The sequence below is a fragment of the Capra hircus genome, chromosome 12, assembly GCF_001704415.2.
Source record: "Capra hircus breed San Clemente chromosome 12, ASM170441v1, whole genome shotgun sequence".
Classification (NCBI taxonomy): domain Eukaryota; kingdom Metazoa; phylum Chordata; class Mammalia; order Artiodactyla; family Bovidae; genus Capra; species Capra hircus.
In genome coordinates, this window is record NC_030819.1 from 3988492 (window position 1) to 4060161 (window position 71670).

General features: G+C 46.8%; 1 protein-coding gene across 1 annotated transcript; it reads left to right on the forward strand.

The window, feature by feature from the left end:
• EFNB2 (ephrin B2) lies at positions 886-50120 on the forward strand. The gene is made up of 5 exons (XM_018056372.1): positions 886-1365; positions 26173-26456; positions 43237-43329; positions 44064-44177; positions 46388-50120. Exons 1-5 carry the CDS (start codon positions 1244-1246, stop codon positions 46774-46776), a joined length of 1002 nt encoding a protein of 333 aa, XP_017911861.1. The 5' UTR covers positions 886-1243; the 3' UTR covers positions 46777-50120.

Below are 71670 nucleotides of genomic sequence, written 5' to 3' on the forward strand. Positions count from 1 at the left end.
GAGCCCCTCTACGCAGATCTGGGGGGTGGGGAGAGGTCCTCCGCCTCATAAGAAGGAGGAAACCCACCACTCGGGAAACCCACCACTTTCCTCTCCGCAGGGAAAAGGGGCGCCCTTGCCGTGGTGTCTCTGCCGAACTTTAGGGCGCTTGCTGGGCCCTGAGATCGCGGCTGCTGGGCGCCGCCGGGCGCTGCTGTGCGCTGCTGGGCGCGGGGACAGGTGGCCCGCGCTGCCCCCGCTCCCTCTCGCCCTCGGGGCCGAGCGTCTCTAGGCCGCCGCTCCGGGGGCGCCAGGGGCTCGCGCGCGGGTCGGTCCCCCTTGGCCCCGGCTCCCCGGCGCTGCTGCGCTCGCGCCGCCCGCCCGGGGGCGGGGGCGGGGCTCACCTGTCAAGTGGCACCGCCCACTCTTGGGTGGGGGGCGGGGTGGTGGCTGACGGACAGTCCGGTCGTCCAACCGGCAGACGAGGGCCGCGCGGCGGGCCAATGGGCGGCGCGGCGCGGGGCGGGGCTCCGCGTTTATAGCGCTCTGACAGCGCGCCGGCCAAGCGGACTCTGCTCGGCGGGGACGGCGGCGCCGGCCGGAGCGAGGAGCCGTGCGCGGAGCTGGTCCCGGCGCCCTCCCCGCGCACAAAGGGGCCCTCTCACCCCCCCAGCCACGCGCGCGCATTTTGGCGCTCGCGGCGAGGACCGAGCCCCGCGCTCCTGCCTGCCCCGCGGGCTGGGATCAGCGAGGACTGTGGAGGCTCCCCGTGCGCCCGGAGGCGCCCCTCGCCGCTCGCGCCCCGCGCGCGCTCCGGGACATGGAACGGCGCCGAAGCGGCGTCCGCGCGCTCGGGCCGCTGCCGGGCCCCCTGGATCTATAGTGCGAGGCGGCCCCGCTCGGGGCGCCGCGTCCGCCGCCGCGTCGTCTCTCCGCCTTTGTGTCCCGGCCGCGCGCCCTCCCCGCTTCCCGGCGCCCGGCACCCTGGAGCCGCACGGGAGCCGGCTGTCCAAGCTGCGTCCGGCGCGGCGCCCCGGAGCCCCGAGCCCGCCGCGCCGCCGCGCCCCGCGCGTGCTCTCCCGCCCTGCGCTCTGAGGGCCCCCGCGGAGAGCGCCCCCGGGCCTCGGCGACCGCTGGAGCTGCTGATCGGCGCCCCCAGGAGCTGCCTGCGGTCTCCCCCGTGTCTGCCCGGAGGATTGGGGTTCCCGGCCCGCACTTCGCTCCTCCGGCGCCAGGAGCGCGCGGAGCTGGGAGCGGCTTGGCCATGGCCGCGAGGAGGGACTCCTTGTGGAAGTACTGCTGGGGAGTTTTGATGGTTTTATGCAGAACTGCGATTTCCAGATCGATAGTTTTAGAACCCATCTATTGGAATTCCTCGAACTCCAAGTAAGTAACGTCCACGATGCCCCTCGTTCGCCGTCCCGGGGTCCGCCGCTCCGCGCAGCCCCGAAGGGAGGATGGGTCGGGCCGCCGAGCCTTGGAGTCTGTTTCTGGATCCTCGATCCCTCGCGCCCCCTCGACCCCCACCCCCGCCGCCTTTCGCTTTGTGGTGACTCGGCTCGGCCTTGCAGCCAGAGCGCCGGCCCTGAGGGGCGCCCTACTCGTCCTCCGCCCTGTGAACAGGCTCCCGGGCGCTAAAAAAGCCCCTTGTTGACTTTGGTGTCACGTCTGGAGAGGTGTCCGATGGCGATCCCTGACCCTGACTTCTCCAGGGCGGAGAACGGGGCCGCAAACAGGGCCGGCTGGCGCGCCGAGGCTGGTGGGCTCCGGAGACGCGAGGATGCCGCGCTCCCGAGGAGCGGCGGGGCGCGGGGCGCGGGGCGCGGGCCGGGCGGGCTGGGCGGGCGGGGCAAGCAGGCCGGGGGTGCAGCGGAGCGCTCCCGGGAGAAGGGAGCCGGGGGTCCCTGGGTCGCCCGGAGCTCGCGCGCCTGGGCGCCGCGCGGCCTGCTCGAGGGTGCGCAGGGAGCTCGCCTGCCCGGGAAAACTCGGGCGGCGAGCCCTTCCCTCCCTGCCTGGGAGACCGGCCTTCGGCTGTTCCCGGGGAACTGTCTGCAGGTCGGCCTCTCCCTTCGTTTCTAAACCCATGGGCCGGACTCTGTGTCCCGAAAGCTAACTTGATTTTAACGATGCTTTGCGCAAAAGCTTCATTAAGGCCCTGCCCAGTCTCCACACAGCTCCTGAAGCCTTCGCGCCTGGGGAGCCTGGGCGGGAATGGGAGCCTTGGGTCCGATTTGCTTTATCGAAAGGTGCAGCCCGAAGAAGCCAGGCCTGGCGGAGATTAAGTTTCAGTGTGAACAGCCCGAGTACGTTTAGCATTTAGACAGGGAGATCCATCTCGAAATATACCTATATGATATATATACATATATGGTCGTGACTGGTAATTAGTCAGCTGTGCACTCAGTATTGCATTATTACCTCACTCTCGGGACACGTCTCAAATCCTAGACAAAATTATTTAACAGAACCATGGGATTTTTTAACCTTGGGAAACTTGGGCGGGGGGTGGGGGAGGAGGGGGAGTCTGAAGACACTGGTTGTTCCCGGAGTCAGCATTTGAGATCAGAAGCGAAATCAATGACCTAATACGAAGTTGAGTTGGCCGTGGATTTAGGAATAAAGGGATGGGGGTGGGGTGGGGTTGATTTGAAGATCACATCTCAGAGAATTATATCCACGCTTTTAAAAGTGGTGAATTTCAGATTCACCAACATGCTAACCAAGAATTCCCTGGTGAAGAGTGAAAAAACCGTCATGGCTGTAAAGCGTATGAAACCGAGATTCTTGCACGAGGCTGGATGGCTTTATCCCGACACTGCTCCCGTGTATAATAAAAGTTACTCAGTGTAGTCGCTTTCCCTGTAGCCTGATCTCTATGGACTTGTGTTTCCTTTTCCCCGCTTTGGTGTAAGATACTATATTTGCTGAGAAAGCGCTGGCAGTGAGAGCTGGCCTCCGCTCCCGCAGCGTGAGGCGCCGGGCGGTGCGGGAGAACTCGGGGCTGAGAGCCTGGGCCCGGGCACCCGGGACCCGGGGAGCCGGGAGCCGGGCCAGGGCAGCGAGCCCCGTGGAGCCAGCCCAGGGCGGCCGACGCTCGCTTCCTGCCTACAGGGGTCACTCTTCCCTGCGCTGTCGCCAAGCTGGCCCTCGCCTCCTCCCCGGGGCTGCCTTGCACTTTCACTCACCGACTGGCTTTGGGGGGCTGGTTTTTGGGTTTGGGTTTGGGTTTCCACTCCTCTCCTCCTCCCAATAAGATTTAATTTTTACATTCCTGTCTTTAAAGAAATTTCCATTAACCCCTTCAGGTTTCAGCTCAGTAGAAGTCACCTTTATGCATCATTAACTACTGGTTTGTGGGATTTGCAAATAGCTACTTGGAAACAATAAAGGTAGCGCAGTAATTATTTCGGCCTACGGTTGTATCTTCTTCCTCTAAGATGCTGGGGGAACTGGTGACTGATACTCACTAGCCTGATACGAGGATCAGGCTGCTCTTCTGAGCTGGGCTTGGGTTTAGAGCCCTCCTGGAGGCCTGGTTGTGGAGAAGCCTGCCTCCCTGCACCGACAGCGTTTCTGTTGGTGTGATGTCTCCGGCCCCCAAGAGGAGAATTTCTTTTCCAATCCTCAGGATAATGGCTGGCCTAGAGGAGGGGATCGTTTGTCCCCTGGCAAAAGTCTACTTAACTAAGTTATGCAGCTGAATGCTAGCTTGAGAGATCAGAAAGATTTCTTCCTGGGGGAATGCTATAAAAGAGCCTTTTCTAAGTTTGAGAATGAATTTAAAAAAAAAAAAGGGGGTGCCAAGGAGTTGCTCTGTTTGTTGGGGGAAGTTGCATATTTATTTCCGGGGGGAAGTCAGTAAATGTGACGACGTGGCAGGAGAGTAATCAACTGCATTGAAGTTGCCCATCAGTTTGTCCAAGTGTAGAACAATTCACTTGTAATGAAGCGGCCATCAGTAATTAGGTTTGTTTCACTCGGAGGTCAGCTTTTTTAGCAGGTGGTGGACAGAGAGAGCACACAGCAGCTGTTTGGAGACACAGTCCAGAAAATCCTTTGTAAATTCACCGTCTCCATAACTACTTCAATCACACTGTCCGCTTCTCCCACCCCACCCCACCCCCACTCCCTGCCCCGGAAGAGTTTTGAAGAAGTTTTACTGACTGAAAAGTTAGCCCCTGGATCCACAGGTTCAAGGAATGGTTGCGTCAACTGTGGCCATTTCGGTTGTGTAGCTTTTTTTTTTTTTTTTAACTCTGGAGAGAAAAACAGAGCCTGGCTTTCATTGCTAATTAACATTTCAGTAGAATAATTTTTTCCAAGCATGATGTTTTAGCCAAAAAAAAAAAAAAGGTTTGCTCTTTAAAATACATATATATATATTTATTATTAACTTCATTTTAGAGTGAGCAGGTCGGTATTGGTATGGAATTCTGGAGTGAATTACTCTAGCTTTGTTGAATTTGGAGCATTTGTTTCTCTGTCTAGGAGTGCGGTTCCCTAGTATATGCCCCATATACTAGTTAACCAAGCGTTTTGCTTTTCTCAGGTCATTTTTTCCCTACATAATGGTGAATTCCTGATATTGATTGACTTGATACAAAAGAATGGCTGGATAATGTCCAGATAACCTATAATACTTAGGCTCCACCACAGTCAGGCTCTGAATAAATACAGACCTGTCAGAGATTGATAAAATAAACTACAATGGATAGTGCTGTTTAAACAGTCCATTCAATACCATATATAAGCCGGACGGCCTTCCATTGTGTCTGAAATTCTTATTTTTGTAGGTAAACAAATGCACATTCAGCAAGGATTCAATAGCCCCTTGAACTATGCTCCCCAGTTTGCGTTTGGGTTAATCTTGTCGGTTTTAATATAGAGAGGGAGGAAAGAAAAGCACAAAGCACCAGGGGTGGAATTGTTCATGCTTTCACATCCACAGCCCTCACATTTTGTCAGGATGATAAACTGTAGGTAATGGACTGTCGCTGTTGCACAGGACGACCGAGCCAGGGCGAGCACAAAGCCGGGGCAGCCTCGAGATCTCACTGCAGGCTTGGGAGCCTTCTTTTCAGACCAGGAGAGAATTGATTTGGGAATCGTGTGTCCAGGGACTGCACTTTTTAACCTCAGCAATTAACAGCCTAGAGCTTCAGAAACGGGAGCTGGAGGTTAAGATGATTCCTTAAGCACTTGGTTCAAAATCTTTCAAAAAGGGTAGCTCTTGACACTTGTCCTAGGAGGCAAAGACATGCAAATGACTCCCGAGTCCCGAGATGTGCCGGGCTGAAGCCGGGGGACAGGTAAATGAGCCATCAAGCCCTTACCAGCTGAGAACTGCTGATGGGCTTGGTTCCTCCGTACGGAGTCAGCTGAAGAGTCAGCGGTATATTCAGAATCATTATCGTAAAACCTCTTATCTGGAAATACACCAAGAGGAATCCTCTGGTTGGTGGGTCAGCATGATGATTACCTGCAGAGGGACTTTGCTACCTGGCCCCACACTGAAATAATTCAGGTAGTACCGGGGGTGGCTGAGAGTGACCCCCCCCCCCCACCCCGACACAACCAGCTACGTCTCCAGCGCCGGCACCTAATGGGAAGCGATTCGAGATCCCAGCGTAACTGCAGTGACGCGTCACAGGGATGGGAGTGGCAGGGGGAAGGAAATACAGACTTGAGACCCTTATCAGAAAAGAAAGAAAAAAGAACAAGCAGGCTATTTTTTGAGCATTCCATGAAAACTTTATTCTTGAACTCTCCCACTGCAAATGAGACGAGAAGGAGGGCTCTTCTAAGGAAAATAATCATCGAAACGGTACTGGGGGCCCGCCTAGTCTCCGGCTGCTGCCATAAAAACCTGTTTTTCAGGTCACTTTTCATATGTCTACATAGATTTACTTAGGAGCTCGCTCTTGGTGCAGAAGAGTAGAGCCTTAAATGGGGAGTGTTCAGTGGCTTAAAATATTTTCATTAACATATGCAGACTAGAAGCTACTAGTTAGGAATTAGGTCTTTCGGGAATGAGCTCCCCCCCACTTCTATCTTTTTTTTTTTTTTTTAAGGGAAGGAATTAGAATGGGGCTGGGAGAGAGGAGGAGAAGAAAAGGCAAGAGGGAAGGGTAGGGTAGGGAAGGGACAGAGTTCCGAACAGCTTGGAAAAACTCCTGGGGCTTCATTGTCTCTCTAAAGCCGGAGCACACAAAGAGACAGGCAATTCAGCCCTTCTCCCATGATGGAAAATGTAGGCTGTGGACACCGCTCTCCTGTTTGACTTGTTTAATTCTCGTTTTAAATTCAGTACTATACGAGCCGTGTGAACTCTGAAGATTTCTTTAGTAATCCATTTTGTAGTTCCGAATCAAAAACAAAGTGAAAGGGTCTGACACAATTTGCTTTTATTTTTAGGCAAATCAACCCTGGTCATAGTTAATAAGGGGATTACAACCCAGACTGGGTCTTTACAGATGTAATGTAAATCAAGGGCAGAGTAAAAAGACACGGATCCCTTTTGATTGAAGTATGGTAAAAAGGCATAGAGAAGCTAGCAGCGGTAATCTGATTGTATGGCAATAAAACCACCATTTTCTGTCTTTCAGATAAAAATAATGTGGTAAATCCATGCAGTTCATAAGATGTAAAGGCAGATAAAGGGTGAAGCCATGGCAACATATAGATTAGCTGGATGTGGGGAATGACACGTCTCTGAAAAGAGTGTAGAAAGGAAGGCCCTTGCTTCAGGCTGTTGGCTATTATGTGGGAGCCATACAGACTTGGAAACTCGGATTAGAAGGTATGAAAGCCCCCCTTGTGGCCCGAGATGGTTGAAGCCGGGAAGAAAAGATGGCTCAGTTCTTGCTCATTGGTGGCGGATAATATGGCCAAGGTAGGTTCCCATTGACCGCCTTTTCCAGAGGTTGAGGTTGCGGCTGATTAAAACCTCAGCTCACTGCAGTGAGTTCAGGCCTGCAAGCTTTTCCTTTTTAACTCCTGGCCTAACAGCGGCTGCCGTAATGTAGGATTAGCCGCCCTTGGCGGTACCTGCCTTCATCTCTTTGGTCTCCAGGCAGGGACCTGCTGGGGATGAACAGAGCCCAGAGGGGCTAGGAAGGGCCGCAGGGACCTGAAAAGAAAACACAGACCTTTTGATTTCAGCCATCTTTCAGCCCCAGCCCGGGGAAAAGCTAGGCTAACATTTATATATCACCCCCCACCCCTCTGCCTCTGCCAGGGAGCTAGCTCCTCTCTGCGTTTTGTGTTTCCCACTCCCAGGAAAAAAAAAATGTATAATTAAGCAAAATCACAGGGGGAATTGCGTCTTCACTCAGATAGGTAGTAATCCGATATGCCCCCACCGGTGGAGATGACATTTCACTCCTAACCATGAGTTGAGTTGAATGGGACAGGCCCCCATTGGGGAAAGGGTAGGACTGTAAAAGTTGTGATTGCTGCCAGCTTGAAACTTAAAAACAGAAGAGGCTCTTGCTGCTCCGTGCCCTGAACAGCCCTGTCCATAGGCAGGGCTTTTGTCTTGGAGGTCTACACTTTGCATTTTAGTCATTAACCAAAGTCGGCCTTTGAAGCCATGATTGGGTTCCAGGCAGAGTGGCATCGGCAAGTTAGGTCAGGCCGGAAAGGAGATTTTTGCTTTTTTCTGTCTCCTGTTGGGCGTCTTAGAAAAGTCTCAGCATTTCTTTAGGAAAGTCTGAACTCTTAAGAGGCTGAGAAAACTGAAAGCTGCAACCCCCCAGGGTGATGACTTGCTGGAGCGGGGCATCTGAGGGCCGTCCTCAGAAAAACAGCGTGGTGACTTTCTAGATGAACGCATCCCGTGTCTGAAGATCTTCACTAAATCGGAATTATTCTGTTTTAGACCCACCTCGTGGATTTTGCTCCTAATTCTCAGAGAGCCACCTCGACGGTGTGCGGCGACGGCTTTCTGACGCGTGTTGCCTGTTTCTCTGGCCACTGCAGTGTAGCTTTCGCCACTTCAACACACATGAGAGAGGCCCAGAGACCTGCCCTCCACAGGGCCTGCTACTCTACCTTCCTCTCCAGTGCAATTCAGAAATCATGTCAAAAGACCCAGTGCGTTTGCCCAGGTTCATCTAAGAGAAGGGGCACCCCCTCATTTACAAGCTGGTCACATCCCAGCACCTTGCATTCTGCATCTGACAATGAGCCCTAATGGTCCATTCAGCGAAAGTATTTGCTTGTTAGCGGGGAACAGAGCATGATAAATGTCCAGCAAGCTTGCGGCCTCCTTCAGCCTTTCAGACGCAGGCTGGTGCATATTTATGGCAGGCAAGTGACAAAAGGAGCCGCTGAATTGCCCTGGCCTCCAGCTTTCTATGAGGAACAGGGTTAAAGTGATTAAAGAAATGATGCAGGCAAGTCCTGCCACTTGTTTACGAACCAGCATCCAACCCACAGCTTCGAGTCCTACCTTTGAGAACCCCTTGCAGGAGCGTTAGGGATCAGGACGTTTGGATCCGGTGGCCCCATGGAAAGAGAAGGTGATCCCTTATGAACTGTTCTGCACATGCGCTACATGCCAGGTGCGCCAATTTCTGTGGCTTCCGTGGAGAAGCGGCAGAGGGTCTTTATTCCCCTTTTCGTGTATAAATATCAAATGTGTAACTCTAGTCCAGGGCGTTTTGTGGCTGGTGAGTGCAGCCTTGCTGGTTTCAAAGAAAACACCATAGTAGGAGAAAGTGCCATGAAAGGCAAACAGGTTGTTTCTGCCCTTAGTAATTACCCCAACAAAATATGAAGACCAAATTGGCAGTAGTGAAGTGTTAATAGTTCGCTCTTTCCATTCTGGAGAGCACGGGTAGGTGAATGTTCTAACTGCTTGGTGCTGGGCAGGCATTCAGAAGACCGTGAATGAACCATGCTCTGAAAACTTCATCTTCTTGGTGTTTTCTGTATGAAACTCGAAAAGCATCCAGATTTTTCTTCTCAGTTTACGTTTGGTGGCACCCAGTTTTAATTACAGTCCTTGGGTCCTTCTACAAGTATTAATGTGCATGCATGCTAAATCGCTTCAGCCGTGTCTGACTCTTTGCAACCCCTTGGACTGTAGCCTGCCAGGCTCCTCTGTCCATGGGATTCTCCAGGCAGGAATCCTGGAGTGGGTTGCCATGACCTCCTCTGGGGGATCTTCCTGACCCAGGAGTCGAACCCGTGTCTCCTGCATTGGTAGGTAGGTTCCTTACTACTGGCACCACCTGGGGAGCCCACAGGTATTCATAGGTGCTAGTTAAGTCTCTCTTGCTTCTGAGACAGAACTCTTTGCTTTTCACGTACTGAGTACTCCTGCATTCCACCAGAGTGGTGATGGGTGCTACCCATCCTACCCAACCCTGCACACCTCAGTAGCTCTGAGCTGCAGAGCTAATGTCTGAGATGGCCCTTCTAGCATCTCTGCAGCCTCTCCTGTACCAGCTGATGAACCTGAGGGCCAGCGTGGTGCTCTCGCCTGAGGAAGCACTTCTGGATCTCAGTCCTTGCTTTTTCTACCTGTTAAACTGGCTCACTGTGGCCTGAAACTTTTGTCCCGAATAGGAACTGTCTGATGAGTGAGTGGGGCCGGGCTGCTTACGTTCGAGGCCAGCTCAGAGTGCCTCTACCTGCAGAAGTCAGAAGAGGTCAGTTTTCACTTAGATCTGTTGCTGTTGTTTTGTCACTCAGTCGTGTCCAACTCTTTTTTGACCCCACGGACTGTAGCCCCCCAGGCTCCTCTGTCCATGGGATTTCCCAGGCAAGAACACTGAAGTGGGTTGCCATTATCTTGCTCCAGGGGATCTTCCCAACCCAGGGATTGAACCTGTGTCTCCTGCATTGGCAGGCGAATTCTTTACCGATGAGCCACTATTCGCTTACCAGAACTATATTTGGGGTATGTTTTTTTTTGCAATAAAGTGTATTCTCATCTCTGTTCTTTTATATTCAGTACAAATATATGCATAGTCAGTGTTAGGAATATCATCTAATGTGTAATGCCCTTCTCTTATGTTAAATACATGACCTTTAAACAATAAGTATTTTAATCTTGCAAACTCCAATCAGCAGAAAATAAATGTCTAATTATATGGGGGAAATAATTAAAAATAAGGTTGACCTTCTCTATGATTGCATATTGTGGTTTTTTTTTTTAATTAATTTTTATTGGAGTATTGTTCCCTGGGTTGGGAAGATCCCCTGGAGAAAGAAATGGCAATCCACTCCAGTATTCTTGCCTAGAGAATCCCATGGACAGAGGAGCCTGGCGCACTGCAGTCCACGGGATCACAAAGGGTCGGACACGACCAACTGACGCTTTCACTCCGCATTCGTAGTTGGCTTTAGTGTTGGGTACAGCAAAGTGAACCAGCTGTCTGTGTGCATATACGCCCTTGTTACTGGATTTCCTTCCCGCTTAGGTCTCTGCGGGGCACAGTACTGCACAGTAGGCTCTTGGGGTACGTCTTTGATAAAAACAGGCTCTCCTAAGCCCTGCACCCCACTTTGTCTATGGGAAAATGGATCTTCATGAGAAATGGACTGTCCTTAAGGGTCACCATTTCCCCTGAAATGACTGCTCTCTCTTGATGGCGTAGATCAAACACAGTTTCTTTAAATCTTGGCCCTGTAATCCCACAGCACTCGAGTTAAATACCCAGGGCATAGAAAGAACATGATACACGGCACTGTCATGATTCATATGCAAGTCTTAATCCCCCACCACCCAGCCTATCCCTAAAAGGCAGGGAGCAGAATTCTTTCATGTCATCCATCTCTACCAGCAAGCATTGACATCCTATAAGTATTAGTTGGAAGAGCAGTCACAACCCAGAGGTCTGTTTCTGGCTGCCCCTGTTAACAAATCACCTGATCCTGGGGCGCTCCCTCCAGCCCAGTGGCTCTAGAACCATCACAATCACCTGGAGGGCTTGTTAAAACAGGCTGGCCGCCCGCCCCCAGAGTTCCGGATTCCTGAGGGCTGCGTGGGACTTGAAATTCACATTTCTAACAAGCTCTCAGCTGATGCCACACCTTAAGAATGGCTGCCCTCTTTCCAACTCTTTTTTTTGGAAAATGGCTCAAGATTAGATCACCATCCTCTGAAAGGCTGATAAGGATCGCTGAAGAAAGCCCTGGATCGCTGAAGAAATCGGAGGCCCTTGTCTCCCAGCTCTTGGCCTCTGTTTTTGCCTGGTTGATCACTGATGGTAGATAATTCATTGACTTGTTGGATGAGCATTTGTGAACAGTGAGGTCTGTTAATGCTGGGCTCTGAGAATACAGAAAAGAGCAGTCTCTACCCTCAAGAGACTTAAACCCTAAGGGAGTAAGGCTATCCCACGGGGAAGGCAAACAAGGCCAGTGCTGCGTGGCTGGGGTGGCCTCGGGCGCAGAGCAAGAAAGGGATTGGCGTTCCTCCCATGGGAGGGGAAACTGAGTCAAGAGAGACAACAGTATCACTAGGCAAAATCCTGGGAGATCTCCAAAACAGAACCACAGTCAGCAAATCAAAGGAACACATTTCAGCTAAGGGTGGCCACTGTCTACACTGTATGTCTTTAATAATCTGCCTCATTTCCTATGTCTCAGTGGAGCTTGGAGACAGATTCCCACAAGTGAACAAACAGACCCTGCGGGACAGCTAACCCAGCGATTCTAGCCCCTTTACTCTCAGGAGAACTAGCAGTACGTATTGGTTTTCAGAAGGTCTGTGCTGATAATGGAAAGTTCAGGTGATTCAATTTAGCAAAGTGAGCCAGGCCAGGGCTATTTTAGTTTGCTTAAGAGGACGGGCCTTGGACTCTGGCTGTAGGAGCCCACTGCCAGGTTAGTCATTTTTTTGCTGTGTAGCTTTGGGAGCAAGACCCCCTGCGTTTCTCACTTGTCCCATTTCTAAAGTGGGGGACAGTAATCTAACAGGACTGAAGAAGAAGTATGCTGGAACTGTGGTCAGGATTGAAGACTCTAGCTCTGGACTTGGCACAACGAACCAATACCCGTCGGCTCCTGCTGTTGAAAGTTAATTGAGCATCTACTGTATGCCCGGCTGTCTGGTTCAGTTTGCCTTCTACATACAGATGTCAAGTAAATAAAAAGAAAATGTTGATTAGGACGTGGCGCCTGCACCTTTAAAGTCCCTGTTTAGCTGCCTGTCTTCCGCTCATCTCGCACGCTTTGCTGCTACGTGAAGCACCTGTTTAGTTCCCTTCTGCTACCAAATTGGATGCTCTCTCCCCTGCTTCCTGCCCTGGTGCTGTGTTGTAACACTTATAACCCTGAATCGACTCGGCTTCTCCACCAGGGCTGAGGACGAGCTGGATCCTGGGTGAACCCCCTTTATGGGCAGGGCACGGGAAGCCACTGGGTTGTTGAATGAATCCTTGAGGACAGCCGGGTGGCCTTTCGGCATTAACGTGCCATGCTGTTGCTTATTTAGCAACCTCCTCACCTGGCGGGCACTGTCTGTTTCACTGAATGACAGTTGCCTGCAGCACATGCTAGGGGCCAGTGACTGCTCTAACTGCCCCGCAAATACTGACTCGTTCAGACTTAACAATGACCACCTGAGAGAGGAACTGTTATGACCCCCATGACAGCGATGGGGAAACCAAGGTGGAGACTGGTTCCTCATCTTGACTCAAGTCATGCAGCTCATAGGTGCTACAGTCTGTGTCTGAACCTGAGTGTTCTGACTCCAGGATCCTTCTCTAAATTCTCCAGCTCTTTCTCAGGCTGTTGCATGGATTGGTTAGAAATCACATAACCCAATGAAGCTTACGGGTGCTCAAAGCAGTACCCACAAGGTGGGTTGAAAGAAGGTTTGGGGTATCACTCTTTGCCTGTCCATCTTGATTTATAGACTTTCCTGTGATGGACATGCGATTCTAAATGGATCCTTTAAATCTTTGATAACAAGGTTTTACCCAATGGAAGCTAGACAGTTACAAAAGTCCATCATATTAATAATGCATTTATTGAGTATTACTCCTCTGACTATTAACATTTTCCTTTTAAAAATGGGAGCATTTGATCGTCTCTTTGCTGGGAGAAGACAAGGTCAGGTTTGCATGGAGAGTTCCGTGGGGTTCGGTGCTGCACGCGTGTCAAGCTAAGGAGATAGGATGACATCTTTTTTAGAGTCTAGTCACAATTAAATGCCATTTTATTTTGGATTTTGGGATCTGAGCCAGCTTCCATCTTGTCAGAGCTGAGAAGACTCAAATCAAGTCCAGGCCTATTTCTACAGCAAACTGGGCTTCTGGCTTCCTGCCTGTGGATTCATTCAGTGTAGCCCATCTGGCTTTTGATGTTCGGCGAGTTTGGAGCAGTTTGTTTCAGGAAGCGAGGCGGGGAGGATCAGTGGGCCTGGGATGCTCTTGACTCCCGAGCAGATCCTCCCCAACCCCATTGCATCCCCTCAGGGCTCAGGGTCTGCTCACCTGCAGCCCTGGCGTGGGCTGGGGGGCTTGGTGAGGGGCTCTCACACCTCCAGCCCTCACTCCTGCCCGAGTTCAGGGCCTCCTCTCATCTCATCATGGTCCAGTTCCTTCCCCTCCTGGAGTTCAGCAGCAGCCTGGGTGACTCAGGGTGGTGAACTCCCCTTGTGTTTGTTTTTCAGTCCGGCTCATCCCAGGCTGCTGGCAGCGACTGAGCAGGAAATATATGGTCCACAAAGTTATGGTGGTGCGCCATCCACATTTTTCTCCCTAATGTACACACCGTGGGGTGATCTGCAAGGGAATCCATCACCCAGTCTGGTTTTCCTCCTTTCTGATGATCATGGTGCAGGCGTGACTTCAGAAACTGCTTGCTTTCTCTTCCTGTCTTCTGCCCCTGCTCCCTGGGTTGTGGCCCATCCCGGGAGGTGCAGGGGAATGGTCAGCATCACCCGCCCACAGCAGACCCGTCCCTGACCCTCTCTGGAGTGAGGAAGGAGGAAGTGTCCAGAAGGCAACCGTGTAGGTGGCTGCGAAGGGCTGGCATGCAGCCTTCTAAATTGTGTTGGTAGCTGATGCTTGCCTGGCAAGAGGATTCTCTGCTTATGGCAAGAGAGACCGGGAATCTCGCCTCTTTCTTAAACCTTACTTCTGAAAATGCTCTTTCTACAATTACACAGACACTCAGTGAGCCCTTATTCAACGCAGGGCAAACTGGGGTTGGGGGCCCCGGGGTCCAGTGGTGAATAGTCCTGGGGTCACACTTCAGCCTGGAGAATGGGCGTCCCACCCCCATGGCGTGTGCTTTCTTTCAAGGCTGTGTTCCTCACCAAAGGGGAGAGGTTTCGTTCACCCATAAAACGTGGCTGGATGGTCTCTCTCAATAGGCACAATTGTTTGAAGTTAAAAAAAAACGTGTGTTGATGGAAATGAAAGGGATGCTCAAGGGCCCTCGATAGTGGTGCTGCGCTGAGATCTCAGGTCCATCTCCTTAAGATGCCAGCCCGTTTCTGGACAGTGTCCTTCTGCTTTTGCCCCCTGTGGTGTTCCCACTCAGGTAGCTGAGCACAGGGGGTCTGTACTTCTATCTGAAACAGCAGAGACCCGGCTGGAAATGCCCTTCAAATGGCTTTCTGCAGGAAAGCTGGTTTTCTGGAGTTTCTTCCTGGGCCCTCAGCTGTGAATAGAGAGAGTCCCACCTTCCTTTATAGACTCTTGCTAAAAGCATACTTTGGAGCAAGACCGCACAGGTGCAGACAGATTATGCTTGGGAAAGGAGCTTGCTTGCACCGGCTCCCGCCTGCCCTGCTTACGAAATTCCTGTTTCGATAATGGGGCCGCGTGGTTGGGCCAGCCTGACAGAGGTTGGCCTGGGTGATTCACCCCCCCCCCATCCGCTTTCCCAGGCACATCCCAGCATTTCCAGCCCTCCCGGTCTCACCCCCCAATCCCCAACCCTTTTGCCCCAGCTAGCTACAAAATTCAAGGCATGATTTTTTTGGGAAAGTTTTGAGGGAGGAGATGTTTGGGGCACTTCCATAAATAAAGACCTTGATTTTTGTATGTGTGTTTTGAGCCCAGTGGTTGATTTTTGTTTTAATTCCATGCTGGAGATTAGCCTCTGTGAGCCTAGAAAAAGGAGACCATGACCTCTGCCCCTCCCACTCTTAAATTCTAACTTAACCAACAAAGATATATCTAGTCCAACCTCGGCTCGTTAAAGGCGAGCCTTCTGTGAATTGGAGGGTTTTGTTATGGAGAAAATTATGGTAGGGATCAAAAAACTAAATACCTACTTGTGTTATTTTCCTGAAAGAAAATGTAAAGCTTGAGCATCATCTCTTTGAGCACTGGAGACTGAAATTCACTTTCAGCCACCAGTGTTTTGAGCGTTATATCACAAATAACAAACAAGATTAACATCAAAGGGAGTCAGTTTTCGCCCCATTGTGCAGCCTTGGAGGCTGTGAAATTTGATATTATTTTGGCTTATACGGTAATTGTAGAATGACAGAGGGAAATGGATTAAGTTGAAATGAAAGGATACACCGCCCTGCACACACACACTGCCGAATGCAGGTTGAGGTCGTTGGGCCAAGAATGGGGGCCCGGAGTTGTGTCCTTGCAGATCAGGATTTTATAAATAAAACTTTGCTTCAGTCACCGCTGTCTACAGTTCTTTCAAGTCCCTGGGTAGATGAGGAGTCCGCCTCCCCTTGGAGCGTTGCAGAATGGGATCGGGCACCTGTGCTCACCGCCATGTGAGTTTCAGTGCTTCTCATCTTTCCTTTCCTTGAAAAGATGCTGCCTGTCCTCGGTGTGAAGTTTGAGATGTACTCTCCACCCCCACCCCCTGCCCACCCCCCACCAGTTCTTGGATTAAGGCCGCTGTAATGGTCCAGATTGTAGAGCCAGTTTTTATACACCTTTTCTTTTCCTTGAATAAATCAGTTTCATGTTGCAGATAATATTTGTTTCTAGAAAAGTGTGAAAGAAGGGACACCTGTGAAAACAGACAGTTGTCCCAGCACCCATACACACTGGAATCAAAAGCTGCAAATGCCAATTAAAGCCTCCAGTGACTACCTTATTTCTTAGAGCTTTCAAGCCACTGAGAAGACAGTGAGTGGTGCGTTTACATGAAGTTTTAAGGTAATTACTTGTTCCTCCAAGGTGGGGTCTGGTAACCTAATTCTGTATCAGCCTGACACTCTATAGTGACACCCCATATCTCTCTGGTTTCAGAGTAAGTGTGAGACACTTGTTCTGATATTAGAGTGCAAAAGGGGGCAGTAAAGTGCTGTCCACAAAAACAGCACAATGGTTTCCCCGAGTATTTCTTATGGTCGATATTGCCTAAGTCTTTCTTGGGCCCTGCTTTTATTCATTTATGACAAGCTCTTCTGTTTGGGGCGTTTGGAGTTGATCGTATTAAGCCATAGCAGCAATCTAGCATTAAACGGAAGTAAGGCAAGCCTGAAAATCCTGCCTGTTTATGAAATGTGCCATCAAATTCACAAACTCATGAGTTTAAGTCATTCTGGGGGGAGGAGGGATCTGTGTTCCCAAGTGCACTGAGCGTCTCTGGAAGGAGTCTCGGGCTGCTGCGTTAATGCTGTTTTAGCTCCTCCTCTGCAAAGCCCCAGGTGCATGGGGAGGCCACAGGGTTAAGGGTTTGGGCTCATCGCTGGCACCGAGCACGTCTTTGCAGGAGGGAGTTAGGAAGGTGTGCCATGGCGAACAAGGCGGTAGCGGGCTTGTCCTGATTCAGAATTTCAGAGGCAGCGATTTACACACCAGCTGCTCTTCTTCCTGCAGCCTCTGACATTTAATTACAAATAAAAGCATTTTCTGGGAAAAATGCATGTTTTCCAAAACATGGTAAACTCAGAGTGTACTTAATACAGAACTCTGGCTTGTGAATGAGCCTATTCTGTGGTATGATTTGGGGTGTGCCAACTGCTAGGGTAATAAAAACTTGTTCCTAAAGCTGGGACTCAAGCGTGCCTGAAATGTTAGCCAACTCCCAGATCTGTGCAGTTGAATGATTAAGCAGAAACTGTATCCCATAGTTTTCATCTGTTTGAATAAACTACTTGTATGTGACTACATACGGCTTTTGTAGACTCAAGAACTGCTTCGTTAAATAGACCGCAGTTCAGAGAAGATAAGTTTTAGTTGCGTTCTCAGGAAATGCATCCCCCAAAAGTGTAAAAGTCTACAGGCCTTGAAAATCTTGTTTTAAACTGGAGTCATGAAAGACTGCTCCAGAATACAGTAGTTTGTTCTTGAAACTGGACCTTGGCACATAATGTTCTAATCAGATTACAAAAGCATTTGATGTTTATCGCAGAGAATTCTGAAAAAACGCAGAAAGCTGACAGTCACCCCAAGTCCACCATCCACTACCTCAGAGCGGCCTCAGATAAAGGCCCTGTGCTTGACCATTGGTGTCTGTGTTTCCTGTCTGGTCAGCAAAATGAGCAGAGCAACATGCTCTGTGTATGCGCGTGTGTGTGTATTTTCAACTGAACTTAGCCATTTACTTAAATAATCATAAACTCTAATGATGTAATGTTTTCCAAATCTTTTTATTTTGTGTTGAGGCATACCCCAATTAACAATTAACACCGTTGTGATAGTGTTAGGTGAACAGTGAAGGGACTGACCCATACATATGTTAAATACATGTATCCATTCTCCCCCAAACTCCCCTCCCACCCAGGCTGCCACATGACACGGAGCAGAGTTCCCGGTGCTCCACAGTAGGGCCTTGTTGGCTGTCCGTTTTGAATATGGCCGTGTGCACATGAGCATCTAATGATGTAATTCTGAAGCGAAAGGAAAAATAAAATCAGTCATACACGTGGGCTTCCCAGGTGGCTCAGGCGGTGAAGGATCTACCCACACTGCAGGAGACCTGGGTTGGAGCCCTGGGCTGGGAAAATCCCCTGGAGGAGGGCATGGCAACCTATCCAGTATTCTTGGCCTGGAGAGTTCCATGCACAGAGGAGCCTGATGGGCTACAGTCCACGGGGTCGTGAAGAGTCGGACACGACCGAGTGACTGACTAATAGACACGCGTGGCAAAATCAGGTCTCTTCACTCAGACGTGGAAACTGCCTTGGCTCGGCATTTTGTTCCAGAGGTAGAAGAGTATCACCTGGCGGTCACTGTCCCCCAGTTTGCACATTGGCGGGGTTTGCATGGGCCCTGCTATATGAGTGACGTGCTCCTGTTCTCAGTCGGATGATACCTGCCACAAGTATGCGGAAATATCAGATACTCAGAGAGATGCTGAAATTGTGTGTGTACAACGGTACCCAGAGAGGACCCTGGGTCGGAGCTGACACACTTTAGAACAAGAAGCTCGGTGGTCATGCCTGTCTGGAGGGCGTTTGCCTGACCCGGGTATTTGTTTGGACCCAGAAGCTGGTCATTCTTGCCTACATCCTTTCATTCCCCTCTCTTCTGCTCTGGGTCAGCGGGATCTTTTTGTGTTTGGCAGCAGCGTATCAATTTGCCCTTATTACTGTGGTAGTTTGTTGTGTTCTCCAGTCCTCTGCCTCGACGTGCTGTTGCCTTCAGGAGAGCAAGGGCTCCTTATTTCAAGTATTTTCAGACTCTTTGAGCACCAAGGGGGCCACAGTGTTTTGGCTGTCCTTCTAAGTTCAACCTACGTATTTTTGGCAACCTCAAAGAAAAGTGTGAGAAGTCCTTGCACGTTTGTCCTGAGGGGCATATGTTATGATGGGGGCATGAATGGAGGAGTGGGAAGGGGAGAAAAGAGAAGCAAGGAAAACGGGGTGTCTGTGAGGGGGTGGGGAGAATAACTGGGGGCCCGTAGCCAGCCAGCCCCGGGCATCTCAGCTTCTGGCTCCTGTGGACCTCGCTGTTTCATCGGGCCTGGTTCGGATGTCAGGCAGGCAACCATTGCCCCATCTGATGTACCCTGTGAAACCTGGGAGTGTGATGCCAGTTGACAGAAGGGTCCAGACTGGAGACGGTAACGTGTGATACTCCGATCTGTCATGACCCCTAAACTCCTAAGTGGCAAGTTTAGGCTTTAAATGCATTATGCCAGGTTTTTAAACAAGGATGGGATTGTAGTGTGGATTAAAACATTAAGGAAATTTGTGTCACCAGGGAACTATATTCAATATCCTATGACAAACCTTATGGAAAAAATATGAAAAAGAATGTATTGTGTTTGTATCACTGAATTCCTGTGCTGCACAGCAGGAATTGTAGTTGTTTAGATGTCTGTCTGACTCTTCGCAACCCCATGGATTGTAGCCTGTCATGGGATTCTCCAGGCAAGAACACTGCAGTCAGTTGCCATTCCCTTCTCCAGGGGAATCTTCCCAACATAGGGATCAAACTTGTGTTTCCTGCACTGCGGGTGGAGTCTTTACCCCTGAGTCACCTGGGAAGGAGGGTGCAGCAGAAATCAACACACGCTAATCAGCTCTACTCCCATAAAATAAATTTTTAAAAAATGTTGTGTCACATAGTGGTTGCATTATTTTAAAAGTTTCCACAGTGATGAATATGGAGTTGAAATATCTAATTGAGATTACTAGAGATCTAATTTAGATTATTAAACATTAAAGTCTAATTTAGGTTATTAGATTGATTCAGAGTATTCCCCATGGAAGTGTTAAGAGTCTAGTTTGGTGAATAACTTTTAAAAACTTGGATTCAGGTTGATAGGTAATCAGAAGATAAAAACAGATCCTACTAGTAAAGCATTTCATATCAGGGACTTTCCGGGCAGTCCAGTGGTTAAGATTGTGCTTCCGCAGCAGCGGGGCTCGGTCCCTGGTTGGGGAGCTAGGGCCCCACAAGTTGTGTGCCGCGACCAAAATAATCATCATCATAAATTTCAGGCAGGGGAACTTCAGAAACCCTACTCAGAGTTTCCATTTTATTCCACATTATACTGTCCCTGGGTTTGGCTCAGAGTCATCATATCTTATTGTCTTACTTGGGAATGATTCACTGGGAAAAACTGAAAAACCATAGGAGTTCCCTGTTTCTGCTCGGCTCACCCCACTCCTGTGCCTTCCCACGGAAGCCCTCCAGGGAGAGACCCAGAACCACAGCTCCAACACTCTGGGCAGCTGTCCTGACCGCGAGCTCCCCTGATGGGTAGGAAGACGGGCCTCCCCCTCCCAGGAGGGCAGCAGGGTGACTTGCTCTGACTCTGAGCCCCTGGCCCCGAAGGGGATCTGACCCACTGTGTTTGCTCTCCTATGTAGGTTATGAGACAGTGTGAGCCTTCTTTGTTCTTTGTTTTCAATCAAAAGCCGGTAGATATTCTTGACGAAGACCTCTAACCACTTTTTTTTTTTCCCTTTTTGGATGTGGTTGAACAACAACAACCTCAGCCCTGTGGCATGGGTTACAAACATGGGGATTTTCCCCTGGGCTTCTTTGGCTACGGAAATGGACATGATCTCATCACACAGAAGGAAATCCGTGCTTGATATTCACTAGGTAGGGTCACTAGGCTTCCCTGGCAGCTTGGTGGTAATGAATCCGCCGACCAGTGCAGGAGATGAGGGTTCGATCCCTGAGTAGGGAAGATTCCCAGGTCACGAAGATCCCCAGAGAAGGAAAAGGCAGCTCAGTCCAGTATTCCTGTCTGGGAAGTCCCATGGACAGAGGAGCCTGGCAGGCTACAGTCCATGGGGTCGTGAAAGAGTCAGACACGACTTAGCGACTAAACAACAGGCAGAGTCAGTGTAGTAATTTAAAATTAGCCAGTTGTCCCCACCCTAATTATTCTTTAAAAAAAAAAAAATTTTCCCAAGTCAACAATAAGACAATTGTCTTACTGACTGTTACCAAATGTTCAGGGCACAGATGTGCTGTGCAATCTGACTTGTTAACATTTCTGAGCAATCTTGAGGTGATAAAATGCAAATATAAGTGACCTGGCTTCAAAAATAGAACTCTGTGGTCACTGCCTTGGCCTTAACCTATGGGACACATTGTTTTCCATTCGGAAATGATACTATCAGGACATCCACCCCGTTTTCTTCCCACCTACGTTCTGTGATTCTCACGAACTGTCCAGATCGCTCTATAACATTACATTGGAAACACAAGTTGCATGTCTGGTCCGTTTTTCCCTCACCCTTTGGTCCTTGGCTCCCTGGACACGGCTTGAGATGGACACGAAGGTGGATCCATCAGTCTGCTATGGACCCTGGTCTCTGATGCCTGGGCAGAGGCATGCACATGGATTGACTTTGTTTCTCTTGGTTTGCCTTTAACTACGTGGCTTTTCTATGAAAAGCTCAACTGAGAGAAAGCTGCATTTCCCCAAACCTGATTTACGCTTTAAGGCAGTGTAGCCGCAGCTGAGAGGTGTGCAGGGCAGGTGGGGGTGGGGGGAGGTTTTCCTGTCGCGTCTCGCGTGCGGCACGCGTGTCCTCATCTGGTTTGCATGTCAGGTCCATGTGCAGGGACCAAATGGAGACCGCGGTGGAGGGTGCTGTGATTGGTGCTCACTTACCGAAGAGTCAGTGCTCAAAAGCAGCCTTGCTTCTGGGGGTGGTGCACGGCTTTGCGTTGTAACCAGGAAAGGGTTGCAGAAAACTGCCGATATCCATGACTCTGGGGAGAACAAATCCAGAACTCCACCTGCAGTGCCCCTGACTGTCCAGAGACGCATCCTGCTGGGGTGGTTCTGCTCCGTTCTCAGCACCACCACCCTCCCGCCCACCTCCCCCAGCCCCATCCCAACTGCAGCTCATCCTTTCTTCAGAAGCCCTTCCGTGCCTGCGATCTGCAGCTAGTTCGTGGCACTAGCTGTGACTCGAATTCACTGTGTTAGCCTTAGCTGCCTCTGGTCCTTTAAGCATCTGCCGGGTGTCAGCACTTGGATGCTCTGTGTTCAGTCAGCCATGCCTGGGAGCTGCCTGCCCTCAGGAAGCCAGACTGTAAAGTCCTAACATCCGGGTCCTCCTTCCCTGTCATCGTAGCATCTCTGATGGGGACGCAGCTGCCTCGGTTGTTACCCTCACTTGACTCTGCTTGCTCCACGTTGCCTTAGAGACAGTGAAGGTGCTTGGATAGACCTGAGGGGTATCCTGCCTGCTTAGTAAGGAAGCCAGAGACAGGTACAGTTTGTGATCCCTTACGTGTGGAATCTGAAAAACAAACTGGTGATTGTAACCAAAAAGAAAAGTTCACAGATATGGAGAACAAACCAGTGGTTATTAATTGAGGGGGGTGGTGGGCAGAGGAGGGTGGGAGGGGCAGAGAATTAAGAGCGACAAGCCACTGTGTATAAAATAAGCTACGGGGATATGTTGTGCAGCACAGGGACTGTAATCAATATTTCATAATAATTGTCAATGGAGTAGAACCATACACGTTTTGAATCACAATGTAGTGCCCCTGGAAGTAATATAATATTATAAATCAACTATATCTCAATTAAAGAAAAAAACCAACAACCGTGAAGTCTCCTGGGAGGCAAAGGAATTTCTGGGCTCGATGCACTTAGTGGTAACATGTGCAGGAAATTCAGCCCAAATCATTTGTCCACTGAGAAACCATAATCTCATCAATTAAAGAAACGAGTGTGCTAATTGCTGGTATATCTATTACTATATACCTGTATGGGTTTAAAAAAAATCAACCTCTAAAGTGCTCAAGTGTCGGGTCCTGTTGTATGGATTTAAAGAAGGCATAATTTTTTTTAGGAACCCTTGAAACCACTTTTCAGAGTGAAGGAGCAAATCCTTGCATGACTTTTTGCCACAATGCCTTCTGAAAAGTGAACTGATGCTTTTGCAAGCATTAGGAATAGTGGATTTCATCAGGATTTACTTTTTGTGAGTGCATCCCATACGCTTATTGCAATTGAGATTCCTCCCTCTCAAAAAGCATCCCCTGGGTTACCTCCTCCCCAGACATGGTGGCCCTGTCGTTGACCGTTTAAGCTTTTTGTGTGATCAGTACTTTTCTTCCCAGGTTTTGGTAGGGGTGAACAACCAGCTTGCCAATGCAGGAGACGTAAGAGATGAGGGTTGGATCCCTGAGTCAGGAAGATCCCCTGGAGAAGGAAAAGGCAACCCACTCCAGTATTCTTGCCCAGAGAATCCCATGGACAGAGGAGCCTGGCGGGCTACATGGGATCGCAAAGAGTCGGACGCCACTGAAGCGACTCAGCCAATATAATCAGTGCCTTCTGAGAATCTGGTCTGAAACATGCAGATGCTTGTAGCTAGGCCAGTTCATATGTCCTCTGTCCTTGATTTCACCCCATTGGCTCCAGCAGAAACTGGAACTTGGATTTGGTGAGTGAACAGAGAGTCACGAGGAGGTGCTCACGGGGGCGGAGAGGGAACCACCAGCGAGTCTTAACGCAGGAAAAAATCATCTTCGTGAGGGAAACAGGATCTGGGTAGCATCTTGAATGAAGGAAGAGCATGGTGAGCCAAACCCGAGACGTAGGCGTGATGTGGGAGAGCGCAGAGATGTGCAGAGATGATACACGGCTTTCGGGTGGGGATGGGCCCGAAGTCTTAAAGGAACTGAATGGATGGGCAAGAGCATGGGTCCGTCTGTCTCGGGGTCCTGAGGTCCAGAGCCTGGTGGTCCAGGGTGAAGGTCACTCAGCTTGGAGGTCAGAGCTGAAAGGAGGCAGGTCCGGGCATCCAGGCTACAGATTTCACTCCAGCTAACACAGGTGCCCACGCTGTGCCGGCTGCTCTCCGAGCAGGTTTAGGGAAGAAGGTGTTTGGAGAGGGGTGGGAAACCCCAGGCAGGAGTCCCCCCTTGGTTCTCAGATGCAGTGAAGGTTTCCTAAGAAGGTCCAGGGATAAGACATGAGAAAAATGATGTGTCGGGAAGGTGAGCAGTGTTAACACTGTATCTCATCTATATGGACCGTCAGTCTCCTTGCCCCGCTTCCCAACCATGGCAGAATCACTTAGAAAAGACTAAAATAGCCTCAAACACTCAGATTCTGCCCTTCAGTCTGTCCACCAGAAGCCAGAGCCGGGTTTTAGCCACAGAAAAGATGGAGACCACTGACCCTCGGGATGGAGAGAGAGCGTCAGAGGCCCGCGGTCTCCTGGAGTCCAGTTTTCCCAGCAGCTCTCCAGAAAACTGCAGAAATGGCCCAGAGGTTCCCTGAGAGGCTCTGCAGTGGTGATCTATATTTGTCAACAGTTCTAGAGAATTCTTCAAGGGTGCACAGATGGTTGTCTGAGACTTGTCATTCATTCTGAGTTCCGCTTCAAGGAAAGGTTTTAGTCAGGTGGTTCTCATCCACTGTTCTTTCTTTCCTAAGTTAAGAAAAGTGTCATATATCCCTGCTTTAGGAATCTCAGTTAAGACAATATAAGAAAGAAAGGGGGCCACCCTCTCTTTGGGATTGTAGAAAGGCACATTCCAGGGAAAAGTGACAAGCCATTGTGTGCAACTTGCTTTTTTTTTTTTTTCTGCCACAAAGAATATTGGTTTTTCACATAAATCTGCTATCTAGTTTTTGTTATGTTCTGTGATGCTTTATAATCAACCTCATGCACGTTTCAGAAAAATTCATACCGCTCATTAGCACACATCATCACCTGTTCTTTCAGTATCGATTTGAAATTGGGGACACCCCATCCCTCCTGGTTTCTCCCTCTCTCTCTTTCTTTCTCTGTCTTTCTCTCTCTCTCAGTGAACTACGACCCATTCATGATCATGGCTGATGGCCTTCCCTGGTTCAGTAAACGTTGGATCAGACATGATGCTTTGTTCTCAGACTTTAATACTTGAATGAGCCTGCAGGGTTGGTTTCCTCGGAAGGAATGAGATGGGTTTCTAAGTGTGTTTTCAATGTTAGCACTTGTAGAATGATGTTCACTGAGAAGTTCTTGTTTCGGGTTCTCAGAGGAGCTCCCTGATAGGAAAGATCTTTCAGCAGCAGAGCTGGGAAGAAAGAACAGGGAGGAGGGAGGCTGTTAGGGGTAAGCATCGTGGGGATAGTGTATCAGGAGTTTGGGTTCTAAAGATCTGCACCTAAGAATTAATTGAAGCAAATATATCTCAAGGGAGGGGGAAAATGGTTTGTGGGGCCAGGACAGTAGATGCTGTCCTCCTGAGCTGGGGACTTTTCATCTTGCAGCTGAATCAATACTCCAACTAATTATTTCTGGTTGACTTTTTATGGGTTTGTAAGACGTTTCTTTTGTTCAGGGTAATAAAGGAGCCATTGTTGGATCAGTGACTGACTAATTATGATAAGTAATTTGAAACATTCTTGATGAAACTTGTCTGTTAATTAGCATCAACAGCAAATGGAAACTAACAGGACAACAAAGTCTTACTGCATCCACCATTCCCTGGAATTGATGCGGTCTTTCTGTGGCATGCCCAATAAATGGAGGCTGCCGATGGTTAAAACATAACAAACAGGTGGGAAGGTCTGAGTCACCATCAAGGAAAAGGCATTGTGAAGTTACACAAAGGAGCACTGAAATATTACAAGTGAGGGGGTGGGAGAGGACTGTCGGCAGGGTGACTTGATCCTGCTGGGTAAAGATAGGAGTGTGGTTTCTTTCTGTTTCTTTTTTTTTTTTTTTCTTTAAAGCTTAGTTCCTAAATACACACATCCCATGCTGATCTAAACTCAGGGAGTTGTGGTTCAGTCGCTCAGTGGTGTCCCACTCTCTGTGCACGTCAGGCCTCCCTGTCCATCACCATCTCCCGAGTTCACTCAAACTCACGTCCATTGAGCCAGTGATGCCATCGAACCATCTCATCCTCTGTCGGCCCCTTCTCCTTCTGCCCTCAATCTTTCCCAGCATCAGGGTCTTTTCCAGTGAGTCTGCTCTCCACATCAGGTGGCCTAAGTATTGGAGCTTCCGCATCAGTCCTTTCAATGATATTCAGGGTTGATTTCCTTTAGGATGGACTGGTTGGATCTCCTTGCAGTCCAAAGGACTCTCAAGAGCCTTCTCCAGCACCACAGTTTGAAAGCATCAATTCTTCAGCACTCAGCCTTCTTTGCGGTCCAACTCTCACATCCATACATGACTGCTGGGAAAGCTATAGCCTTGACTATACAGACTTTTGTCAGCAAAGTGAACTCAGATACTGTTGATCAATAAAAGTGTGGAACTATGAAATTGCAGTTTGGAATTCTTGATGTTGTCTGACTATATTGTCACTATCATTAACACAGTTAATTTTTTTTTAAATAAACTCAATGGTACCTTTTCTTTTATGCTTTTAGATTTCTACCTGGACAAGGACTGGTACTATACCCACAGATAGGAGACAAATTGGATATTATTTGCCCCAAGGTGGACTCTAAAACTGTTGGCCAGTATGAATATTATAAAGTTTATATGGTGGACAAAGACCAAGCAGACAGATGCACTATTAAGAAGGAAAATACCCCTCTTCTCAACTGTGCCAGACCAGATCAAGATGTAAAGTTCACTATCAAGTTCCAAGAATTCAGCCCTAACCTCTGGGGTCTAGAATTTCAGAAGAACAGAGATTATTACATTATATGTAAGTATAATTCTATTCACTTATTTTATAGAAATTAGAATAAGCTAAATAGGTTTGTATCCATTTTTGTTTCCTTAAAATTATTACTGTGGCAAATAATTTGGTGGGAATCTTTGCTGAAAATTGTCCATTTTTTTTAAAGAAGCCTTAATTGAATGAAGGACCCTGTATTAGTACTACTCATTAATATACATACCTAAAGAGAAAGAGCCTCCTAGAATTTTTGTAGCATTGAAATAACTGGATATATTTGAATATGCTCAGCATCTCTACTGACAAAATCATTTTTAAGAAACATTGGTGAGATTTTGATAGGTGAACTTGTGCAATGACTTTTATCTTCATCCATCTATCCATCCATCCATCCATTCGTTTAGTATTTACTCTGTGCCAGAAACTGTGCATCAGTGCTAGGGGGTTCAGCAGTGAGCAAGATGGTAAAATGATACCCATTCCTCAGGGAGTGTGTAGGTCAAAGGATGGGAGTTCCAGGCAACCACTGTCATACACGGGCAGGCTGAAACCAGATTTGGAAAAATAAGAATAAAGTTAGGTTTGTTTGATGGATTTCTCTTTTTTCTCCCCATATAATTAATTTGACACATCCTGTGTACCTTTTGGGTTCTATCTGAGCTACTGCTGTTCACTCCTGAGGCTGTGAAATCCAGTGAGGCAGGCTGCGCCTACTAGGTACAGGAGTTAGGGTTGTTCCAGGCCCAGGGTATGTCAGAGCCCAGTCTGGGTGCCTAGGACAGCTGTTCACATCAGCCAAGCAGCACAGTCCTTTTCCTTGGTTTCTTTGGGAGTCTCCACTCGTCATGGTGGGCTCCAGTTTGTCAGGGGCGCTGAGCTGCTGTCTGCTGGGAGACCGTCTCTGGGAGATCAGACTGAAACTCTCTTGGCTGCTCTTGAGAAACTGTAAAATCAACAATTCATTGACTATGTATTAAGTACTCAATATTGTTTTCTGTTTTTTTATTACAGTCATTAGTAATTAAAACAAAGGCAGTCATACCCATCTAATCCTTGTCCTTTGCTGTGAACCTGAAATGCCACAGTGACAGAAAGCCTATTTTTAAACCAGCGTGATGCACAGAGAGTGGCTGAGGGAGAATAAGTAACAAAGAAAAAGGGAAAGTGGTGAATTACAGATTTAAAAGCAGAGTGCTCATACAATGAGAGGAAAAGTGTTTTTGAGGGATGGGACAAACAGATGGGGTGGTAATATGTATGAAATAAGAGGGAAATCTTTGAAAATATAAAATAGTGATTAGGTAAAATAAATGGAAATCTTAAGCTTTTGGAAGTCCAACAGTGTCTTTTAAAAAAAAAAGACTTTTTAAAATAAGATTTCTTGTTGTTGTTTAGTCACTAAGTCATGTCTGACTCTTTTGCAACCCCATGAACTATAGCTCTCCAGGCTCCTCTGTCCATGGAATTTCCCAGGCAGGACTATTGGAGTGGGTTGCCGCTTCTTTCTCCCAGGGATCTACTGCAGGCAGATTCTTTACCTCTGAGCCACCGGGGAAGCCTGACAATGCTAGTAGGCACCTTCTAGCTGGATGCAAAGATTTGGAGTTAAACTCAGGTACTATACATTGTCGGGCTACACCTTCCGGAGAAGGCAATGGCACCCCACTCCAGTATTCTTGCCTGGAAAATCCCATGGATGGAGGAGCCTGGAAGGCTGCAGTCCATGGGGTCCCTGAGGGTCGGACACAACTGAGCGACTTCACTTTCACGCATTGGAGAAGGCAGTGGCAACCCACTCCAGTGTTCTTGCCTGGAGAATCCCAGGGACAGTGGAGCCTGGTGGGCTGCCATCTATGGGGTCGCACAGAGTCGGACACGACTGAAGCGACTCAGCAGCAGGAGCAGCAGCAGCTAGAGTATTAGTCCAGTCAGCATCATTACTGTATCCTGGTTTCCTTCCATGGGTAGGAAGAAGAGAAGTGACACTTGGGAGCAGTTGTTTATAACCCCCAGAGAACAGTCCAAGTTGCCAGTGGACTGAATTGGAATTGGTGTTGGGTCATTCCCTAGGAGAACTGATGCCAGGAGCCCTGAGACCTGGGTTCTAGTCCTGCTGCCTAAGCTTAATGAGAAACTTACTTTATTTCTTTGAAGTTCGATGTCTTCTGTAGGAAACGGCCTTCATTATTATTATTGTTCGTATTCTGGCTAATGGTGGAAGTCTCCAGTTCCAAACCATTTATGGTTGGATGTGTACATCTGGTCTAACGTCTCTTGTCAGGGTGGCTCTTTTCCAACTGAATGGACAGGATCCACTGTAAACTCTTTAAAGACACTGATTTGTAGGATTAACAGGTTTGTAATACAGGCATCACATTTTTTTTTAAGTTTTAGAAGTCAATATTAACTTTTGATTGAGAATGTATTTTTAAACCTACCAAGTATCCGCAGAGTTCCCCTAAGAAAGGACGTGACAGGTGTTCTTCCTAATTTGTTTTCTCCTAGATGATTATTTGCTTTGGTGTGGGGCAAAATGATATATCCGGGTTTTCCTCACGTTGGGAACTGACTTTTTCAGGTGACCTGGGTCAGTCATTAACCTTGGGTTTAATTTGCATAATAAAATCTCCTAATCTTAAATCGTCCAAAGGTGAGGATATTGCAGCCGTTTGGTTTGGTTTTTATTACATTCTGATTCTTAAGTGCCTCAAAGACAAACATTTTATATAAGCTACAGGTCTATTTTTTAAAATCATGTCTTTACATTTTTTAAAAAAGTTTATAAAATAATTATCTGTTCTGAAGTGACCCCTTGTCAAAGGAAGCCCAGTCTCAGAAAAACACTCCAGTGAATACTAGGCAAGCATTCCTAACTGCGTCTTCAGCCTTATTTGTGTCAAATTTATGCTTGGTTTCCAATTTCTTTTTAGAAGTGATAACCCAGAAGGATTTGCTTGCTTCCAGATATCAAATTGGGAGTCATTGTCACTGATTTCTTTGGAATCGTTTAATAACTCACTTGCATTATCTCTGGGGCCTCCCTGGTGACTCAGATGGTAAAGAGTCTGCCTACAGTGCAGAAAACTGAGATTCCATCCCTGGGTCGGGAAGATCCCCTGAAAAAGGGCATGGCAGCCCACTCCAGTACTCCTGCCTGGGAAATCCCATGGACAGAGGAGCCTGGTGGGCCACAGTCCATGGGGTTGGAAAGAGCCGGACTCAGCTGAACGACTTAACACTTTCACTTTGTATTCTCTCTGCCTTCCACAGCAGAGATTCAGCTTTTGTTAACCGGGGTATTTCTAGACCTAAGCACAGTATGGGCTGCATAGTTGGTGCTTAAGAGTTATTTATTTATGTATTTGTTTTTATTTTTTATCAATAGTTATTCATGAAAAGAGAAGAATAAATAAATGGCTGAAGGATTTGAAAAGTTAAAAAAAAGGGGGGGGAATTAATAATTCAGAGCTGAATGAATCAGCAGTTTTGGTGTGGAGGCCTTTTGCCATATTAACCCTCACGAAGGTCCCTTGGGTTGGTCAGCCAGCCACAGCGTAAAATCTTGCAAAATACCTGCAAAGAGGTTTTCATCACACTACCAAAAACCTGTGAGTCAGAGATGGTGACAATGAATGCCCTTGTGTGGATAATTTCTAAGTGAACCATGCCCACAGCCCAGCTGTTAGGAAGAACGCCGCCCGCTCAGGGCACCTCCCAATTTACCCTTGTGTGGTTGGTACGTTCTTTTACCGCAGATCCATAGCCAAGATGTGGATTTGTGGAACAGTTTAAAAGACATCATTTCTAACGATTGTTTGATTGATTAAATGCTGTTCTGTAACTCCACCCTGCTGTGTTCACAGTGGTCCTTCGGAAAGCCACCCCTCGGGAAAGTCTTCCTTGAGAAACGCTGAATGAATTTGAATGAGTCACCATTTCATAGGCCCATCATGGGTTTCATTCTCCAAAGCAAATTTTTTTAAAATGTTATCAGAGCATATAAAATTGGAAAGCTCCTCAGTCAGCTTTGCTATTTTTTAGGCATAAGCTCCACTTCTGAGCAAAATTGCAAAATAAATTAAAATGTTTGCACACAAATATAAGGAAACACCATTCTTAAAGAATCAAAACAGAACAGCAGATTCCATTCCTGTAGTTTTGTGGACTGTTTTCTTTTTCCTGTTTGTTTTTCCTGTTGGTTTTTGGTTTCCTTATTTCTGGGAGTAAGTGTAGCAAGTGGCACTAATTATACTGAATAGAGACTTCCCTGGTGGTCCAGTTGTTAGATTTCATGCTGCCAGTGGAGGGGGTGCAGGTTCGATCCCTGGTCGGGGAACTAAGATCCCACCTGCTTAGTGGTATGGCCAAAAGATTAAAAATGTATATACAGAAATGAAAAATAAAATATGCTGAATGTACTATAAGCCCTTTCCCTAGCAAAATCATTATGGGAGGTTTCAGATGTCCTTCTACACATAGATTTATTTTAGAATATATGTGTGGTCTCTGCAGTTGATTATGGGCTTTAGTTGATAAGTTGTTTACATGATAAAGGTGGCAAAAGCTGTATTTCCTCACGGAACATCATCAAGTTCAAGAGCATGGCAGTATGAGCCTGTCACTTATCCGACTTTGGGGCAGGGATTTAGGTCTGATACCTGGCATAGAATTGCCTTGCGTATAAACTCAAGAATTAAATGCATTTTTATTTTTAACTTAGAACTGCTGGCTTCATAGACTGGCGTGCGGCAGTCCATGGGGTGGCAAAGAGTTGGACACGACTGAGCGACTGAACTGAACTGAACTGACTGGCTGCATCGTGGAATGCTCATCGACTCTTTGCAGCCTCGTGGACTGTAGTCCTCCAGGCTCCTCTGTCTATGGGATTCTCCAGACAAGGATACTGGAGCGGGTTGCCATTTCCTTCTCCTGGGGGATCCTCCCGATCCAGGGATTGAACCTGCATCTCCTGCCTTGGCAGGCGGGTTTTTGACCACTGAGCCCCCTGGGAAAACCCAGTTGGGAGCTTGGAGTCAGGCATAGCTGGGTTCTCGAATGCCCTTCAACAAGGAACTGAACCAGTCCCTGCCTCAGGCCCCTGTCTGTCAGCTGGGGATGATGTGCCTTGAAGGGGGGCGCTGTATGTGAAGTGCTTACCATGGCGCCCCGAGTAAGCACAGCTGGGGGTCTCTTTGGAGAGAGGCAGAGGGTGGAGGGATGCAAGAGGCAGGAGATTAAAGGCAAGCCTGTGCGCTCCTGTGAGCTGGCAGGCGGGGAGGATGCGCTCCAAAAGTGTCATTTATTTGAAAAACCATCCACAAAATGAAACTCCGGAGACTTTACAAGTTTCAGTAATGCTGCATAACTTAATTATAAGACCTTCCCTTTTTTTTGTCTTCTTGGAGTGTTATAAAAGTTCTTTTGTCCTTGGGCTTTCCTTACTGAGAAACATGCATTTATGGATCTTTTTGTTGGAGGAATTGCCCAAGCTTGTTAGCAGATCCTCTGTAAGACCCAAAAGAGACAGACTGGGCGGAGTCTTCTACACGTATAATCATCTCCCACTTAGCATCTCACCAGCCTTGCCAGGTCCATTTCTCTATTCCCTGTTACACAAAGGAGATGCTGTGTTTTTATTGGTCATTTCCACAGCATCCCAACGTGGTATCCATGTTCTTCTAGAGAAAATGTAGGCGTCTGGGTTGCCTCGTCACTGAGACAAACTGAGACCATACTTCCTTTCACTGGTCTGACCATGAGAAGCATCATTTCTGTTATTTTTAGCATAACATAAAATCCTTTTATGACCGTGTTGGAAGCGCTCTTGTGGAGTACATCAGTAAAACTCCTTGTTCAATTTAATATGAATAAAGCTTAAATTCTTTGTAATTTCAGGAATAAAATCTCAACTTCTGCTCCACTGGAGCTTGTGCTGGGAAATGCCTGGTTTGCAGGTCTGCTGGAGTCATGGCCACTGGGGTATTTATCCCGTATCTCTTGGGGTTTAGGAGGATTAGGCTATTGTAGGTTGAGACTCTGTTCATGTTCAATGGCGTCACCTAGGCGGTAGTGACAGCTTATCTTATTTAAAGCTAGACAGAGATTGTCCCCTGAGCACCATTCCTTTTTCCCAGAATAACCTATGAACGGACAAGATGACTCTGGTCCTTAAAGCAATGGGGAGAGACTAAAAGCCTCTCATGTGAAATAAGAGTACATGAGGCATGAAGGCAATTCCTTGGAAAAAAAAAATTATTTAGGAATTGCTCAGAATAAAACTGCCATTACTGTTTCATAAATTATACCTTAATTTCCCTAGCACCTGTATTTATAGCTTTTGCAAAGTTTACTTAGACTTGTAAATAATTGAACAGTCCTGGAGACTTTGTGGAAGCATGAGGACGCGTTTCTTTCTTAATAGCCTTTAAATATTTATCATGAAAATCAAAATTTAAAGCAAAATAAAGTACTTCAAGAAATAGCCAGGAAGCATTAGACAGACATGAAAAGATTACTTGGCAAGAACTTATTTATATCATTCTTAAGAGTCCTGGGTGTGTTCCTGACAGATTGAAACCTCAGGCTCTGGGTGTTTGATCACTTACAAGAAAGTGTTATGGCCTCACATACTCTGTGTCACTGTGCAGTCTCAAAACACAGGTGACAGAGGAATTTTTATCACCGTGAGAAAACAGAAACTTAGGACGTGTGAGTAGGTTAGTACAGTTCACACGGGCATGGGGTGTCAGGGGCAAAACTGAGACCAAGGTTTGCAGACCCTTAGCCCAGCATCAATAGATGCTGCCCGTGCTCCTCGGGGCTGTCAGACACATACCTGTGCACAGGTGGAGAGCAAGGACAGTCTACAGCCAGAGCGCCCTGCATACTGGGACACACATGTCACATACATGGTGGCAGCAGAGACAGCATATATTCATACAGAGTGCGTGCATGGCAGTAGCAGGCATGGATCCCCAGGCGCCCAAGCATAGGTGCTCACCACGGATACCCAGGGACCTCTGCTTGGATCAGATGTGTTGGACCAGAGGTGCTGGCCTGTGTTGTGTAAATGTATAACTACCCTCAGGCTTCCCTGGTGGCTCCGATGGTAAAGAATCTGCCTGCAGTGCAGGAGACCCGGGTTCCATCCCTGCGTTGGGAAGATCCTTGGAGAAGGAAATGGCTACCCACTCCATATTTTCGCCTGGAGAATCCCCATGGACAGAGGAGCCTGGCGGCTACAGTCCATGAAGTCCCTAAGAGTCATACACAACTGAGCAACTACGCGTGATCACAGTGATGGCCAACTGCAATCACATGCCCTGAAATTGCCCTGCGAAAATGCTATAGAGCAGTAGGAAAGCAGAAAGGGCCATTGGTTAACAGTGGTTGTAGTGGCAATTTATCAGATCTTCCGAATTTTCATTTCTCTCTTTAGAGCTATTGTCAGTCAATTCCACTTCTCCAGCAAGACAGAGCTTTGTGTTTTATCAAGTACAGTTGACCCTTAAACAGCACGGACTGAACTGGTTGGATCCACTTCCGTGCAGATTTTTTCAGTAGTAACTATTCCAGCGCCTTAGGATCTGCTGTTGGCTGAATTCGAGGTTATGGAAGAAGCACGGGTATGGAGGGCTCACCGTAAACTAGACTCAGATTCCCGACTGCTTGGGGGTTGGGGCCTCTAACCCTCATGTTGTTCAAGGGTTCAGTGTGCTTTGCCTGTCAGTGAGAAGTGGCTAATAGTAAGATTAAAAATAATAAAAAATCTCTCAAGTGTACAAAAGAGGTAATAGAGACTTCAGATTTTCTTAGCCAAGTACAAGCGTACTGTTTGTGTGGATGGAGGGATGGATGGAGAGAGGGATGGAGGAATGGATGGAAGGATGGGTGGATGGGTGGATGGAGGAATGGCTGGATGGATGGGTGGATGGATGCACGGAGCAAGGGATGGATGGGTGGATGGAGGGAGGGAGGGAGGGAGGGGTGGATGGAGAGAGGGATGGAGGAATGGATGGAAGGATGGGTGGATGGGTGGATGGAGGAATGGCTGGATGGATGGGTGGATGGATGCACGGAGCAAGGGATGGATGGGTGGATGGAGGGAGGGAGGGGTGGATGGAGAGAGGGATGGAGGAATGGAGGGAGGGAGGGGTGGATGGGTGGGTAGGCAGGCAGAACCTCTGGCAGGAGCACAGTTGATCTCTTCTCAGAGGAGCCAGGCTGTGTGTCGTTAAAGACCGTCCCGCTTTGCAGACGGCTTTTTGCCTTGGTGGAGTAACCCAGTTTCATCGTTCCTAATGTTAAACCAGGAGCTGCAGGTGTTCTTTTATTGACGCAAACATGTGGAAAATGTGGCTTCTTGGAGTCTAGGACGTGTCCCCTGAATGGAATTAGGTTCACGTGTAGGGCAGATTCAGACAGTGCACTTTATCAGGGTTCCTGCTGGTCTCTAGGCGGTCAAAGCAAATAACATCATGTCCGTCTGAGCTATCATGCATTTTCTCATCTGCAGTGTTACGTTCTAAACTGTCAGCAAGCATTAATTCAGTCTCTGGTGAAGCCCTACCACCCAGAGATGAACTCTGCCTCAGATGGAAGTTTTCCACTTCAGTGCCGCGGTCTCCCAATTACTGGGTCATTAATATCATTGCCTGTGATTAGGGACGAGCAGGAGGCTTGTGGGCTGTGCCCGCCCCACCATGAACTTTTTACTCTGACCCTTCACTATCTAGAGGTTTCCACATCTCCACAAAGATATTTTAATGATAAAGACCGTTAAACACTCAGGACTGGGCTAGAAATTGTGTGCTGGAAATAATTTGCCCAAACACACGCTTCTTCGTGGCCAAAATGTTTTTATTAGATGTTATCACTCTCTCTTGACTTGGAAATCTCATTTTTATTAAAAAAAAAAAAATCAGAATGCCAAAGTAAAGCTAATATAGACAATAGGGCATTATGTTTTATCTTTAGAACTCTGACCTCATTCTTTTTTTAATGTGAGTTTGGTCATTCTATCGACGTGATCATCTGGCCCCCTAATTTTTTCTGAACCATAGCCGTCGCAATGAAAATCTGCAATCCTAACTAGCCACTAGGCCACCAGGCAGTTGGCACCCTATTTTTAAAATGTGATTCCTCTTTTGAAGTAGATTTTGGCCCATGTTAAGGTTGACAGTCGTGTGTAGAAGGTTCTTTTACTGTTAATGATCACATTCTCTCAATTCTAAATCATTGTGACACTCTCTTAAAGCACACTTGATGCAAAGCTTTTTCTATTTTTTAAAAAATCTTGTTGAAATTTTTGTTTTGCCTAATGAGAGATCCTACCTGCATACGTCATTATCACTTGTAGCAATAAAACTTTAGACTCTGAAAGGAATGTTTTCCCACAACAGAATTTATGAAAAATCAAGAAATCAAGGTGTTGCAAGCCATATTTTGAGGAAAATAAAGTAAGCCACTCATAAAGGACCCCATGTGTTTAAGCCTGCCTCTTGTAAAAAGAGGGGACCGGTGATTTACTTCCAGGACTGTTTGATCTTTCTCAGCGAAATGTCAGAGCAGCCGTTGAGCCTGGGAGGTATTTCTGCCATCGACATCTACCTGCGATGTGTGCCCACACTTACACACGCACATTCACTTCTCCTTTTCCCACTTCTTTTCCGCTCTGGTTTTATGTGTAGTCAGCGACTGTTCAGGGCTGTCTCACCAAAGGTGACTTCGCCTTTTAGCATCTTCAGTGATTGTCCCCACCTTGGACTTTGTATATACTTCCTCATGGTGAAGGGGTTTTATGAGTAAGCTGTGATGAAATCGCTTCTGCTCTGAGGGTCGTATTTATTATTTTCGATTATTACTGTTCTCTCGATTGGCTGAATTCTCTCAACGTCCAAGTCTCCTATGAAGTAGGAGATATAATAACATATGTTGGCGCCATTAGACTCAGTTCTAAGTGGTATCTTTGCATCGTCCCTCTTTCCCAAAAGAGTAATATTGGAAAAGTAATATGTCATACAATCTTCTAGTGAACACACAAGCAGAAGCAGTTGACTAAACTGTTTCAAGGTTGTTAAACATTTTTCAAAACTCTCATTACTGAGTTGTCAGTAGAATATCCTATCACTGTTCATGGTGAACATTTAAAATTGGGAAAACAAAATTATACCATTTTATTCAAGAGCATTCATTTATACTTGATACCCATATCTCTGTTGCTACATGCATGCTAAGTTGCTTCAGTCGTGTCCGACTCTTTGAGACCCCATGGACTGTAGCCCGCCAGGTTCCTCTGTCCATGGGATTTCCCAGGCCAGAATACTGGAGTGGGTTGCCATTTCCTTCTCCAGGGGATCTTCCTGACCCAGGGATCAAACCCACGTCTCATGTCTCCTGCATTGCCAGGAGGTTCTTTACCACTAGTGCTACGTGAGAAGTAGGTATCTTTACTTGTATCTTTACTTGTAGTTTAATATGGGAGGAGGGGCTAAATTGTGACTTTGGTTTTTAATTCATTTTTCCAAATCATTCTGTCTAGTGGAGAAACTAACTAAATGTGTTGTATAGAAGTCACTGGGGCTAAGCCAGTTATTACCTCCAAATGCCTGATTTACTGCTTTAAAATGTCAAAACACAGCCAGAATGATGTGGGGTTAAGTTCAAGTGACTCTTCCCATCATAACTGAAACAATGTTTCCTTGGGTGAAAAATGCACACATCCTGTGTCTTCCTTTGTATTTTTCTTCCTTCAAATCCAGACTTTTAGAAGTATCTATAAATCTTTAGTTCTAAGATCAGGCATTCTGGGATTTGAATTAATGCTGAACTTTTTTTGATACTGCACCAAGCAAAAATAGTGAGGACCTTGGAAAACCATGGTGGTGTATTCGCCACTTCTTTAACTATAAAACCACAGAGGAAAGCATATAAAAAAGAAGAAGTTAGAAGTGATTTTTTTTTCATCCTCCCTTTGACACATTATACAGATGTTTTTGTTTCAAAAGTTTTTATTAATTAAAGCAAAGGGCAAGTTCCTTTTGGCATTTAGTGATTGTTAGCATTTCCATGTTTAGAGCTTTTCTTCGAAGTTGGCATATTAGAGGATAACTATGATACCCAGGGCATTAAACTACACTGAGTTCTAGAAACTGAATCCCTGTGTCTTTAATATATATTTTGAATATGCATCGTATGTTTTGAATATGAATTCATGTCAGGGTGCGAAATAGGTAGAGCTTAGCTCCCTGGGTTGTATGTTCATATTAAGTAATTCCATTTTTCTCAGCCTTCTGGTTTTCAACTTACATAGCAATCCTCTGGAAGGAAACAGTAACCCCGTCCACGTGCCACATGCATTTTAGTGACATCGCTTTACTTTCCAAGTTTCTCACTTGGTTTTGCTTCTTTTAGTTCCTCAGTGTGCTGGGTAATAGGCTTCAAGTCCTTCCAGTTCTTGAGCTGAGTTTCGGGAGACCCGTGTGTATAAGGGCTGCCCGAAGAAACCACACTTAGCACGGCCAGCATCAGATGACACGGCGGACTCGGACAGTGCCAGGAAGGTGATGTTGATAGAGGATTTTCACAAAATGCTCTTTGTTTCATAACCAAATAAGAGCAAATTATGTCTTGTGCAGTTTTATATGGACACAGAGTTTTTATTCTTACTAGAAAACTGAACTCTGATTCCCTGACCCTGTATGCTTATTATCTGTCTCTCTTTGGTGCATCTCTCTGATGAGAAAAGGATTTGCTTTGGGGATGTCCATCAACCCCCTCCTCCCCCCGACTGCATCCCAGCCCCATCCCAGTAAGCTACATTTTAAAATGGTCTAGGGACTTCCCTGGCGGTCCAGTGGCTAAGACTTTGTGCCTCCAATGCAGGGGCGAAGGTTTGATCCCTGGGCAAGGAACTAAGATCCCACCAGCTGAGAGGTGTGGGCATGAAAATAAATAAATAAAATAGTATGAAATGCCCTGCATAGGATATCTCGATGTTTCATTCTTTCCATCATAACCTAAGAATGACAGATGTGCTTCGTCGGGAGGTGCCCACTCTGTAAAATTTCTTGGTGCTGACCTCTCTGTGCATGGGACGGACCCCAGTGTACGTCGGCACTCAGCCAGCAGTTAATGCTCCATCCACTTACCGAGGTGGAAGACTGAAATAAAAACAGCCGAGACCCAGGACTCCAGCTCACCCTCCCCTGGGTGCAGAGCCATAACCACCAAGTGAAGACACATTAGAATGTGATAGGACTTCCTCTCCATGGGCACAGTCCAAAAACACAGCCAGAAATGCAGTATGCCTTGCCCACTGGTTCTCCTCTCTTACTCAGATCACCAGCACACTGCCTGCCTGCAGCTAGGGAGAAACTGCAGTTAAGTCCGCGTACAAATACACGGGCAGGTACAGATGTTTGCGGAGCAGTTTTCAAACGTGAAGAGAACTTTTAGGCAATATGAACTCAGGGTATTCCCCCCCTCCCCCACTGAGCCATGATCTCCACCCACTTAAAATCAGGCCCTGGGGGAACAAGCCAGTGATTTCGATACACTTGCTCAGTGCAATTAGATCCCAGAAGCAAAAGCTTTTAAAAGCAGGCTATAAAATGCCCATGTATCTTTATGAACCTTCCTTTCTAACTAGATAGAGATACTCTTCTGATAATTTTTGATTTGATAAACTCTAGTTTTTCTCTGAGTCAAGGGGGGAAAAAAAGTCTGGGCACTAAAAGCTTAGATATAACAATGTTATTTTTTCTCTGTAAATGATTAAGTGCAATTTCATCCATTTAGTACAGTCATACTATGATTGTGGTGGCATTAAATGATGCTGATTGAGAGATGCAAAGAAAAATTAAGTAGAATGAGGTTCGCAATTTATTTTTACCTTCTCCCAGTTAACAATTTCCAATACATTCAAATCAACAGTAAGAATAATTGCAAAACTGTCTCCGGAAGTAGAAGTAGATTTTACTCCCAAGTATTAGCACTTTCTTGTTGTATTTCAAAGTCAGCCACTAAGCTTTTTAAAGCTTGTTGGTGACTAGCTGTTGCAGCAGAAATCAGAGTATTAATCTTGAGGCTTTATTTCAGAGTTCATGGCCAATAATAAGGGGTCATCAGGTCAGAAGACTTTCAGCTGTGCCGTTTCTCAAGGTGGGGGCGGAGGGAGGGCAGGGGACACCTCTAGATTAGGACCATAAGCCCTACATTCCTTGATAAGAAGGTCGTGAGGAAGACAGACATTAGTTTTTACTGTGAGATTAAATATAAAATAAGTTGAAGTTACTCTTGAGTTATTTTATAACTGAACTTGCTGTGAAGTTTACCTTCTGAAGTTTCCACTGGTACTCACATCTTAAAACAGGGTTTTTTCCCAGACAGCTTACGTCATTCCTAACTCAGGGCAAAAGTCCTTTCGTGGTGGAACATATAACTGTATTTTTTTTTTTTTTTGACCGAGCTGCATGGTTTGTGGGATCTTAGTTCACTGACCAGGGATTGAACTCGGGGCCTCATCAAGGAGAATGCCAAGTCCTAACCACTGGACTGCCAGGCCCTCTTAACTGTATTTTAAAGTTTAGCCCCTTTTATTTATTTTTTTAAGTTTTTATTGGAGTACAGTTGCTTTACAATGTTGTGTTAGTTTCTACCGTACAGCAAAGTAAATCAGCGATACATACACATATGTCCCCTCTTGTTTGGATTTCCTTCCCATCTAGGTCACCACAGAGCTTTGAGTATAGAGTCCCCTGGGCTGTACCGTGGAGTGTCAGTAGCATATAGTGTTACGCAGCCTGGATGGGAGGTGAATTTGGGGAGAATGGATACCTGTAAGGCTGAGTCCCTTCGCACTTCACCTGAAGCTACCACAACATTGTTAATCGGCTATACTCCGATACAAAATGAAAAGTTAAAAATAAGCAACAGGGTATATGTATCAATTCCAGTCTCCTAATTCATCCCACCCACCCCCTACTTCGCACCCTTTTGAACACCCAAGTATTGGGATGCTAAAACAAACATTAGGAATGAAAATTTCAGTATCTTCTAGTAACTTTGCGATTTCCAAGTGGACTTAGAGGGAAGGGATGCAGAGCCTAGAGTGGAGAGAAGGCCCTTCCGCAGTCACAGCCTGCTGCTCCTGGGCCCCCTCCACCCTCGTCCCAGCCCCCACCCCAGCAGTGGCCTCGGCCTCAAGAGCTCAGCCAGAGCTGCATCTTCAGGTTTCCTTCTGGGACTCTCCAGCGCTTGAGGGTTGCTTTTTTCCCTTCCCCAAGGAATGAAAAAACGTCCACAGTTGGAGATGCAAAGCGGTCTTCTCCCACGGCACAGGAAAGGCACTGACCTATAAATTAAAATCAAAAGGAAAGTCACTCAAATTACGGGCACCCCTCCTGCTTCCAAACTGACAAAGTGGAAGTCGGCTGTAGTTTCTGCCTCTGCAGATGCAGTTCTGAATGTTATTCACCAGTGACTATTCTCTTCTGTGACTTGGCTATTCTTTCTTGAATTTCTTAATTTTTTACTTTTAGACCTGAATCTTTGATCTTTTTACATCAAGGTTAAAATAAATAAATCTATATTCCTTCCCCTTACCTGGTTGGTTTTTTATTCTTCTGTGTATCAACCTTCAAATCTTATTTTTATCATTCGTCAGCTCAATGTTAAAGTTTTAGCAAGAAACACTTAGTCATTGAACTTTGCATTGGGGTGCATTTATGTGTGTATGAATTAGAAAAGATGGGAATTCCACTTCAGTTAAGTAACTAAACCTTTGAGACTGTCAGCCAGATAAAGACATCAGCTTTTCACCATTTTTTCTGTATAAAAACATATCCTAAATTTTGAGAAAACTCAAGTGACAATTATAGTACTGCTCTGATATTGTTCAGAAAGAGTGCCTGCTCACACTTAACCATACTCTTCTAGGCCTGTGGGAGGAAAAGATACTTTGAAACTTAAGCCCAGGTTTGGAAAAAACAAAAGGGAAATAAGACAGAAAATGGAAAGAAAAAAATAAAATTTTTTTAGAGTCCCCAAAGCATGCAAGCTTCTTAGGTATTTATTCTAACTATCTGCCAAACATTTTCTCAGACATCTATAAGAGGATACTATCTACTTTTTACTCTTAAAAAAAAAAATTATGATGGCAATTTTTGTCCAGTTTCCCAGGAGAAACTCAGTATCAGCAAGAACAGAAGACTAAGATATGATTGTAAGCTTGGACTTGAAGGAAGCACTCAGATAAGCAAAGAGATATTTATACACACAAGAGGCAGCCATTGTTATTAAGGAAAACAGTGAAAGTAAAGTCAGTAACTTGAGAACACAAAAACGAGTCAACTCAGGCCTTGTTTTCCAGCTCAGGTAATTATCCACAGCATACATATTTCCATGCACATCTATCCAGATTTGTCTGCTGCCCTGCCGTTTGGGAAACAAACAGCCCATTAACAGAATGTCTTTGGATGTATTTTTATCAGAAAGTCTGTCCCCTTTTCAGTGCTTTTAAAAGTATAGAGTTAGTAGGCACGACTTTGGTAATTAGAGAAGGGAGACTACTATGAGGGTCCAGTGGTTAGGGATCCGGCTTGCCGTAGGGGCCACAGGTTCGATCCTTGGTCAGGGAACTAAGATCCAGAATGCCACACAGCATGACCAAAAAAGGTGGGGGGGGGGAGAGAAAAAATAATAATACAGAAAGATTTATACAGCAGAATTGGATGTGAAACACTTATGTTCCCTGCCCCTTGAACTGTGGAGGAATAGAAATGTCTAAATGTCCACTTCCTTTTCTCATCTGGAACTTGACCTGTAATTTAAATCCTGTCCCTCAGCAAGTTAGCTAGCAGCCTGTCTTTTTGCGGCTTTAGTTACAATGCTCTTCAGAGAACTCACTGTCCTAAAGAGATAGACCTTTGTCTTCAAATAGAGTAGGGCATGGACTACTGGGGAAAAAAAAAGACACTGAGAGTGGTTAAACATCCTGCCTTCCCCCTCCTCCTCAAGGTGGAAAGGTAACCGAGCTGGTGGACCTGGACCAAGTCCTTGCCTTACGTCCCGAGCTGCCCCGGGCGACTCTCAGAGCAGTGGGCACGTGTGGGTCGCTCTGTCCACCCAGAGTTCTGCGCCAGGGAGTCTGGTTGATGAGTCTGACCAAGGTCAATGGTGGTGGTAATAGCGCATCCATTCATTCGAGACGAGTACAAAATGATGGAGGAGGAAAACTCCAGAGCTGGAAGACGTGAATTCTAGTACAACCTCTTAAGCTCCAGAAAGGCTGGGGAAAGAAAAAGGGGCGTGGGAGTCTCCTCTCTGAGTGTTTATAGAACTTGGACGCTTGACAATCAGGGAGCATCAAGGTAATTGTTCTTGAGGCAGGAAATCAGTAGTAGAGGAAGCAGGTGCTGGGTGATGATTACCACATTTTAAAATTACCGTATTTACTGTACTGCTCTTTGGAGGCTGAACTCCAAAATAGTCAGCTTTTGGAAGATGCCGTTCCTTTTATCTACAGACTCAGACGAAATCCGTTGATTATAAAGGGAGGAGAAAGCGCTTAAGTCCATTGGAAACCAGAGGTCATACGTGCGGCAGTGTGGACGACATCCATCGCTCTTTGTTTCTTTATTTTTTCGTTTTGCCTTTCAGCATCCCATACTTTCAGCAAACCTGTGACTAAGAGTGAATTCTTATTTTCCGAATTGTTTTCAGACATTTCATGTTCATGTAAACTTGGCTTATTGATTTCCTGATTTTTTCTTTATTTTTTTGTTTTGTCCATTTTATTTTTGATCAGCTACATCAAATGGGTCTTTGGAGGGCCTGGATAACCAGGAGGGAGGGGTGTGCCAGACAAGAGCCATGAAGATCCTCATGAAAGTTGGACAAGGTAAAAAACCGTCTGCTGATTCACGGAGCCTCTGATCTGGTTGGGCCCCCAGCTAGTATGGCTGCCCCCAGGGCTGCGCACACGCGCCTCCTCTCACTCTTCAGCTTAGTTTCCAAAGCAAACCTTTCTGTGCACCTCGAGCCACTGACCGACTTCTTTAAGTTGATGCAGGCCATTTCTTTTTACTGGAGACACTTCTAAAAGTTGAGGTCAGCCAGGTTCAGTGTCTATGGCCATGTCTGTATCTGCAGATAGATTTTTCCTTCTTCAAGGCAAAACACCCCCTTTGGTTCACAATTAAAATACCCAGAATGCAAACTAAAGTTTCTGCCATTTTGCCCATTTCTGCCTCTTGACTACGGAAGACTTGTGTTCACTGAGCCTTTTCACACAGAGATGACCTCTTGTGCAGAGAGAATTATTCTTCTAATTAGAAATTGGGGTAGTAGTCAGTCAACTCGCTCAGTTAAATTAAAATGTCATCTGCAATGTTCTGCCTGCCAAATGCAAGAATCCCTATAGTTTCCACAGATGGCCTCACTAGCTAAACCTCTGAAATAACTAGTAGAACCGTTGTGCTTTCAAAGGAAAATGATATTCTTGCATCTTACTGTACTTTGCATAAAGAATCTTATGTTCATTGCTATTCGTGCCTCTTGAGATTTAGATCCAGCTCCTAAAGGTAGATCCCGTCAGATCTCTGTGCTGTAAGTAACTGCCTGTTTTCCATATAGATGCAAGTTCCGCTGGGTCAACCAGGCATAATGATCCAACGAGGAGGCCAGAATTCGAAGCTGGTACAAATGGAAGAAGTTCAACAACGAGTCCCTTTGTCAAACCAAATTCAGGTACAGCAGCGTGACTTGTGTGTGACTAGTCTGTGTGTACCACTGTTACTGTGTACCACACTTACTGTGTTGCACACAGTGGGGACTATCAGAGTGCAGGTGCTTCTGCCCCAGAACGTGAACTTGTACTTCCTGAAGCCAGTAATCTTCGCTCTCAGTTCAGTTCAGTCACTCAGTCGTGTCCGACTCTTTGCGACCCCATGAATCGCAGCGCGCCAGGCCTCCCTGTCCATCACCATTACCCAATCAGAATAAAATAATTCACTCCCACAAAAGTCTTAGCTTCAAGAGAGCAGAATCCATCAAATCTAAGTGCCAATTATTAGCACTGCTCTTTCAGATCAAAGTTATTTTCATTGGCTGACACTTTATCATGCTGGTTGCAACACTAGCTTCAAGCCGGTGTTAATGTATATATAATTAAGGCTCTAATGCCTCATCTAATTATATCTAATCCACAGAGAGCCTGATTGATCCTCTTCTACATTTAAGGTGGTAACGCCTTAAAATATTGCACAATGCTACATTTTCCAGGTGGTTTCATAAATTTTTTTTTCCACGAATTCAGTGTAAAATGAGATATTAAAGGGAGTCCTGGCAAAAGTTTAGAATACTGGATAAAACTGTTGTGTAACTTCGCTTTTTTTAGCAGTCTTTGAGCAAATAGCTATGTGTTTGTTACCACTGGAATGAACTTGTTATGTGGTGGTCGCTGAGCAGACGTCAGATCTGAACGCCTGGTTGGTAGTCGCACGAATTTAGCATCTGTAGCAGTATTCCATCTCTTTCCAAGCGTCAAGGAGGGAAGTTGTTATTTCTAACTTTCAATGACAAGATGTGTCAAATTCTTATGACAAACTGATAAATGGATAATATAATGATGCCAGGCAGTTTTTTAGTGCTTAACATTTGGGTTGGCAGTCTGTTCCGTGTGAGAGTTTCTACTGCCTTCCAGATACATTTTAAGTGTAAATCAAGTAATACAAACGAGTTACGGGTTGAACGTTTTCCCAGGCCCCATCCCTCCTCGCAAGCGCTCCCGCCATTCTGCGGGTAGGCGGGGCTTGTCCTTAATGACAGGGGGTTTGGAGATTCCCAGGAAGCCTTCCGAGCCAGAAGGCGGTCCAAGAGCGGTGCCGCCTGAGCGGCAGACGCTGACCTGAAGGCCTGGCCACTTCCTTTCCTGCGCCCTTTGGTGGCTGCAGGCTGGCTGACCTGGGTTGAGACGTGGGGCAAGATTAAGGGCTGCCTGTCACAGCCCGTTCTCGCAGCTGATGGACGATGATGTATGGAGGGGAAATGAAGCAGTCTGGGAGCAGCTTCAAAGCCCCACCTGGAGTCCCGTCTCCCCCCAGGGCTGGCTTCTGCCGTTTGCATTTAGCAGTTTTTTGTTTGTTTGTTTTAACTGAAGTACAGTAGTGGCTCGCTGGTTAAAAAAAAAAAAAAAAAAGATCTGCCTGCCAATGCAGGAGATGCAGGTTCAAGCCCTGGGTCAGGAAAATCCCCTGGAGAAGGAGACGGCAACTCATTCCAGTATTCTTGCCTGGGAAATCCCGTGGACAGAGAAGCCTGGTGGGTTCCAGTCCATGGGGTCGGAAAAGACTCACGACTTAGTGACTGAACAAAATTTACCATGTCCTGTTAGTTTCAGGTGTATAGCACAGTGATCCAGGTAAGCATATGTGCTCTTTTCCAGATCCTTTTCCCTTATAAGTTACTACAAAATACTGAGTATCGTTCCCTGGGCGATACAGTATTGCATTGTTTTGTTAGTTGCTCACTGGTGTCTGATGCTCTGCAACCCCATGGACTGTAGCCCACCAGGCGTTCTTCAGGAAGAATACTGGAGTGGGCTACCATTTCCTTCTCCAAGGGATCTTCCGGATCCAGGGATGGAACCTGGGTCTCCTGCATTCCAGGCAGATTCTTTACCTTCTGAGCCACCAGGGAAGCCCACAGTAGGTCCCTGTTGGTTTTCTAGTTTATATATAGTAGTGGTTGGTCAATTCCAATTTTCTGATTTACCCTTGCATTTGGCTAATAAATGAGGTGATTGCTTTACCAGAGTCTAGCTGCCAGGGAAATGTTTGGTCCCCCGCTGAGTTTTGCCACCTGGACACACTTCCCCTCATCCCCAGCAGCGCTCCAGAACCCCCTGGGGACAGCGCTGACTCTTCTGACTGCTCTTCCCACCCCCATCCTCCCCACAGGTTCCAGCACAGACGGTAGCAGCGCCGGACATTCTGGGAGCAATATCCTCGGTTCCGAAGTGGCCTTATTCGCAGGGATAGCTTCAGGATGCATCATCTTCATCGTCATCATCATCACGCTGGTGGTGCTGCTGCTCAAGTACCGCCGGCGGCACCGCAAGCACTCGCCGCAGCACGCGGCCACGCTGTCGCTGAGCACACTGGCCACGCCCAAGCGCGGCGGCAACAACAACGGCTCGGAGCCCAGCGACATCATCATCCCGCTAAGGACCGCGGACAGTGTCTTCTGCCCCCACTACGAGAAGGTCAGCGGGGACTACGGGCACCCGGTGTACATAGTCCAGGAGATGCCCCCGCAGAGCCCGGCGAACATTTACTACAAGGTCTGAGCCTCGGCGGTGCCTTCGCTTCCCGGAGGAAACTTACTGTCCCCGCTGCCGCCCGCCGAGGGTCCGAGACCCCCTGTGTCTGCGACGGACTGACGCGCAGCGGGGAGCGGGGACACCCCTTCTCGGAAGAGCCCCGTAGAGTCGGACAGCTTACTAGTCTGTAGCGTTTCGGCCGCGGTGACGGAGGATGTGCCCCGGCCGTCGGAAGACTCGCGTAGAAGATGCGCGCGCGCGCCCCGCCCCTCTCCTCCTCCGGGTACCACTGGGTACCACGAGTGCGCGCGCCCGCGGGCCTCCGCAGGAGCCGGGAGACCGAGCGGCTGGTGGGCAGGAGCGAGAGCTGGGAGCATCCCAGGCCCCTGGGTCGCCGGGCCTGGCGGGGCCGCCCTCCGCCTCGGGCGTGGCCCCCCGACCCCCTACTCCTGAGCTGCACCCCGGACTTGTCTTGTCGCACAGACTCTGGCTGCGTGAGGCCTCGGGAGACCGCTGGCTTCTAGTCCTCACTGTTGCACACGCCCTGTCATCCAGGGCTCTGCAGGCCTTCACACGAGATTCCCCCCACCCCACGCCACACTCGCATCACTCACGGGACATTAACGTTGGGCGTCTCCTACCCCATCCTTTTGCAACAACAGCCGCAGCGAAAGGGGCCACACGTTGATAGGAATGGCGTCTGCGGGTAAAGAGGAGCCTTCCAGCCAGATGCTCGGCTGTCAGCCCAGGAAAACGAGGAGTTTCGTGAGAAGGGGGCGTGGGGGAGACTCAAAGGCTGTCTGTCTGCGAAGGCGGTTCCGTGCTGCCGCCTCTGAAACAAGATTTGGGAAGGGAAAGCCCCAATTAGAGAGCACAGCACTTTGGTTTTGCTAAGATTTTTAAGAGGCAAGCAGGAGACGCAACGACACACACCGTAGATTAGGGTGCATTTGAAGGAATTCACTCTTATCAAATAGCAATGCACAGGAAAAATAAAAGAAATAAATAGTCCCTCTCTAGCCGGGTGGAACAAAGAGGCATTGTTGGTAGAGGACCAGGCTTGGAGAGAAGGGTGATTCGGGCAGGAGTTTCTTGGTACTGGCAATAGACGTACAGCTGTGAAGCTGTAGGGAAGTCTTCGGTCTGCTTTGGATGTTGTTTAAAGCCGACCCAGCTGCTATACTTATCACATTTTATTCACACAGGGAGAGCCTTTAGGAGAATAGCAGAGAGCCAAATCTGACCTAGAAGTTTAAAAAGCCAAAGGTCACGCGGGCTGTAATTCCATCATCATTGACATTAATTATTAAGGCATCTTCATATCCGTAAGGAAGGTCAGATCCCCCCGCCCCCTCATCGCCCCTCCCCTGCCACCGCCCCCCCCTCCTCATCGCGCCTCGTGACACTGGTTTATGGTGGTGCCGCCCTGGCCTCGGGGCGAGGGGTGGGTACTGATCGAGACTGCAGTCCCCGTACTGTGTCAGGGAGAGGCCCACGCGGCAACGCCCCTAGGAGTCCCGAGGGCCCAAATGATGATGTCCGGCGGGGAGAAGGAAGGTAGGATGTGTTTATAATAGGTATATAGAACACAAGGGATATAAAATCAAAGAGTTTTACTAATATATATTTTACGATTGCACACAATCCACACCAGAAGATGTGAAACTCATTTGTGGCGATTAAGTGGTCTCAAACGCTCCGTGTTTTTTTTTTTTTTTTTTAAATTGGACTGCTACTTCTGGGAAAAACGACATTACTCCAAAAATAACAATAATGGGAGCAAACACAAAAATAACCAAGTCCTCTGAAGGCATGTCACGTCACCATAGATTAGGAAGTGCAAGCCCCAAATACCAGGAAATCAGTGTTCACTGCGTCGTGTTTTCAACAATGAGAAGATGTGCCGGCCTTTAGCTTCTGCGCTGTGTTTTCCTTGCCTCATGGGCTGAAGTGTTCGCTAGAATCCACCGGGTCACGTCCAGGGGGCCTCGGCTGAAAGTTCAACCTGACCCCCTTCCTTCCTCTCTCCCCCCTCCCCTCGCCCCTTCCCTGCTGGGAAAAGAAGCGAGTAAACAGGAAACCTACTTTTTATGTGCTATGCAAAATAGACATCTTTAACATAGTCCCGTTACTATGGTAACACTTTGCTTTCTGAATTGGGAGAAAAAAAAAAAAGCAACAGCATTTTAAGGTTCTCAAACCTCCAGTGAATACCTACAAAAATGAGTTGTCACAGAAATTCTTCTTTCTACTTCCTGAACCTGAAAATGATGTTGGTCCAAAGTGCGTGTGTGTGTTTGTGTGAGTGGGTGTGTGGTATACATGTGTACATATATGTATAATATATATCGACAGTATATATTATATATATCTATATCATATTTCTGTGAAAGGTTGCTATGGTGACCAGCCACAGTACATATGTAATTCTTTCCATCACCCTGGCCTCTCCTGTACGTGCATTCATACAAGGTTTTCTTGTAAGCCATCAAAAATTGACCTTTAGGATGGGGGAGAGGGGCAAGAAGGGGGGAAATGGGAACCAGTCTGATTTTAATGCAATTGAAGGTGTGCGTCATCAGTTGGCTACATTTTGAGTATGTGCTAAACTGTGAAAAAAATCAGATGAGTTGATGAAGAGTTGCCTGCAAGCAGTTGACAAGTAGTCTGTGCGTCTGTTTTTGTGTGTGGTGCAGAATATGACAATCTACCAACTGTCCCTTTGTCTGAAGTTGGTTCAGCTTTGGAAAGTTACTGTAAATGCCTTCCTTGTATTCTCATCCCTAGTCACCTGACTTTGGAATTTGCACCATAATGTTTAAGTGAAGATGCTGTAAATAAGTTCAGATTTTACTGTATATGGATTTGGGGTGTTACAGTAGCCTTATTCACCTTTTTAATAAAAATACACATGAAAAACGAAACAGATATGGCTTTTCTTACCCAGATTGTGTACATAGAGCAATGTTGGTTTTTTATAAAGTCTAAGCAAGATGTTTTGTATAAAATCTGAATTTTGCAATGTATTTAGCTACAGCTTGTTAAACAGCAGTGTCATTCCCCTTTGCACTGTAATGAGGAAAAAAAAATGGTATAAAAGGTTGCCAAATTGCTGCATATTTGTGCCGTAATTATGTACCATGAATATTTATTTAAAATTTCGTTGTCCAATTTGTAAGTAACACAGTATTATGCTTGAGTTATAAATATTTTTTCTTTCCTTTGTTTTATTTTGATAGCCTGTCATAGGTTTTTTGATCTGCTTTAGTTCCACATTGCAGTTAGCCCCCAGCCAATGAAGTCACGTTCCAAACCTGTTTCAAACTGAATTTGTTCTTAAAAAAATAAAATATTTTTTTCCTATGGAAAAAGCGCCTTCAAAGTATTTTCCTTTCCTGCTTGTTTTCTTTTCCTTTGACTTTCTTTTTTGTTGGTTACTTTAATTTGCCTCCCATGTTTCTCTGTGATTGCAGTAACCCAAACCCTTCTGCCCATAGGCGTGCACGAGCCCATTTTTCAAACCAGGCCGTGCGCACAGCGTAAAGGTTCATCTTGCCCCACCCTGCTGCGTGAACCCCTTGGTTTCCCCGTAAAACTTCTGAACTCAAGTTTTAGTGTCAAGTTTTACATGGACGACTCTTCATCCTGAGCAGTTTGACCTGCACAGTGTGAAAACAGATGTGAGAAGAAGAGAGACTTCTAAAAATTATTTTTGTTTATTGATTTGGCTGCACTGGGTGTTGGTTGTGGCTCACAGGACCTTTCGTTGCAGCGTGGGGGCTCTTAGTTGACACATGTGGAATCAAGTTCCCTGCCCAGGGATCGAACTGGAAATGAAATGAGCGTCACTAAGTCGTGTCCGACTCTTGCGACCCCATGGACTGTAGCCTGTCAGATTCCTCTGTCCATGGGATTCTCCAGGCAAGAATACTGGAGAGGGTTGCCATTCCCTTCTCCAGGGGATCTTCCCCACCAAGGAATTAAACTCGAGGCACTGCAGGCAGATTCTTTACTGACTGAGCTATGAGGGAAGCCCATAGCTTCCCTGGAACCGGAGCCCCCTGCATTAGGAGAACAGAGTCTTAGCCACTGGACCACCAGGAAAGTCCCCGAATAAGGACTTTTATTCCAACCTTAGTTCTAGATTGATCTGGTTTCCATTCAAACAGAGCAGTTTGCTTCCCTTTCCTTCACAAAATAATCCCAAGAGGAGGGAAAAAGTCAAAGGTTCTTTGTGAAAACGTGCCATGGATGAAAGCGAGTGTTGTGACGCCGGACTGAGGCAAGCAGTGAATTTAGCTTTAGCCATCCTTGCCACGCACCTTCTGGGGAAGGTGACTGCTGCCCGAAGTGTTTTCCCCTAACTTGTGATCTTTGAGGGCTTGGGATTGATCATCAGACCCCCCACTGTGGTCATACTTTGATTTCCGAGGGCAGAGCTGTGGTCAAGCCAAAAAGTGACTGACTGGTAACCATGAAGGGTTCAGTTCTCCTACGCAGGTGCTATGCAGCATGTGAGTGTTCCGATTCTCAGTCGTGTCTGACTCTGAGTGACCCCCTGGTCTGCAGCCCACCAGGCCCCTCTGTTCATGGTATTTCCCAGGCAAGAGTACTGGAGTGAGTGGCCAGGACTTCAGAACCTCACTGGAGTGAGACCCTCCAGGGGATCTTCCTTGCCCAGGAATCGAACCTGCATCTCCCACACTGGCAGACGGTTTCTTTAGCACAGAGCCACCTTGGAAGCCCTCACTGGCTACATGAGCTCTGGTTAATCCTTACCTTAAGGAGTAAAGCCTTTTAGGTTGAGAGGGTGAGAAAGGGCCCCTGAAGTAAGGAGCCAGAAATCATTCCAGCCCGGGGTGATTTGCCCCAGACCACGGCTGTAGCAAACAAAGAATCTGAGTGCTTCAGAAGCCCCTCAGGAGGTCATCATGAAAGTCTGCGTCTGTAGCCTTGGCCCAGCAGACTTGGGCTAAAGGCGTGTTTGTCGAATAAATGCTCTCTTTCCTAAAACCAGAAACAAAATTCTCCAGAGGCCTACAGTTTCACTTGGTGCTTGAATAGTAATTTCGTCTTCCCCGTCAGGTTATTTCACTGCCCCTCCAGTGCAAATCCAAGGTTCGGGTACAGTTTACAGCCACGTCCACCAGCTGAATGTTCAACCCTGATCACGAATGATTAGTCTGAGTAAAAGAAATCGATGACAAAATACTGTGTTTTCAACTTTCACAAAAGCATTGTGACCTCTGACACAGTTTCAGTGGTCACTTCGTTTTTGAAACCATCCTTTCCAAACGAAGTCAGCCTCAACTGAGAAAAATACAATGTGCCCAACAGGTGTTATTCTTCTCGATCAGAGAGGAGGAATGTCACAAACAGAAACTCCTTGCAGAGGCTGCAGAAGCAGGAGCCCTGCGTCCTCTTTGAAAGGTAAGCCCGCGGTTGCGACTTCCCTGCCTCGTATCCCCAGGTGTTATCCGGCCAGCTGATGACTCTTCAGAACGACTCTCCCTGTTGTTAGTCTCCTTTTTGGTAAAGCAGTTGTCCACTCAAACACTGTGATAAAGGTTCACAATGGAAATGAGAATAAAATAAAATATCAGTGTCTGGCCGTGCAGCTTGGTATCAGTCTGTGGCTCCAACCCAGAGAAGAATCAGGGGAAGGAGAAAAGATAAACAAAATTCAGAGGAATAAAACTGACTCCTAATGTACATAGAAAAGACTGATTACCTGCTTTTGGTTGGGCAGAAAAGAGGTCTTCAGGTGGCTCAACAGGAGGCAAAATTGCGACTGCACCCAAAGGCCCAGGATGGTCTTCTGTTTCTGTTTTCAGGGAATTCGGCATAACGTTTGTGATATTTACACAACTGATGCCCTTGATGGCACAATTTCTGTATTTCCTAAATATTTTCCTCTTTTTGTATTTCCTACCTCATATTTCCAGGTAACAAAGCAGTTATCAGTGATCAAGGGGATGTTAAAATATTATCTTTTTTTCCAGCAAAGTACAGATAGATGAATCCACTTTTTAGTGATGAAAGTGTGCCCCCAAAGCTGAAAAATGTATTCACTTCAAAGTTTTTATATCGTGGTAAATGAACTAACAGAATCTCTTAGAAACAGTTCTTCACATGAAGCTAATTTTATATATATATATATAGTTTTTTTTTAAGAGGGGGGTCTTTGCTGGTGGCTCAGACAGTAAAGAATCTGCCTACAATGCAGGAGACTTGGGTTCGATCCCTGGGTTGGGAAGATCCCCTGGAGAAGGAAGAGGCAACCCACTCCAGTATTCTTGCCTGGAGAATCCCATCGACAGAGGAGCCTGGCGGGCTACAATCTTAGGAGGTTGCAGAGAGTCAGACACAACTGAGCAACTAACACACAGACACATTTTAAAAAACAACCAAACTCCTCAAAAAAAAAATCTCTATGGACGTAAGTGTGTGACATGAGAAATAAGGAAACCCGCACAGTTCATGGACAGTCGTAGAAAGTCGACACACGTGTCAAATGAATGAAAATAAGACCTAGCTTCCTGCTCTGTCTCTACTGCCACTGACTCCATGGCCTTTTAACAAATCACTTTGTGCTCCGCGCCCCAGCAGCCTCACCTGCAAAGTGAGAGGGCGTGTCTCCAACACACTGAAGGTCGCTTTCAGCCTTTTACAGGATTTGCAGCAAAGCCATCAGTCTTCTGTACAAAAGGATCTCAATGCAAGCTCCTATTTATCCTGGCATCCCACAGACAGAGCTCTGAAGACTGTTCACCGTCAAACCCCAACCCCCTTGGGGCTGCACTTGACCGTTCACCCCTCCCCCATCGAGAGTCCACCTCTGGCTCTGAGCTCGGCTGCTCGCCACCCCTTCCTGCCATTAAAACTAGAAAGATCCAACTTCTAACAATCTGCACACACTGACTGAACTGGGAGCCCTGCTCTTGTGTGTTCAGCCTTTTAGCTGTAATTTTTAAGAACAGGCACATCTCAGAGATAGTTCAAGTTTGGTTCTGGACCAAAACAAAGTAAGTACTGCAATAAAGGCATGTCATATGAATTTTTTGATTTTCCAGTGCATATAAAAAAGTTATCCTTACACTATACTGCAGTCTAGCACCAATGGCTCAGCGGCAAAGAATCTGTCTGCAGTGCAGGAGAAGCAGAAGATGAAGGCTCGATCCCTGGGTCAGGAAGATCCCCTGGAGGAGGGCATGGCAACCCACTCCAGGATTCTTGCCTGACAGTCCCGCGGACAGAGGAGCCTGGTGGGCTACAGTCTGTAGTGTTGCAAAGAGTCGGACATGACTAAAGTGACTGAGCACGCACACACATAGTCTAGTGAGTGTGCAATAACATTATGTTTAAAAAAATGTACAGGCCTTAATTTTTAAATTGTTTTATTGCCAAAAAATGCCAAAACAGTTACAGCAGTAACATCAAAGATCATTGCCCACAGATCAGCATAACAAATTTAATAGTTATGAAAAGTTTGAAATATTGCAAGAATTACCAAAATGTAACATAGAGTCACCAAGTGAGAAAATGCTGTTGGAAAAAATGGTTCCAACAGACTTGCTGGTTGAAGGTTGCCTCAAATCTTCAATTTGTAACAACAAAAAAAAGGCAGTCAAGCTAAGTTCAATAAGACAAGGCATGCCTGTAAATCTTTTTTTTTTTATTTGAAAACATTGTCAGTCACTCTGAGCAGGCTCCCAGCTTCTGTTTAAAGGTTTCATGAGGGGCCAGGCAATGTGGTAGCGAGTGGTCGTGTTCTCTTCCACCAGTTAACTGAGCCCAGGTTCACTTTATTTTCCTTGTACTTGAGATTAACTTGCTCAGTAGTTCATTCTTGCCGTGCTGGTTGCTGGAACACGTCTTTATTATTACTACCTCCTTTCTGATTTACACCTCTGACTCTGTAATCTGTGGCAAAGAAGTACCTGACTGAAAAACATCTTTTGGTTGTTAAGAGCGCTATTATTTCCTAAGAATCATTCACGCATAAGAAAGACATCACAGAGTTTTTGTGTGTTTTGGTTTTAAAGCCATCCGTGACTCTATCTTTAAAAACTCAAGAACCGTACAGGAGATAATGGTCATCACAGAAAACTGCTTAAAATCGACTGAAATCTGAAGATGCCTTTGAGGTGTATCATTTTTGTTTAGTAGCCTCATTAAGGCCACATGAAAGGGAGACAAAAAAGGTGGTCGAGATTAATGCCTGGCTCCAGGACATACCAGGTGGGGAAAGCAACAGCAGCACCACAGGAAAAGCTCCTGTGACAGCTCTCATTCGAGTCTATAAGGTATTTGGTCCCTTTGTCATCCTGGCAATCGGCATATTGTTCAAGATGCTGAGAAGGCTGTAAGAGGTTTCTACAAACATCACTGCAAATTTCTTTGTTTCACATGTGGCATTTACTGTGTTTGGGTTCCTTCATATCCTTCTGATGAAGTGTCTTTTGCCTGAGAGAATGCATGCAACTCTCAGAACCGGGGACACCTGTCTGGAGCTTCTGGTTCCTTGTAGGATTCCCCCCTGCACCCCTCTCCAACCCGCCCCCGCTGCCCGGCTCCAGGCAAACTGCATAGCTGTTCCTTCCTCCTCCAAGGCCAGTCATCTGAAAGTGGGTTTTTTGGGACACTCACTCATAAGGTTTAACTTAATTCCGTGCGTCCCATTTTGGCGTGTAGCTTATAAAACGCAGCAAATCAAAACCTATTATCTCTATAGCTTACCCGGAGTGAACGCTTAGAGATTCGCAGATAATCATGACATAGAAGCAGAATTACCAGTGACTTCAGCATCCTCAGAGAGATCCTTTTTACTGGACGGGTCCAAGATGCTAACAAGGGGCCCAGTAGGCTCTACACAAGTCTAGAAGCGTCTGTCCACTGAAAACACACACACACACATTTAACTTGCCCACTTACCCATCACACATCTATTTAACACTTAATATATGCCAGGCAGGGCCCTAAGCCTTGGAAATGACGACATGAATCAAAGATTCCTCCTGTTAGGGAGCTCAGAGTCCAGTCGTCAACTCAAAGCCTTCACAAGTGAAAATGAAGCGTCTCAAACGCATGTAAAGAGGGGAGTAACAACTTTAATAACCACTCTATGATTTATTCCCAGAGCATCTGTTGTAAGAAGTATTTGTCCATTAGCAGCCTATGTCTTTGTTACTGTGGGTTACATTTCTTTCCTTTTAAATTTTTCATTACATATATGCCAACGGGCTGGTTCAGATGCTAAATTTAGCGTAACGGTTCTTTAAAACATCTTCAGAGTCTGCCTCAAGCGCCTGCCTCTGGCCTTAAAGGGCAAATCAAAACGTTTCCAATTGGTTTCCAGCCCACATTACAATGTGTATGTGTATTTGAAAGACTGTTTCTTGGCTATAATTGGTAGTTTTCTTGCAGCTAGTTCTGAGGAAAGGATTGCAGAGAGCTCTCTGTCTGCTAACAGTAGTTAGTGCTGAGCTCAAAAACAGCAGGAAAAAAAATGAAGTCTGAGTGTCTGGGATGCTTGCCAGACTGACCTCCAGAGTTTCTTGCAGCAGAAGGTATTTAGCCGAGCAGACACAGGGCTCCTCCTGTCGAGACCAGGGCTCTGCCTTTTAACTTCTCTCCTTGTAACGGAGAGAAGAAAAGATAACCACCAACTCCTTTAATTATCTTGCAGAAATCTGTCATCAATGACACACGTAACACATGGATTCCTCCATACCGTGGTCAGGAAAAGACAAGATGGCACCACACATGTTCTCTCTAGGAGCATGTGTGTCAGATTCAAAGAGGAAGTCACCATTCGTTTCGTCAGGCGATGGAAGATAGCCCGTGATGGTTCCTTTCCTCTGGGCCCCTTGGCTCTGCGTCGTGGGGACAAGGTTCGGCTGCAAGCGATTGCTGAATGTGGGAAACACCGCAGCCTGCATGGAACGCAACGGACAAGAGTCTGTGTGTAGCATCATTTGGGATGCGGAGAGAGGCTGCCAGCCACTGGGATGGCAGCATCACTGCCTCCCCGAGGATGACCGGCAGGGACACACCTTCTCATGAGTCATCACCACCTCAAGGATGCAGGAGAGAATGAGTTACCGTCACTGGGCTTTTCATCCCCCTGCACTGAGTCTCCTTTAGGTTAACTTGAAGAACAGATTCCAGAAAAGGGTTTGATTCAAGGCAACCGATCTTTTCAAACAGCATCTCCAGCCAAGAAGATACCGTGATTATGACAGTGATGAAGCAGTTGGAAGAGTCTCGTTACCCTTACCAAGGTTTCCCAGCTTCTCCTAGGCCTGAACAGAAATCCTTTCAGAGAGCTCCTTCTACCAGACCGTGGTCTCCACTCTTTCTGTGATGCATCTTCACTTCAGATTTTAATGCCTGATTTCTGACGTTTTAATATGGCAAACTGTGAACGCTGCCTACATCAGGAAGACGGGAGATCTCTGAAGCTCTCTGTCCTAAGGTGCCAAGCTTTTTAGTTATTTCATTTTCCTTAGCTTTTTACCTAGAAAATTCTCAGATATACAGAAGAGCTGAAAGACCAGAACAGTAATCTGCCACAGAGCTACCATGCAGATTCAACAATTCACATTTTGCACATAAGTGTGTGTTCTGGGGGCACGTGTGTGTGCACATGCACACGATTCTTCAGCTAAAGCACTTGAAAATGGTTACAGATATCATTACACTTCCTTTCACCGCTCAGCATCTAGGAAGAGAGAAACCCGGGACCTCCCTGGTGGTCCAGGGGTTAAGACTCTGAGCTTCCAGAGCAGGGGGTGTGGGTTTGATCCCCCATCAGGGAACTGACACCCTATGTGCTGTGCAGCATGGCCAAGAAAATATTTAAAATAAAAGAACAAAGATTCCCCCCTCATGGAACCAAAATACCATAATCAATCTTGAGAAAACTAAGAATTTCACAATATTATTAACTAGTGTGTTAGAGTCATCTTTTTAGCTTTCTAATTTTGGGTAAAATTAGTACTGAGCTTACATCTGGCAAAAATTATCTTTCTTTTCCTGTCCCTTCCTTCATTCCTCATGGCAACCATCATGAACAAAATTGTGTCTGTCTGTTCAGAAAAACACTATATACTTGCATATGTGCATTCTCTAAATGACGTCTCTACAGATCACACTTTGCACATTGTCCATGTTTTGCTTTTTTTCTTTTCTTTTTTTTCACTAAATAATACATCTAGGAGGTCTTTCCTTATTGGGACATACAGATTCATTTTTTTAAGTCACCGTATTATAATATATCGCAGCTTATTTAAACCATTGGCCACCAGCAAAATTTGGTTTTTAAGCTTGGACACGCAATACATCACGTGTAGCTCATGGTTAGTGGCAGAGACAGTGGAATTCACTGAGTAATTACATACTTCTGTGCTTTTCTCAGCTTCATTTGCAATTAGGTTGAAGGCAACGAGTGGCGATGTGGATGTCGTATGAAGGACAAAAGAGCAGGTGAGGGGTTGCCATGCTTCCCTCCTCCCCAGTCGTCACGACGAGGCTGCCACAAGTTCCAGAGGGCACAGTTCAAAGGCAGTGGAGGCTGGGTCTGGCCTGCTTGGATCCTGAGTGACCGTATGGAGCAGAGCCTCCTGCTGGTCTGTGTTACCGTGCTCTGCGTGTGATGACTCAAATTTACATGGTAAGCCAGAAGATCCGGGCGGGGGGCGGTATTTGTTACCACAGCCTGTGCCCACCTGCCCTAATTTATACATCCTCACCATCTCCAGGTATTTTCCCAAGTATATCCATAGGGCAAATTCCTAGTGGTGAAATTGTTATACAAAAGGCAATGCACATTTGAAATGTTGATAAATACTGCCAGATTGCCTTCCAATTACCTTCCTCTTTTTTTTTTTTTTTGATTTAAATATACAACTTCTGCTCCACTCCATTGCCTCCCTTTCCTAGTTTGTTTACATTTTTCCTCTGTGATGTACTTTAAAACCTGCAAGAGGCAAATGGGATGAGAAAGATTAATACCACCAGGAGCTCTTTGCTTGCATGTGTGGCTGTGTTTAAAGTACCTTCTCCTTAGGTAGCAATTGTTAAGGCACTAAATATTGCTTTGGTGCCAAGCTCTGGGAATTAGAAATATCACACACACAAATATGCATATTTATATTTACATAGGACACAGTACCTTCTAGAGTGCTCAGAACCTTCAGTCTTGCTTTGTGATTACGATGTAAGGAGACATATTTTGCTCCTGGTAAGAAGGTGCCTGGGCTTCCCCTATGACTCAGCTTTAAAAGAACCCACCTGCCAATGCAGGAGACAGGTTCAATTCCCAGGTCAGGAAGATCCCTTGGAGAAGGAAATGGCAACCCACTCCAGTATTCTTGCCTCGACAATCCCAAGGACAGAGGTGCCTGGTGGGCTACAGTCCATGGGGTCACAAAGAGTCAGGCAAGACAGAAGTAACTGAGCTTTATCAGGGCTAGAACTTAGATCTCAGACTCCCTAGACGGCACTGCCTATGTAGTTGTCCAAGGGGTCTATGAGTAAAGCTTGTCCTCAGCGTCAAAAGTCTCCGTTTATGGGCAAACACCTCCTCTCCAGGTCTCTTCAATATTCACCTGGGCCTCGCCTGTCTGCCCATCAGATGATTCAGAAACATAAACTTTACACAGAGGGGCCCGCAAAAGGATCAGCTCTTAGCAAGACAATGACGTTGGTTCTGGACGAGTTTAATGCCCTTCTTTTTGCTCACATGTGTGGCTGTATTTAAAGTACCTTCTCTATCAGCATAGACAAGACAGAAAAAAAAAAAAAGTACCTTCTCCTTAGGGAGCAATTGTTAAGACACTAAACGTTTGCCCATCCTCCTCCCGGTGAAGCGGTCTGGCCCTCCTTGCCCGGATCCTTTCATCCCATCAGGACGCTGCCAACTTCACTCTGCCGGGAACCACACCCACTGATGTCGCCCTGTATCTCAGTTCCTCCACTCCCAAATTTCAACCGCCTAATCTGATGAGCAGTTTCTATAAGTGAGAAGGCTTTGCTCAGGAAACACATGGTTTATTTAACTCGGGCCTTCTGAAGACAATGCCCCTGCTTTTCTTGTTTCTCCCAATAAAAATCAGCTTGTAGCAAGTCAATACAGAATTATTTTTTTGGCAACAAAAGCTTCTCTGTAACATTCAAACTATGCGTTTCCCTGTCCAGAAGTAGGGTTGGTTTTGGCCATGGTTCCTTAGAACAGTGAGAACAAGCATTATCGTTTTTCTTTCCTTCTCTCCTCTTTTGCATGCCGTGAACATTCCCAACTTTTTCACAGAGGCATTAGAAACTAGGCGAGTCTTTCAACTGTTCCAGACACACACAATCCATAGCTAATGGTGATAACCGAGAACACGAGGCCTGTTTGTTTTCTTTTGGGCTCTTGCCCTTTCTTTTTTGCCAATTTCCACAGGCAGGGAAGGAGCTCACAGGACTTGCGCTCCGTCGATCCGACCGACGGGAGGCTGAAACAGAGCATTAGCAAAACACATTAGGGAAAGATCGTTGGGAGAAGAGCAGGTTAGAGCTGGGAGGGCAGCCTCCCCCGGAGTTTGGAATCCAGGGGTGTGCACCTGGGTGCAATGGTGCTCACCCCTGCGGATGTTCCTCTCTCTGCATTGTGTAGGATTTGCCAGGCGGGACCTCCCTGTTCAACCCAAATTGTGGTACGTGGCACCCGATATAAAGGGACTCTTTCAGAAAAGCCTTGCTGTTATCAGCACAGCTTCCATGAATCGTAGCTCAGAGCTAGTTCCCATTGGCTACAGGCAACTCTGGCCCTGCTGCTGATTGGCTGCGCATCTAGGTACTTAACCTCCTGGAATCTCTGGTTTCTTCATCAATGAAAAGAGGTCCATTAACGCCCATCTTGAGAGCTGTTGTGAAGATTAGTGGGCTCAGATGGTAAAGTGTCTGACTGCAATGCGGGAGACCCGGGTTTAATCCCTGGGTCAGGATATCTCTTGGAGAAAGAAATGGCAACCCACTCCACTACTCTTGCCTGGAGAATTCTATGGACAGAGGAGCCTAGTGGGCTACAGTCCATGGAGTCGCAAAGAGTCGGACACGACTGAGCGACACCACTTCCCTTCACTTCACTTCACCATACGTCAATGAGTCTGGAAGACAATAGGCCCTGCACAGTGATCTCTGAAGTGTGTCTGTATCAAACAGCCCATCCCAAGGCTTGGCTTTTGATGGATTTTACTCTTGACCACAAGTCACCCTGAATTGCTGATTTTTTTTCTTTAAAATCTCTGTGTCTTTCAATGGGCATACAAAGCATTCATTTTAAAGACATTACATAACATACACAGCATCTTTGTGTCCACACACAAACACACACACACCCGGAGATGGGACTTCCCTGTTGGCTGAGATGGTAAAAGCGTCTGCCTACAATGCGGGAGACCTGGGTTCGATCACTGGGTGGGGAAGATCCCCTGGAGAAGGAAATGGCAACCCACTCCAGTATTCTTGCCTGGAAAATCCCATGGACGGAGGAGCCTGGTAGGCTATAGTCCATGAGGTTGCAAAGAGTCAGATACGACTGAGTGACTTCACTCACCCAGAGATAGTGAAGGACAGGGAAGCCTGGTGTGCTGCAGTCCACGGGGTCTCAATGAGTCAGACATGACTTAGCGACTGAACAACAGCAAAATGAAGGGGGAAACCATGAGCAATTTTTTGCCAGAGTAAGGAGAGAACAAACTTTCTTTGCACTTTACTTTTCTGTCTTGACTATTTAAACCAATGGCCATGCATTTATACTTGAAGTTGAACTTAAAGCCAATGTGTATATGTGTGTGTGTGTGTGTGTGTGTGTGTGTGTGTATAGCGTATACATATACAGCATATATAGCAGATGTATATACAAGTTCAACTTAATGGACTTGATACATATATACTTAAAGCAAAGACTCAAGCACGAGCGAGCACACAAACACATATCGTCCGAACAGCACCCGCTCAGATAACCAGATACAACACTTGTCTATTTTTTGTTGTTGTTATTTAGTCACTAAGTTGTGTCTGACTCTTTTGTGACCCTGTTGATAGCCTTCCAGGCTCCTCGATTCATGGGGTTTCCCAGGCAAGAATACTGGAGTGGGTTGCCATTTCCTCCTCCAGGGGATCTTCCCAACCCAGGGATCGAACCCGTGTCTCTTTCGTTTCCTGCATTGGCAGACAGATTCCATGAATGAATTAAGTAAAAGCTTTAATGTGTGTCTATTATCTTTAACATTAGAGAATATTTATTCTTTTCCATCTGTGACTGTTTTCTTGAAGAGTCTATATCTTTATCCATATGAGCAATATATTTAGACTTCATTAAACAAAAGATGTCTTTTTTTATCATTTACCCCCTATGTGCCTTTGAAATAGAATATTAAATATAACTGTGTGTCCATTTTTCTATTGATTATAGAAGCATGATTCCACCTATTTTTGGAAAAATTATGCTTTGACGCTGGGTAAAAGGATTATGTTATTTGGGCAGATTAAACCATTGACTATATTGTCCTACAAAAGCACCAAGAAGCCCCAGTGTGAGAGGCAATAAGTTATAAAGTTTTAATGCAGCAGGCTGTCCTTCGGCACTGGGTTGCTGGGTGTCAGGCTAGGAGTTGGACAGACAGACAGAGCAATGCACAGCTCAGAGCAGGGCCTGGAATCCCGCAGATTTTGGTCTGCCTTCCAGACGGCAGCTTAATTGTCGTGACCTCAGAAAGCACTCGGTTTTCTCACTATAAAATGGCCATAGTCATACTAAGTGCTGCACAGGACTGAAACGAGTCAGTGACTGCGAGAGGGGTGTCATAGTCCAAGAGCACGACGGATAGCATGCGCGCTGATGAAATGCAAGCAGTTACTGTTACGAAGGCAAAAAAATGATGAGTTTGATGAGAAATGCAGCTCGGGAAGAGGTTTTGCCCTGTTTGTCTGGGAGGCAGCATTAAATGTTCGGGGGGATCTGCAAGGAGGTGCTGTCGTGGCCAAGGGTATATAAGTCCGCCATATCTCCCAACCTGATAACGGCTGGGAATTTCCTTGGACATATTCTGCCAATGATTCATACTTGCAAATTTTGTGATAAATATGTAACAAAAACACAGTCACAAGGGCTATTCCCACAAAGGGCTGACATGTGAACAGCCTATGTTGCTGCTGAGTCCAGCACAGCCAGAAAAGTTTTGGGGTCCTGAGAAGGTATGAGGGTCAGCTTGCAGCATCAGGCTGAAACAATACAGCTTAAGAGGATGCAACGTTTTGTGTTCTTCAGGATGCTTTTTATTCTTTAGCACAGCTCTCTGGGGATAATGAACCCAACAAGTCTCAAAGCATGCTATGTGTTATGCTATGGATTACTTCTTAGTTCAGTTCAGTTCAGTTGCTCAGTCGTGTCCGACTCTTTGCGACCCCATGAGCTGCAGCATGCCAGGCCTCCCTGTCCATCGCCAACTCCCAGAGTTTACCCAAACTCATGTCCATCGATTCAGTGATGCCATCCAATCATCTCATCCTCTGTTGTCCCCTTCTCCTCCCGCCTTCAATCTTTCCCAGCATCAGGGTCTTTTCAAAATGAATCAGTTCTTCATATCAGGTGGCCAAAGTATTGGAGCTTCAGCTTCAGCATCTGTCCTTCCAATGAACACCCAGGACTGATCTCCTTTAGGATGGACTGGTTGGATCTCCTTGCAGTCCAAGGGACTCTCAAGAGTCTTCTCTGACACCACAGTCAAAAGCATCAATTCTTTGGCGCTCAGCTTTCTTCACAGTCCAACTCTCACATCCATACATGACTGCTGGAAAAACCATAGCCTTGACTAGACGGACCTTTGTTGACAAAGTAATGTCTCTGCTTTTTAATATGCTGTCTAGGATTCAAGTAATTATTAATTGTATTTTTAAAATAACTGTCCAAATTATGATTCACAATGTCTACCTACACCAGAAGCGAAGTCCCACAAATTCAACAAAGAAGCAATAAACTGCAACCATGCCGACTTCTAAACCAGAAGTAGAAGGGATACAGGATGAAGATGGCTTAGCCAATCACCAAGAAGCTTTTGAACCCCAGCAAGGATGCTCCTAATTGTAACCCAAGGGAGGGTGAGACAAGGTCTCCATAAAGGCTGCTGCTCCTGGGACCTCGACCACCAGTAAATGACATTTACAAAGGCTCCAAACAGCCAGGATCTAGCTGCCAGTTTAGTGAGAGTCACTTTAGGCTAAATGCCGGTGCAGATCTGTTCAGGAGGGGCGATGGGAGGGAAAAGGGCAGGAGAGGAGCCGGTTGCCATAGCTCCCTTGCGATTACCATCATAAGCAAGTCACGCTGTGTGTGTGGATTCATTTCTTGGGGTTCCGTGTTTAACTCCTGCCATGAAGATAATACGCTTGGCTCTCACCAGGCAAGAGACAGACAGATAGCTGTCATTGTGCCAGAGGCAAAGGAGAAGAATACCTGAGCTCAGATCAGCGTAAGGAACCAGGTGAGCACTTTCAGGCAGGGTCCAGTTAATTCAGCAAGAGGTCACGTCCCACAGTGCTGCCCCGGGCTGAGTGCAGGCTGGCCACACAGCTTGTGAAGTTCTTTCCACTGTAACGCAACTATATGTTACTGGTACATTGTTACTTCACACACACACAAAACTGAAGGAAAGTTTCATGAAACACTCACTATTGAGATGTAATCTGCTTTTTACATACCTTTTGTTCTATTTCATTAAAAAAATCAAACTTGAACTGGTTATCTATTTTATATATGGTCATGCCTATGTTTCGATGCTAGTCTCTCAAATCATCCCACCCTCTCCTTCTTCCCACTGAGTCCAAAAGTCTGTTCTTTATGACTCTTTGCAACCCTATGGACTCAACAGCCTACCAGGCTCCTCTGTCTGTGGGATTCCTCAGGCAAGAACACTGGAATGGGTTGCCATGCCCTCCTCCAGGGGGTCTTCTTGACCCAGAGATCAAACCCATGTCTCCTCCATTTCCTGCATTGGGAGGCAGGTTCTTTACCCCTAGTGCCACCTGGGAAGGACAAATACACCAAATTACATTTTCACAATTTTATATAAAGCCTATATTAGGTACTTGCCTTCAGTATCATAGGAAATGGAAGTTTTTAGTCTTGCTATGTCTGTTTATATTGTATGGAAATCTCTATATTTGACAGTTTTATTATACACCATTTCTTCTTCCATTTGAGTTAATAAGCTTCGGTTTCAGTGTACAAGAACAATGAAAAACAATAAAGTATGAACTAGAAGGCTGAACAACAACAGAGTCTAACTCAATACATGTATCTTGCAACTTTTCCCAATTTCCTATGGGATCAAAACCCACAATTTGAAAATCACTGATAGAGGAGTTTTACAGTTTTCAAAAAGAGTTCGAGATAAGATGGATGTTAAGGGAAGGCCATCAGAGCCTTGAACCAAGAGAAATATTCTTGCATCCACATGCTTATACTTCTTCAATCTTGGCTCACAATGAGTACAGGTTTCTAAATGGACCCAGGCCTCAGTTTCCCCCCCTCTAAAGTGAGGGAACTGATAGTACCAATCTCACAGAGTCATCATGATGGCAGATGGGGGTAATACAATAAAAAAGGAAAGTTCTTGAAATAATGTTGTCGGGACTTGCCTGGTGTCCAGTGGTTGAGGCTCCACTTCGGGGACACAAGTTCGAGTCCTGGTCAGGGAACTAAGATCCCACATGACTCACAATGTGAGCAAAATAAAATTAAAAAGAATCATTTTGTCTGTAGAAAGATTGCTAGATTTTATTGCTATTCTCATTGTTATATTTCCATGTGGCAGATTCAGTGAGTTTGTAAAGATACAGTTATTTATCTATTTTTTATGGAGACATAACCGAAATATATTAGTTTCAGCTGAACGACATAATGATTTTAAAAATCAGAGCTGAGGATGAATGCTCTTGCTACCTTATGCTTCTCATTAAAAATTGTTGTTGTGTTAGTCACTAAGTCGTGTCCAACTCTTTGAAACTCCTTGGACTGTAGCCGACCATAGTCCTCTGTCCATGGAATGCTCCAGGCAAGAGTACTGGAGTGAGCTGCCGTTCCTTCCTCCAGGGGATCTTCCTGACCCAGGGATCAAACCCATATCTCCTGCACTGCAGGCAGATTCTTTACCGTCTGAGTCACCAGGGAAGCCCCCTGGTTAAAAATCGGGCAACCATTAAAAATTGCACTTGTACGTAATAGCAAGTCAGAAGCTCCCACAGCGCTTGTCTTAATAATCAACTTACCAGCTTACAAACTGACACGGCTTCCAAACCATCTATTATTAGCACAATATGCCAATGAAAAGAATATTGGCAAGGCTTCGCTTTACAGAAACCACAAGCCTCATCTCTGTTACGAAGAGCTCCTCCAAAGCCTCCGCCGACTCTGTTCTCTGTTTAATTGAACTTTGGGGCCCTGGAGGCTATTCCAGGATGCTGCTTCATCACACCAGCATGAGATGGTACCCAGCCCGGGCTTGATCATCACCCCAGGGTTCGGGCCTGTCTAGGGCAGCTGGAGGGCCGGGGGCACTGGCTGACGTCTGCAATGAGCCGAGGAGCTTCCTAGGGAAGGATCGTCAGCAAACCAGGATGAGACGGGGTTTGGCAATTTGGTCCAAGGCCCCTGGCTCAGGTCCTGGTGAGGCCTGATCCAGACTGTGACAGTCTGCCCCCTCTGGAGGCCCCTGGCCTAACCCTCACACACTCCCGTCAAAGTCCTGGGCAAGCGGCCGAAATCAAAGCAGTGTACCAATTGGCGGAGCAATGTGGGACTTCCCTGGTGACCCAGTGGCTAAGACTGCATTCCCAGTGTAGGGGGCCTGGGTTCAATCCCTGGTCAGGGAGTTAGTTCCCAAGTGCCTGCAGTGGAAGATCTTGTATGCCACAATGAAAATGGAAGATCCCACGTGCTGCAGCTAAGACCTGGTGCAGCCAGATAAATAAAAGAATATTTTAAAAGAAGAAGAAGAAGAGCAATTTGACTGAAGTCTCTGCTGCCTGGTGAGAGCCCAAGGCCTCACTTCAACTCAGAAAACATCTCAGCCTGCCAACCACCTGCCGGGCACCGTGCCAGGAGCACCCTGGAAGGCCCACGTGGGCACTGATGAGGCAGCACTGACCGACACAGGCAGCAGAGTCTTCCACGGGGGTGACAGCACCCCGGGACCCCCTCATGCAGCAGCTATATGGGCATCACCCCGGGCAGCCATGTCACAGGTGGACACGGGTAACTCGGCCCCAAGGAGAAGATGCTTCAGGGCAGCTGCAGCCGAGGCAGGAAAAAGGGTGATGAGCTCCTGGTCATCCAGAGGACTTGAGGACCCACATCAGACCCCCCCTTCCCCCGCCCCAGCAGCCACCCACTAAAGGGAGCTGAAAGGAGCTTCAGAGGGAGGCAAGCCTGAATCACCATGCACACTGACTGCAGCCGTGAGATTGAAAGACGCCTGCTCCGTGGGAGAAAAGCCACGGCCAACCTAGGGAGCGTACGACAAAGCACAGACACCACTTTGCCAGCAATGGTCTGTACAGACAAAGCTTTGGCTTTTCCAGTAGTCATGTGTGCATGTGAGAGCTGGACCATTAAGAAGGCTGAGAGCCAAAGAATTGATGCTTTTGAACTGTGGTGTTGGAGAAGACTCTTGAGAGTCCCTTGGACTGCAAGGAGATCCAACCAGCCCATCCTAAAGGAGATCAGTCCTGAATATTCATTGGAAGGACTGATGCTGAAGCTGAAGCTCCGATACTTTGGCCACCTGATGGGAAGAACCAGAACCAACTCATTGGAAAAGACCCTGATGCTGCGAAAGATTGAAGGCAGGAGGAGAAGGGGACAACAGAAGATGAGGTGGTTGGATGGCATCACCAACTCAATGGACGTGAGTTTGAGTAAATTCCAGGAGTTGGTGATGGACAGGGAGGCCTGGCGTGCTACAGCCCATGGGGTCACAAAGAGTCGGACACGACTGAGCGACTGAACTTTACCGAGTAAAATTCACTGTGCTGTATGCGTGGGGCTTCCCAGGTGGTGCTAGTGGTGGAGAATCCATCTGCCAAAGCAGCAGATGCAGGTTCGATCCCTGGGCTGGGAAGATCCCTTGGAGTAGGGAGTGGCAACCCACTCCAGTATTCTTGCCTGGGAGATCCCATGGACAGAGGAACCGGGAGAGCTACAGTCCTTGGGTTGCTAAGAGTTGGACATGACTGAGTGACTGAGCGGGTACATATGCACATCACATACTCGAAAGTTGCTAAGAGACTAGATCTTAAAAGCTTTCACCGCAAGAAGAAAAAAAGTGTGTGTAACTAAGTGTGATGATGGGTGTTAACTAGGCTCATTAAAATGATCATGATGTTGTACACCTGAAACCAATATAATGTTATGTGTCAATTATATCTTTAAAAGAGAGAGAAGTCGAGCTGGTCAGACGTGTCATTTCTAGAAAGATGGGCTGAGTCAAGGAGCAGGCGGGTAGTGGAAGTCAGGCCTCGGAAGATGAGTCAAAGCCGAGATGGAAACCGCAGAGCCGACAGACGGGAGTCAAACCGCGGCTGGGAAACCAGAAGTCAGGGGCAGAGCAGGAGACGCGTGGGGGGAGCCTGGGGTTTGTGAAGGAAGCCAGGGGCCCTCGTTTGTCATGTGCCTCGGCCAGGCACTCAGCGGACTCAGTGCTGGGGGGCCGTCCTCCCAGGTGAAACCAGGTGGACTCCAGACTGGGCACAGCCCGCCCCTCGCCAGGCTGGCCTCAGGCACCAGCCAGTCACCCACCCTAGGGAAGGAGGAACCAGTTGCCCAATTTCAAGAAGGCTGCTTCACAGCTGAGAAGGAGCCACTTCTGTACCCGAGAGAGGCAGTGAAAAGACTTAACCGACTGCTGAGCCAAAGACCCTTCTAGCAATCTGGTGAAGCTTAAGGGTTCCTCCTAGGAACAATATTTTAAAACCCATGGCATAAAAATATAAGACACCAAAGACACTGCAGCTGAAAGTGGGATCTGCCTGTTCGCCACTCTAAAGCCAATAAAGAGGCACGGTTGCTTGATGGAAAGAAAAATTTGCTTTATTTTGGATGCCGGCAAATTAGGGGTCGGTGGGGGGCAAATGCCTGTCCAGTCCTCCCCCCTGCCCCACTGACAACCAGGGGACGAGAGCTTTCATAGGCTGAGGGAGGGGCTCTGTGCAGAAACAGCACGGTCAGCCCCAACCCTTGTCTTGTCACTGGTCATTGGTGGTCTGACCAGCATCATCCTGATGGTTTCAAGGACAGTCGGCCTTTGGTTCTAGGGTCAGCTTGGCCGCATGTCTTTGAGGCCAGTTCTCAGAACTGTGGCAGCTTCAGTCATGGCTAAGGCCTGGTCACCATGTAAATTCTCCCACCTGCTGGGGGTTTCAGTATCTACAAGACAGCTCCCAGGATATGGCTCAGAATATTGTCCATAGCCCATGAAGAGGAAATGAAGGTCCTTGATTATTCTTAATGATTGAACTATTATTATCTAGTTTTGTCGGACTGATTTTCTTTGTTTCTGCCTTTTCTCCTTTCTCTCATTTAAATTTTTCTCTGGCTAAAGTTTTCCCACAGGCAAAAGGCAGGCGGAAAACATGTTGCAGGAAGGACCATAGGGTCCCGCTATGTTTCCAAACCAATTATATTGAAACGGAGTTGTCAAAGGAAACCAGATATCAAGAAAACAGAGTTACTAAAACATCAGAATGGCTGGGTTATAGTAATCTCAGGGTCTCTTCTTTATTAACTCATTGAATAGCAAGGTCTGCATGTAGCTCAGGAGTAGTGATGAGTGGTGATGACATTTCAAGGTATTTGTGCCACCTTCTATGTGCTGCGAAAATAGCTGCATTTTCCATTGGTGATAAAGCGACACTTCATGTCACACATTCTTTCACGGGGGCCATGGTGTGTCTCCTTGCTTCTCAGAATAGTATGGTGCTCACGGGAAGGAGCGCACGACAAAGCAGGTTCCACTGATGCTACTGAGGCACTTAGAGTCAGCCGTTCCATCTTTCAAATTCAGAACCACGAGGAGGAATGTTACTATTCAGTAACATTAAAAACGGCTTGAACACATTGTTTTTCTTCAGGGTAAGAGCTCCCGGGCTTCCCTGGTGGCTCAGTGGTGAAGAATCCGCCTGCCGATGAGACAGGGGTTTGATCCCTGGTCTGGGAAGATCTCCGGAGAAGGCAATGGCACCCCGCACTAGTACTCTTGCCTGGAAAATCCCATGGACGGAGGAGCCTGGTGGGCTGCAGTCCATGGGGTCGCTAAGAGTCGGACACGACTGAGCAACTTCACTTTCACTTTTCACTTTCATGCATTGGAGAAGGAAAAGGCAACCCACTCCAGTGTTCTTGCCTGGAGAATCCCAGGGACGGGGGAGCCTGGTGGGCTGCCGTCCATGGGGTCGCACAGAGTCGGACACGACTGAAGCGACTTAGCAGCAGCAGCAGCAGCAGCAGCTTGGAAGATCTCACATGCCGAGGCGCATTTAAGCCCATGAGCCACAGCTGGTGAGCCTGTGCTCTGGATCCCAGAGCTGCAGCTGCTGAAGTCTGCAGGCCCTGGGGCCTGGGCTCTGCGACGGGAGATGCCGCCACGTGAGAAGCCTGCGCGCCACAGCTGGGAAAAGCAGCCCCTGCTGGCCACAACTCGGGCAAGTCCATGCAGCGCTGAAGATGCGGCCCAGTCAGAATAAATTAAAGGAGAAACACACACTTTAAAACACAGTAGGATCTCTCAGAAATATCCAACCACGCACACACCACGCCAAACATAATCTGCTTATAATTCCCTGTGTATATGTTCTGTGTAAATGTGTGTGTGCTCAGGCGTGTTTGACTCTTTGAGGGACCCCATGGACTGTAGCCCGCCAGGCTCCTCTGTCCATGGGATTTCCCAGGCAAGAATACTGGAGTGGGTTGCTAGTTTCTACTCCTGGGGATCTTCCTGACCCAGGGATCAACCTGCATTTCAGGTGGATTCTTTACCTCTGTGCCACCTGGGAAACCCCATTCCATGTAAATGGACTTTAAACTTATGTTGGAGGGTTCGTCACAGGAACAGCAAGTGTGAGCAGTCTCCAGGATCAGAGGGAGAGAGAAGGGGAGGAGGAGAAGTGGCCGAGGAGGACTAGGAGCCTCAGTAAAAGTCAGAGGCCTGAGATTCAGCTGCAGATCCCCAGGGAGCAGTGGAAGGTTTGGGGGCCCGAGTGTAACAGAGCAAAGCAGAAATTGCAGCAATCACGACCATCATCGGGCATCAGTAGAACATGAGACATTTTATTTTTTCAATGAAAATATTTCCTTCGGAAATAGGTGAAAGGATGCTTGTAAAGATAATCTATTTACCATTTACATTTTAATTCACTTTAACATATTCAAAGCAAAAACTGTTTTTATTCAACTGTCCTGAAAACAATTCACGAAATGAGGAAATCTGGGGCATAAACAGCATGGACCAAACTGAATAGGCTGTCCCAGCCTTGCAGAGTCCCTGCTTCCTGATATTCACAAAGGTAAGCCATCCCAAACATAAACAGCATTAACGTGGGTGAGAGATGATGGTTGTGTCGGTTTGTTTTATAGTGGTTATAATCAATAAGGTGTTATTTGCAACTAAATAAACCATGGAGTCATTCTAGAGATTTGGTCTAAAAAGCTCTTTTCAAAACTAAACTTGTATGCAGAGGCAATAAACCCAAAATACCCAGCACAGTAGTAAAGAAGAACTCAGTTGAAGGATTGACACCACTTGACTTCAGGAATTATGAAGTCTAATAATCAAGACTGCTTAGTAAAAAAAAAAAAAATAGAAGAAACAGGCAATCCAA

What these genes read in the sequence shown, in the direction of transcription:
- EFNB2 (XM_018056372.1), top strand. Translation starts at nt 1,244, where the DNA reads ATGGCCGCGAGGAGGGACTCCTTGTGGAAGTACTGCTGGGGAGTTTTG. An exon ending in CAGAGATTATTACATTATAT is followed by an intron (nt 26,457 to 43,236) that starts GTAAGTATAATT and finishes ATTTTTGATCAG; the next exon opens with CTACATCAAATGGGTCTTTG. An exon ending in CTTTGTCAAACCAAATTCAG is followed by an intron (nt 44,178 to 46,387) that starts GTACAGCAGCGT and finishes TCCTCCCCACAG; the next exon opens with GTTCCAGCACAGACGGTAGC.